Genomic DNA, 72,089 nt, shown 5'->3' with positions numbered 1-72,089 from the left:
CAGGCGGCATGAGTGGCAAAGGAGGCAGCTGAGGTGGCATGAGTGGCACGGGTAGCATCGGAGAAAGGTGAGGCACTGGCGGCATGACTGGCTGAGGAGGCTCCATGGTCACTGGTGGCATGAGTGGCAGAGGAGGCAGCTGAGACTATGACTGCAGGGACGGAGGAGGCTGCAGTATTGATGGAGGAGAGAGAGAAACAAGCATACTGTATTTAAACTGAAAATTGTGAGAAATGAAGGTGCATGTATGTTAAAATATAAAAAATATCTAAACAAAGGAATACCTAAGGTTACCACATTGCTGCAGGTGTTAAGATGCCTTATGAAGAAGTCCTGTGTGGTGACTGTGCGGCCACAATACAAGCAGTGGTGGTGTGGCGTTTTAACACAGCCACGCAGGCACCTGAATATTTTATAACCTGCAAACAAATACAAATTGCATTTAAAAACCATTTGTGCATGAAATTCTTATACAGTATATGTTCACTAATACAACATATATGCCACCATTGGTATGCCACCATTGGTATAAAGTACATATTTACAACACTGCAAACACATGCATGGAACTCTCTGGATTTGAAATTTAAACATACCTCCATGATGGACAGCTGCCCTTTCATGAGTTTGCACATGTGCAAAAATATTTGCATATTCACCATGTTTTTGACAAACTGCACATTGGTACTTTTCATTTTCACAAATCACTGGAGGTTTACCCCCAATGACAATAGTAGGGTGGAGCTGAAAGCAAACATAAACATAAATTTGAGCACACAACTCCATCAAAAACACAAAGGTCATGTAACCTCAGGATCCATTAACTATGGTCAAATCATTTCTGTTACTCCGACCAAAAAACATGTTGATGGCACACTCTCAGAAGAAACCCATACAAATTGCTTTCTCTGCACTTCTTTGTACATGTTGTTTAGTAAGCAGAGTCTGAGGCCAGTTCATTTGTTCAGGGTAATGTGCATTTATTGATTGAGAAACAGTAACTTTTATGGCTATAGCAAGTAGTGTTTGACTGTAGAAACAACTTTAGCAAAACTAATGGTAAATCAGAAATGCCTGCGGACAAGCTGTCAATTAACTGATATGGCCAGTTCATGTCACCATCTAGGTGATAGTAATAATAATCAAATTTACCGGTATAATGCTAGAAATTATTCCCTTTTAAGTAGAATAAAACGAATATGATGTAACGTTATGTTGCTTATCAATATGGCTAATAACGTTCACTCCCTCTGAAACTTTTGAAACTCGTTCTCGTTCTCTTTATCCACTTATATTTTATAATGTAGATAAATATTACTTGCTACGACAATATAAATATAATACACTGACACTTACAGTCTGCATACGGTCCTTCATTCTTCTTATTTTTTCTTGTTTTTTGGCGGGTGCCGGAACCAACGTTCAAGGTTAGTTAACTTCCTGTTTATTTTTTTTTTGTAGCTTTGGCGCATTTTACATCTCGCGTGGTTTAACGTGATTTCCCTCTATTTAGTGGGCGTGTCGAGTAGTGATGTCACTAAACGACACGCCCACTATTCGACACGCCTCTGTCTTGCAAGCCGCAGACAGACCCTACTCGGATGTTTTGCACGCTAGCCCAGCCTCCGCTCTGCGCATAGACCCAGGAGGAATGTCCTAAAGCAGCTGATGAGTCAGTTGTCATCAACAACAAGTTAATAATCTTGTTTACTGCATATTGCACCATTTCCGATACTATTTAAACATTTTATTCATAAATAAAATCGATTATTTATAAATCGAATAAAAAAATCATCAAAATATGCAAAAGTATATTTTCCATAAAAAGCTGTTGTAGTATGATCATGAGGAGACCATTGATGTGTGTAGTGAGTTTGGAGTGTCTATACTGTATAAGAGTGGAGTTATTGATCATTATTGGCATTATTATTGATTATCACAATTTAAAAAAATAATCAAAATTATGCAAAAGTAAATTTTCCATAAAAAGCTGTTGTAGTATGATCATGAGGAGGCCATTGATGTGTATAGTGAGTTTGGAGTGTCTATACTGTATAACAGTTGAGTTATTGATCATTATTGGCATCATTATTGATTAATCACAATAAAAAATCATCAAAATTATGCAAAAGTAAATTTTCCATAAAAAGCTGTTGTAGTATGATCATGAGGAGGCCATTGATGTGTGTAGTGAGTTTGGAGTGTCTATACTGTATAAGAGTGGAGTTATTGATCATTATAGGCATTATTATTGATTATCACAATTTAAAAAAATCATCAAAATTATGCAAAAGTAAATTTTCCCAAAATAGCTGTTGTAGTATGATCATGAGGAGACCATTGATGTGTGTAGTGAGTTTGGAGTGTCTATACTGTATAAGAGTGGAGTTATTGATCATTATTGGCATCATTATTGATTAATCACAATAAAAAGTCCTCAAAATTATGCAAAAGTAAATTTTCCATAAAAAGCTGTTGTAGTATGATCATGAGGAGGCCATTGATGTGTGTAGTGAGTTTGGAGTGTCTATACTGTATAAGAGTGGAGTTATTGATCATTATTGGCATTATTATTGATTATCACAATTTTAAAAAATCATCAAAATTATGCAAAAGTAAATTTTCCATAAAAAGCTGTTGTAGTATGATCATGAGGAGGCCATTTATGTGTATAGTGAGTTTGGAGTGTCTATACTGTATAAGAGTGGAGTTATTGATCATTATTGGCATCATTATTGATTATCACAATTTAAAAAAATCATCAAAATTATGCAAAAGTAAATTTTCCATAAAAAGCTGTTGTAGTATGATCATGAGGAGACCATTGATGTGTGTAGTGAGTTTGGAGTGTCTATACTGTATAAGAGTGGAGTTATTGATCATTATTGGCATTATTATTGATTATCACAATTTAAAAAAATCATCAAAATTATGCAAAAGTAAATTTTCCATAAAAAGCTGTTGTAGTATGATCATGAGGAGACCATTGATGTGTGTAGTGAGTTTGGAGTGTCTATACTGTATAAGAGTGGAGTTATTGATCATTATTGGCATCATTATTGATTAATCACAATAAGAAATCATCAAAATTATGCAAAAGTAAATTTTCCATAAAAAGCTGTTGTAGTATGATCATGAGGAGGCCATTGATGTGTATAGTGAGTTTGGAGTGTCTATACTGTATAAGAGTGGAGTTATTGATCATTATTGGCATTATTATTGATTATCACAATTTAAAAAAATCATCAAAATTATGCAAAAGTAAATTTTCCCAAAATAGCTGTTGTAGTATGATCATGAGGAGACCATTGATGTGTGTAGTGAGTTTGGAGTGTCTATACTGTATAAGAGTGGAGTTATTGATCATTATTGGCATCATTATTGATTATCACAATTTAAAAAAATCATCAAAATTATGCAAAAGTAAATTTTCCCAAAATAGCTGTTGTAGTATGATCATGAGGAGACCATTGATGTGTGTAGTGAGTTTGGAGTGTCTATACTGTATAAGAGTGGAGTTATTGATCATTATTGGCATTATTATTGATTATCACAATTTAAAAAAATCATCAAAATTATGCAAAAGTAAATTTTCCATAAAAAGCTGTTGTAGTATGATCATGAGGAGGCCATTGATGTGTGTAGTGAGTTTGGAGTGTCTATACTGTATAACAGTTGAGTTATTGATCATTATTGGCATCATTATTGATTAATCACAATAAAAAATCATCAAAATTATGCAAAAGTAAATTTTCCATAAAAAGCTGTTGTAGTATGATCATGAGGAGGCCATTGATGTGTGTAGTGAGTTTGGAGTGTCTATACTGTATAAGAGTGGAGTTATTGATCATTATTGGCATTATTATTGATTATCACAATTTAAAAAAATCATCAAAATTATGCAAAAGTAAATTTTCCATAAAAAGCTGTTGTAGTATGATCATGAGGAGACCATTGATGTGTGTAGTGAGTTTGGAGTGTCTATACTGTATAAGAGTGGAGTTATTGATCATTATTGGCATTATTATTGATTATCACAATTTAAAAAAATCATCAAAATTATGCAAAAGTAGATTTTCCATAAAAAGCTGTTGTAGTATGATCATGAGGAGGCCATTGATGTGTATAGTGAGTTTGGAGTGTCTATACTGTATAACAGTTGAGTTATTGATCATTATTGGCATCATTATTGATTAATCACAATAAAAAATCATCAAAATTATGCAAAAGTAAATTTTCCATAAAACGCTGTTGTAGTATGATCATGAGGAGACCATTGATGTGTGTAGTGAGTTTGGAGTGTCTATACTGTATAGGAGTGGAGTTATTGATCATTATTGGCATTATTATTGATTATCACAATTTAAAAAAATCATCAAAATTATGCAAAAGTAAATTTTCCATAAAAAGCTGTTGTAGTATGATCATGAGGAGACCATTGATGTGTGTAGTGAGTTTGGAGTGTCTATACTGTATAAGAGTGGAGTTATTGATCATTATTGGCATTATTATTGATTATCACAATTTTAAAAAATCATCAAAATTATGCAAAAGTAAATTTTCCCAAAATAGCTGTTGTAGTATGATCATGAGGAGACCATTGATGTGTGTAGTGAGTTTGGAGTGTCTATACTGTATAAGAGTGGCGTTATTGATCATTATTGGCATCATTATTGATTAATCACAATAAGAAATCATCAAAATTATGCAAAAGTAAATTTTCCATAAAAAGCTGTTGTAGTATGATCATGAGGAGACCATTGATGTGTATAGTGAGTTTGGAGTGTCTATACTGTATAAGAGTGGAGTTATTGATCATTATTGGCATTATTATTGATTATCACAATTTAAAAAAATCATCAAAATTATGTAAAAGTAAATTTTCCCAAAATAGCTGTTGTAGTATGATCATGAGGAGACCATTGATGTGTGTAGTGAGTTTGGAGTGTCTATACTGTATAAGAGTGGAGTTATTGATCATTATTGGCATCATTATTGATTAATCACAATAAAAAATCCTCAAAATTATGCAAAAGTAAATTTTCCATAAAAAACTGTTGTAGTATGATCATGAGGAGGCCATTGATGTGTGTAGTGAGTTTGGAGTGTCTATACTATATAACAGTGGAGTTATTGGATTTTGTTTGCAGCATCAAAATGTGGTATTGCAATTTGCAGACGGTCCTCGGACGCTCGCCCGGCTGAAGGCTTTGCATAGAGATCAATGTTGTGAGTCTAGTGCGGAGGACGGCAGTTTTTCGAAAAAAATCAACATTTTGGTCCTTGTAGCTCGTAGTTTATGCTATTATAATTGCACATAGGCATCATTTGTGTTTTAAGAACGTCTCAGCTAAGATTTATTGATCCCGGAAGTTTGAATCTGTGAATATCTTTCTAACTTTACCTTACTCAGATCGTGGATGATTTTGTGAGCTGATGTGAAAACTCGTCCCTCCATATAAATGTGTCCAAAACCAAAGATATGGTCATTGATTTTAGGAAGTCTCCGTCAAACCCCCCGTCTACTTTTATTAAAGCAGCTGCCATCGAGGAGGTAGACAGTTATAAATACTTGGGTGTGGTCTTCGACAATAAATTATGTTTTAAGTCTCACATTGACTTAACCTCAAAAAAGGTTCACAAGAGGTTATTCTTTTTAAGAAAGATGAGGTCTTTTAACGTTTGCAATAAAATGTTGTCTCTTTTTTACAAAAGTGTAATTGAATCGGTTTTATCCTTTTGTATTATTGCTTGGTTCGGGAGCCTAAGTTTGGCAGATAAAAACCGCTTAGGTCGCTTAATGAAAGCTGCTGGCAAAGTTTCTGGATCCCAGCAGGAGGGTCTTTTGGCCATTTTTAATAAAAATGTGTTGAGGAAAGCTCGTTCTATATTAGACTGCCCGAGCCACCCTCTCCAGAATGAGTTCATTTTATTACCTTCTGGCCGTCGCTTCAAGGCCACTTTGGGGAGGACAAAGAGACTTAAAGTGTCATTTGTCCCTACTGCTGTTCAATTCAGCCTGTCCTCCCCTTATAAACGTATAATGAGGTTGATTTTTCAAGCACCAAATTACGGCTTATAGAGACGTTTCAAAGTTAAGCGCCCCCTACCGGTCATGTAAAAAATGACTGTCAGCACGGCAGTAATGGTGCGTTCCAGCTGTCTCGTAATTCCAACCACCTCAGAATAGGTGACATCTTTACCAGGCATTTTACAACCGCTATATATGTATATATCCAAAGTAGCCAATTCTGAGTATGTACAATTATGTCACAGCTAGAAAATAACAGATAAATTTAAATAAATAAATATTGTGTACCCCGAGAACTCAAGCAAATTTGGGTGATAATGATTAATTAACCACTCATATTTAACCTCAATATTTCACAAACAATTCCATCTTAACAACAAATTTATCAACAATATTATCAACAACTCTGTGATATTTACACTACAAACTTATTAAAAACAAAAAATAGCCTATTAGAAAGAAAACCAATAAAGACAACAATGGACTACAGGCGGGACCAGGCCTCCTGTCTCTGAATCTGGAATGTCGGGATCTTCTAAAACCTACCAGTTAAAGGTCGCTTCGTCATTTCCGGCCAAAATACCTTCGGGTAACGCATTCCGAGGAGGGTGACTCAAGATGGCGCCTAGTGTGGTTGGATTTTGAAGAGCTCCGACACAATAAGCTGTACCACGACAAAAATGAAAAGTTAAACCGAGCAATAACTACCGCTGATCCATTGCAGAGAAGAAAAGAAACTGTAAGTTGACAAAAAGAGGACTGAGTTAACAAAAAAGAGGAGGGAAAAGCAACAGACTGCCCCGCAATTAGCCGAGCTAGCATAAATCAGCATGGCAAAAAGAACAGCTAAAAGCAAAGAAGGTACTTCTTTAATTGAACAAGAGGCTTGCAACTTTGAGGGTCTGTTTACGCCATTACCAATAACGCCAACAAAGAGCCCGGACTCGAAAAAATTACGATCCAAAAATGAAGCTGAAGGCACTTCAAACGATGACATTCTGAAAGCAGTGATGGATTTAACCAACCGCTTCATCACTCTTGAGCAAAAGCTGTCTGGAAACACCGACGCCATTACCGCAGTGTGTGACCAACTGAAAGGGGTGGAAATCCTTGTCCAACAAAATGAAAAGCAAGTGAAAAAGTTATCAGAGCAAACCTCAAAACTACAGCAGAGAAGTGACGACGCAGAGCGATACAGCAGGCGCTGGAATTTGCGGCTGTACGGGATGAAGGAGACGGCTGGGGAAAACATCCGAGCCGACATCATGAAGCTGTTTGCGGCGCTCGTACCGGAGGATCAGGAGAAGATCGGCTTTCTTGTCGACACCGTGCACAGGGTAGGAGTGCCCCGCAACAACGCAAATCGCCCCATCATCGTCCAATTCACCATGAGAAATTTCAGAAATAAAATCTGGAGGGTCTCTCGGGAAAGCGAAATCTTGAAAGTGAAAAAGCTGATGCTCAAGGAGGATTTGACGCACGCTGACAGGCTGGAAAGAAACAGGCTATGGCCTCTTGTGGAAGCAGCAAGAAAACAAGGGAAACGTGCTGGTTTCCGTGGTTCTGAAGCTTACATCGACGGGAAAAAAGTCTCCCCTTAGTCTTCTCATTCTCTGAGTTTTTTGTCAAATTAAACACAGCGGTATTAAATGAGCCTAACAGTTAAAAATGTTAAATGGTTTAAAATTCATGAACGAGGTAAATGGTACTTATTGTTGAGGTCTAAGGTTTGTGAGTATCAGTTTTATTGTTTATTCTTTGACAGTTAAAGTTAAACTTTCCAGACATCAGACACCATAGAAAATATGGATTGTTTTATTTTTGAGGCACTGAATTTGTGTTCTATGAATGTAAGGGGTTTGCGTGATAGCGTAAAAAGAAAGGCAGTGTTTTTATTTTGCAGAAGTCACAACACTGACATCATTTTCTTGCAGGAAACTCATTCGAATATCGATGATGAAAAATTCTGGAAATCGCAATGGGGGGATACAATATTTTTTTCTCATGGCTCTAATTCTTCAGCTGGAGTTGCAGTATTGCTAAATAAATTTAATGGTTGTGTACTGGAGTCTGCAGTTTCAAATGTAGGCAGGTGGATCATTTTAGTTTTAAAAATTGACAACCTCCAGCTTATTATTTGCAATGTTTATGGACCTAACAAAGCAGCTCGTGCAAAGGACCTATTTTCTGAACTCTCCTTAACCCTGGATACCTTAAAAGCAAAATACAAGGATGCTACTATTATTTTAGGTGGGGATTTTAATGATGCTCCAGATGACTGTATAGACCGGAATCCTCCTAGATCTGCATCATTATCGAGCTTCAAGCCCACTTCATTTTTAAGTGATCATTTTGTGTTAACAGATGTGTGGAGATTTATGAACCCCAATGTCAAAGACCACACTTGGTCTAACTCGGACAAAAGTTTGTGGTCAAGACTTGACTTTTGGTTAATTTCATCACAAAGTTTACAGTTTGTTACAGAGGTATTTCACTCTCATGCCCCTTTATCTGATCATAAATTGATATGTCTCAGGTTGAGAGGAACTAAAGAAACAGCAAATATTAGAGGCTACTGGAAATTAAATAATAATATATTAGATGATAAACATTTTAAAGAAAGTATTGAATTACTCGCTAAAGATATATTTGATAGAAAAGAAATGAATCCAATTCAAAGATGGGAATTCTTTAAATTTAAAACCAGAGAAATTGCAATTCGGCGCAGCAAAGAGATAAAGAAACAGAAAACAGAAAAAATGAATGCCTTAATGAGTCAGTTGCAGGTGCTAAGCTCCAGACATGATTTATCTAAAGAAGAACTGGTAACGTTAAAAAGTCTCAGTGATCAGCTTGATAGAATGTACATCGATTTAACTAAAGGTGCTTTCATCAGATCTCGTGCAAAATGGTTAGAAGAAGGAGAGAAGAACTCCAGTTACTTTTTTGCGCTTGAAAAAAGAAATAGAAAAAGAAACAATATTGCATCACTGAAAATAGATGGTATCATAAGTTCTGACCCTCAAAATATTTCTAACTATATTACATCATTCTATAGTAAACTATATACTTCTCAATTTAGTCAAATAAAGTGTGACACTTTTATGGAATACATAAGAAACTTTACTCCCTTGATTTCAGAAAATTTCAAACAGGAATGCGAAGCTAAACTTTCATGTTCTGAAATTACTAATGCTGTACACTTAATGAAACTGAAAAAATCACCAGGAAGTGATGGCCTTACTGTGGAGTTTTATCTTTATTTTTGGGACTTAATCAAAAAACATCTTTTATCAATGTACAATGAATGCATAGACAGACAAGAAATGACAACAACCATGAAGCATGGAATGATAACTTTGATTCCCAAGCCAGAAAAAGACCCCCTATTGATAGATAACTGGAGACCTGTGTCACTTCTAAATATAGACTATAAAATTTTAGCACATGCTTATGCTACAAGGCTGAAAAGAAATTTAGATGAAATAATTAGCGAAAATCAAACTGGCTTCATGGCCAAGCGCCATATTAGTTCTAATATTAGATTAATATTGGATCTAATGGATTATTCTAATTATATAAACTCCAAAGCATTAATGATTTTTCTCGACTTTTACAAGGCGTTTGATTCAATTGAACATGCCTTTATCATACGAACACTGCAAATCTTTGGTTTTGGTGACAAATTTATTAGTAATATTGCCATGTTTTATAAAGACATAAATAGCTCAGTTATTCTGTATCCCAAAATGTCCCAAAGATTCTCTGTCTCAAGAGGTGTGCGCCAAGGCTGCCCTGCTTCATGTTTCTTGTTTCTGGTTGTCGCTGAGCTTTTGTTTTTGAATATCTCATATAGTCCGAATATACAAGGCTTAGTAATTTTCAATAGAGAAGTCAGGATTTCACAGCTGGCCGATGACACGGTTTTATTTCTAAAGGATAAATCACAGATAGAACCTGCACTACTAGCAACTAGCCAATTTTCAGAAGCCTCAGGTCTGAAGCTCAATATAAATAAAAGTGAAATTTTGTGTTTATATGAGACTGATGAAAGACTTATGTTCAATATTCCTGTTAAACAAACTGTTAAATATCTAGGAATTCACATTACAAAAGACACGGAGCTTAGACAACAACTTAACTTTCTCCCAAAAGTTAAGAAGACCAAATTAATTCTTAATATGTGGCTGCAGAGGGACCTTTCTATTTTTGGAAGAGTCTTATTATCAAAAGCTGAGGGTGTATCAAGGTTTATTTATCCTGCTCTGTCACTTTTTTTTAATGATGTGCTCTGTAAAGAAATTAATTCCTTATTTGTTAAGTTTATTTGGAAAAATAGACATCACCATCTCAAGAAAAATATTTTGAGTTTAGAGAGGGCAGAAGGTGGTTTGGAAATTTTAGACTTTTTTCATCTAAACTCCATCTTCAAAGTTAAATGGCTTAAAAAATGTTTGGAACTGCCAGAGTCACTATGGAATTTTATTCCACACAATATATTTAAAAAAGTAGGAGGTTTAAAATTTCTATTGGGCTGCAACTTCACTGTTTCTAAATTACCACTAAAACTCTCCAAATTTCATCAACAGGCTTTACTTTCTTGGAAACTATGCTATGTTCATAATTTTTCTCCACACAAGGAACTGCTTTGGAACAATGGTCATATTACTATTAACAACAAAAGCATATATAATGAGAACTGGTTTGAAAATGATATAGTATTTGTGACATCTCTTTTTGATGATAATGGAAATCTTTACAGTTATGAAAACTTCTTGAAAGTTAAAGCCTTTCCAGTCAAGTACAGAGAGTTTGCTTCTATTATTAAAGCTGTCCCCACTGGTATGATTGAATTAATCAAAGGTCACCTAAATTATCAAAACATAAAGATTCAAAAACCCTCGTTAAAAATTGATGGGATTGACATAATGGATAAAAAATGTACAAACAAACATTTAAGGAAGGTATTTCAAAGACGTAGTAAGATTTTGCCCAGAGGAAAGTTTTTTTGGGACTCACTGTTGGTTGATATAAATTGGCGCAAGGCGTGGTTATGTCCTACTCAATTCTGTATTTCAAATAAGATTAGAGAGATTCATTTTAAAATTTTACATAATATTTACCCATGCAACACACTTATTTCTAGGTTTGCTGAGGTTGATGAAAAGTGCACTTTTTGTAGTGATGAGCCAGAGACCATTTTACATCTGTTTTGCATTTGCTCAACATCATCTGTTATTTGGAGGGATATGGAAAAATTTATCTACAGTAAGACTAAACAACATATAACAATTAGACCCATAGACATTATCTCAAAATTCAGTCATAGTGACAAAGCAATTAGCTTCATACTAAACCTTATGATTTTAATAGGCAAATTTCATATTCACAAATGTAAATTTTCCAGATCCCTCCCAAACTTTAATGTTTTCATGAATGAGTTTAAAATTTACATTGATACCTTGAAATTGATGTCAAACAAAAAAAGTGAACGCACGCTTTCTTATCTACAGACAGCTTCAATTACCCCCGAGTAACAAGTGCCTAGTATTTATGTTTTTTTTTTTTTTTTTTTTTTTTTTTTTTTAAATTTAGTTCAGTCTTATTTTGTCTTTTGTATCCAATGGTATTATTTTAATGTAAAAGGTCTTCATAATTTTATCTTTGTATTTTTTTGTCAACCAGGGCCTATTTCAATGTTCTGATTGTCTGTCATACTTTAAACTTGAATAAAATAAAAAAAAAAAAAAAAAAAAGTAACGCATTCCGAGGACACAAGATAACGGTGCCCTCGTTTGACGTAATTTCATTGCTGAACTTCGTGATACAGGTAAGACTAGCAGAATTGTGTTGAACAATTGTCAATAAAAGCTATATATATATAAAAAAAAAAAAAGGTAAGACTAGCATGTTTGTGCATTTAGCTTTATTTGTCTATGTTATTATTATTACTATTGTTGTTGTTGTTATTGAAGAGGTTGCATTTCGGACGTCCACAAGTTAGTTAATTGTAAGGTTTTAACTACAACTTTGCCAGGATCATTTGTGAATGCTGGCCTAAGGCATGCAACTTTAACAGGCGCTTTGCTAGCTTACAAGTATGAAGCTAAAAAAATAAAAATGAAAAAAATCAATAATCTAACTGGGAAATATGTCTGCACAATAAATAATACCTCAACCAGACACGAGTGTCACCTGTTTGCACTTTGAATAGTGACCACTAGTGTAAACAGATACCTGAAAGCACATTTTAGTAATTCTTTCAAGTGCTAACAAAAAAATTTAGAAAAGGGTTAAAATATTACTTACAGTATGATTAAATGTTTTTTTCCCTTACACCATCAAAATTCATTTGATGTATCAATACTCCTTAAATTCAGCTTTAATATTTTGTACCCATCACCCCTCAATGAAAACTGACCAAAAATAGATAAATAAAATAAATTCTGCAAGCTTTGTGCACCATTGGCAAGATTTACCAGTCAAAACAGAAATGTTCCTTTTATTGCTAATTTCAAATTGTACCTAGATGAAGTACACAACTTTCTTTATGGTTGAAAGATAAAAGTAAAAGACACAGTTTCAAAACTAATTTAAGGTCACCTGTTTTTTCTTTTTTATTTCTAGCACTTTAATTTCAATTTATAATTACTCAAGACTCATTGTCTTGAGATGGCTGAGTCCTTTAAACAGTGGTTGGAGGCAGGGAAAGACCTGGCAGACGAGTTGTCATCAAAAGTAGTAAGTTTTCATTTATTCTATTATTTTTTATGTAAATCATTCTCTTGTTTCATTTAACTGAACTTCTGTGCAGACCTGAAAAAAAGTATGTACCAAGCAAAGGTAAATTAATGATCTTTGTTTTGTTTTTTTTGTTTCTGTTGTTGTTGTTTTTTTAGCCCCCAACGAAAAAAAAGCGCAAGACAGCAGGGGGCTCAAATGTTACCTGGAGGAAGCGGGAACAGGATGGGACGATTATACCGCAACGTATGAGAAAAACTCAATCTGGTAAGACATATCTGATATAGTCTTATGATGTCCAGTCACAGTTATTTCTCATAATCCAGAACATTAATCTGTTTACAGTTAAATCTGGCCACACTAGTCAGTTTTCAGAAGCTGAGGTGTCACAGACTGATGATGATCCTTCAGAGCACCCAAATCTTGGTATGCATATTAAACTCTGATAGTTTAAATAAGCTTGTATCTTTAGAATTACCATTAAACTATGAATATCAATCTTGCTGCCTACTATTATGATGCATACTCAGTGACAAAGCCATCTAAGAGATAATTTTTCTTTGTTAAAATACATTGCTGTCTCTGTATTTTACATTATCATATTTCTTTAAATATTTTTCTTTAGAGCAACATCTTCAGGAACTCAAGGATCTCGTGAACTCTGTCATTGTCCCTGCATCAGTCCAAGTGGAGGAGACACCTGCCATGTCTACATGGACTAAAAGACAGTCCGCTGTTGAAAAAAAGTTCCGAACTGCAGTGCCAGAGCTGTTGGATAGCAAATTTGCCGCTGAGACAGCAATAGAGCATTGCTGTCATTTATGCAAAACAGCTGGGGCAGTGATCCGGTGCCTGGGCTGCGTTGCTTCAGGAACTCAGTATCTCTGTCCAGCATGCGATTCAGCAGTCCACCAGAAACATGTTGTCACTTTCTGTGACTGTTTTTAACCCATAAGAAGATTAAGTTTTAGGTCAAGCCTAACAGTGAATTATTATTATGATGATATATTATGTTAGCAGAATCTAATTATAGCGCAGTGTTCAACGTGATGAAAAAACACAGGACTCCGTCACGCACATGAGTTAGAGTGGGAGCCCGCACCTGTGGGCACACCCTGTTTTATTGATTGTTGCACGTGTGGAGGATTCCCTCATTAGCCGTGTCAGAAATCAAATACAGGGGTATCATTCATGATGTCAAAACAAACAAAATGAGAACATATTTCTTAACATTTCTTAACATATTATAATGAAGATCTTATTTAATTCTGATACTGACTGACCGAAAGTGTAATTTTTTTCAGGTCCATACAGCCTCTGCCTGCTGTGTGCTGTCCCCTTTGTTCCTCCAAATGGACCCCAGGGATGAGTGATTTCCTTGGCCTCAAATATTGGCCTGCAACCCCAAGCTTCCAGTTGCTGTTCAAATTTGATGTGTTCACATCATTTCAGCAGATGAAGTTAGACAGCCCAGCTTTATCACAGCAAGCGTTTATCAGAATGCTTGAACATCGAGCCCTTAGTACAGGACGGGTAGGTGCTCTGTCATTCAAATGTTTTTAATTCCAAACTTCCACGTCTTAAACTGACCAAAATGCTACTATTCTTGTTTCCAGAAAGGCAGCATCTGCAGTAGTGATGCGCGGGCCGCCTCCTAACCCGCGGGTCCCGCGGGTTACCCGCGGTTCGGGTTGGGGCGGGTCAAAGAATTTTCGCTTCACTGCGGGGCGGGTTGGTGTGGTTTACTATTCTGAAATATCTAGTTCTATCTATTAATTTTATTTTTTGTCAAACTGAAAATAAAGACCTTAATCAGTGTCTACATTTTGTAACTATAATATGTAAGACAAAATATTTATCAGTTATTTAAACACAGGTCACGTTTTGTAACGTAATGTCCACGTAGGCACGTAGTAGGCTACGCAGACTACGTGCAGAAAGCGCCAAGCAGACAAGCAACAAAAGATGGAAGAAGAAGTGTTGAATAGCATTCGTTCGGGAGTTTACGTCCTTGAAAAGAAGAAAGAGGGTCAAATGGCTAAATCACAGGTTTGGGACAGGTTCAACGAGGTAATCAGTGCAGACAACAGCAGCAGCATTGGCTATGTGCTTTATAACACTTAAACGCTTTAAAACACTTTATTTATTTGCCTATTTATGTTTATAGGCTTAACGTTCATTTGAAAATACATTTTGTGTTGCCAGTTTCCAGTGCCAATTTAGGAGACCATATGCACCTTTCTCAGACTAAATAAAAGCATTCGTCAATATCATAACATGTGTTTTAATGGGGCGGGTCGGGTCGGGTTAAAAAAATAGAAGCGGAGGTGCGGGGCGGTTTGGTGCGGTCCAATTTTTTAAAAAGAGCGGGACCCGCGGGTCGGAAAAAAACCCGACCCGCGCATCACTAATCTGCAGTGACACATTCCACAGAGTCTTTCGAGAATTTATCTTCTGCAATTACAAAAAAGAAGATCTGTGCCTGGTGGAGCCATTCAAGTGTCCAGCTTGTACTCCAGATATGCTGCTATATCTGTGGATGGCAATAGAAAACATTATTGTTTCAGAAAGTCCAAAGGGTCAGTCCAATAGTTTTTTTTTATTTTTAATAATTGATATATTAGCTATACTGAAACTTACCATGAACAAACAACTGTAATTGTTCTGGGAATCTCAAAAATGTGTCGTCAATTTGAAAATGTTGAATGAAGATGATCCTAAACAGTTTGTAGTTACATATGATTAGCAGTAACTGCAGTTAGGATTCATGAGTTATGAGTTAACATAATATTTTAAATGAATGACAGCAACATTTTCATATTGTTAGTACCTTAAGTAATCTTTATATTTTTAATAGGATTGGCCTGTTTAGGAACAGCTCGTTCCATGGCCAGTAATTTAAAGATATTGTATATATTTGAACTTTTAGCCTTTATAACAATATAACTTAACACACATGTTGGAGAGATAGTACAAAGTTTTGAGTGATGGTTAGTTTGATTATGTTGTCAAAAAAATCCTTTTAACAGGACAGATGAACCATCACTTTTCGATGGACAGGATGCAGAAGTGTCTGCCTTTGTTGATCAGATAAGAAGTCAGATGAAAACTGTAAGGATCTATTCAGTTTATTCTAAAAAAATTTATTTGTGTCAGGGATGTATGTAACACATTATATCTTCTTTCAGAGGACTGGTCATGATGTCTGCGGGCCGGCAACATTTACTGCAGGACGGGAAACGTCACAGAAGTCCCGGGCCAAGGTGGATGAGGAGGGCTTGGAAATAGCTGTGTGCAGACATGGCGTCCTGCTGCAAGGCTTGAACCACTACTGTGGTGAAATTTATGCCTACCCACTCTTCCTACAGAAGGAGCTGGCTGACATTACAAATGCAAAATTCTTTTGTATGGACATCGCTTGCAAGTAATCATAACCATGATGAAATGCAAAATTAAAAGAACTAGCTCAAAACTAAAGACCATATTGGGATGGTAAACAGAAGTAGTCATTAATGAGACATTAATGGGCATCCATACATGATTACTTAGAATTCATTGGTTGGACCACACCCATATTGTCTGATCAGAATTAGTTCAGATTGACGAGGTGAAAACCAAATCATCCCACTCCTCATCCTTCAACGCTTACATTCATGTTTCAGATGTTGTAGCTGTAGGTGAGATGGCTAAAGTGTTAATACTTGCACATCAAGCATATATTGTCATTTATTTCACTACATTTTTTTCCTTTGATTGGTTACAGTGGTCATACTGGTGACATCCCTGGTCCTAGTATATCTTACAACAATACTAATACCTGTTACTTTCTCATTACAGGTATTGACCATATTTGCAGAAGATGTCTGAAAAGTTCCCTGAGCTTCAACCTCTTACAGAGATGAAGCCTTTTCTCTCTGTAATGCATGCTAAGGTTTTCACACTGGCAAATGTGAGGTACAGACGCAAGTTAAATGTTTGGTTCACACTGTCTTTCAAACACATTGCTACCTTCTCTTACACATGACACATAGCACCATATTCATTTTTTTAGGCACATTTCTTCATTGGGACGTAAACTGTAGTCCATGTTAGTAAAATCATTTAGTTCATTACATGCAGTCCTACTAAGACCTTGTCTAGGGATACACTTGCTTTAAACCACACAGTTGTGTGTGCATGTAATCAGCATCCACATAGTTGTGTAAGAAATGTTATCTAATGTGGTTAAAAGCAAGTTTATACATGCCGCTTGGCATTCTGAAAGATGGACTTCCAATATGACATTGATCTAAATACAGTCCAAACATGAGTTTAAAGAAGTCCTTGAGCAGACTTTGAAATATTAGCTGTGTCTACATATAAGAAAATAAATACAGAAACACATACTTCTGATAAACTACAGTGACGTGGGTCAGGAGCATGATTGTAAAGCTAAGAAACATATTTGTTTTGGAACAGGTGACGTGGGGGGACAGAAACCAGGAAGGTGCAGGAAATACAATTGGTGAGGAGGTGGAACAGGTTAATAGTTTTCTCTCCAGGGCAGCTTTGACCACAAAGTACATGACCAAATCAGGTAGGTTGAAAAATGTATGCTTTTAATACATCATCAGATTACAAAATAGATTCTAATATATTTGTATATAATCCATATAATTACATATATATATATATATAATTTATTTTAAATTATGTTATTATGTTATGACATGTTAACCATCCTTGCCATGGGATGGAACCATCGGAAGGTGGAGCTTCTCCACAAGGCACTGGCAAAGAGGTTTATCAAGGTAAGTAGTCTGCAGTTTGTGAATATGTTATAATTTAATGTTTATATTGTGCAATTTTCAATACTGGGATTTGACAAATGTTGCTTACATTACATGCTACATTGTTCTGCCAATGCTGATCTAGTATCTTAAAACTAGAGGAAATGGTTGCATGCAAAGAACATATTTCACTAAAGTGTAAACTGTTAGAATGAGTCTTAGAAATTAATTGGCAATAATATGTGTTTTTTTAAACATTCCAAATAGATTACAAAGCGAGCAGAAATTGAAGTAGCGAATCTTCACTCAAGCAAGACCTGAACATCTCTCTGGAGGACACACAACAGTGGGTGGAGGATGTCAAACACTGGGCAACCACTGGTAAGCAGAAGGTCCCTTGTGAATTAATTTGAAAATATCCTTTCATACGTTTGGCTTCATTTTTCAGCCTGCCTTTTTTATTCCTGGATTTCTCTATTTTCTCTATAAGAGAGACATGATGCTAATAGCAGACAGGAAGACCTCCAGAGAGAGATTAATGAGATCATTTATTCCCTCCGAAGAAGGAAGCATGATCTCTGTCGACAGAATGGTATTTACTATTGTGTTGGTCAGCAACTCAAGGTGTTGTTTACGGTTTATGCTAAGATTTTTTTCTTTTTATCTTAACAGACAGTAACCAAGCAAGGCTGCGCAAACGGAGGAATCTGTGTAATCTCAAGAAGAAACTAAAGGAGAGGATCCTACACTACAACACTGTTTGTGCATCAGGTCAAACAATTGACACAGAAGCAGCATGCAGTCTCTCTGATGATGTCATTCTGCCCTGGGATGTGCAAGGAGATGGTAAGTTGAGTGTTTTTACAACAGTCAGTTGTGGCTGCGTATACATCATTTCCATCATGACTGGGCGATTTTGATGCCATTAATTTATTTTCTACTTACTTTTATGTGTCATTTTATTTATTTCATATTATTTGCAAAGCTATCTTGTTGATGTCAACTAAAATAAGATTTTCACCTTGTGGTTCACTGTCTCCACACCCTGTCTTTCACTATGAGAGAAATTAAAAGCATAGTTCTCAGTAAAAAAAAAAAAAAAAAAAAAAAAGGCGCCGCCAATACAAATGGTCATAAACTAATATCTTTTGGGATCACCTTAAGCTTTGATTCCAGCAGCATTCTCTGTGTAATTGTCTCGATAACTTTCTGCATTGCAAGATTCATTTTCATCCAGAGTTGCATTAATTTTTCACCAAGACCGTGTATTGATGATAAGAGGGTCCAACCACTGGACAAAGCCTCCTCCAGCACATCACAAAGGTTCCCAATATAAGGTTCATGTCTGAGCTCTTTGGTGGCCGATCCATGTGTGAAAAATCTTGTGTTCCTTGGACCATTCTTTCACAATCTGAGCCCCATGAATCCTGACATTTTCATCCTGGAATATGGCCGTGCCATCATTAAGATGTAATAACCTGCTCAGTCAGTATATTCAGGTAGTCAGCTGACTTGTTTCAGCTGAAAGACAAGTGCCCATGCAGTAATTCTTCAATAGGAGGCTCCTACCTATTTGCTTAGTTAAATCCAGGCAGCGAATCTTTTCTTTGGCCAGATAAAACCAGCAACTCTAATGCTGTAGCATATTTAATGTTTGTTTTTATTTCTGTTCTCTTTATTTAGTTGCTAGCTTCCGTTTGAAGAGGCGACTGTTTGACCAGGTCATGCTCGTCAGACGTGTGGAAGAGGAAGAATGAATCATTGTGAAGGAGATGACTCAGCATTATCAGTATCTAAGAAGAGTATTCGACAAACTGGACAACCACCTTCACAAAACTGAAGAGGACATCAAGAACCACAGTAAATAATTGTCCAGTTATATAAACAATCATTTATCAGTCCAGTGGTGATATTTTCACAAAAATGTATGGCTCAGGGTGAAAGTTTCAACTTCATTTTTGTCTTTTTTTTACTTAAACTTTTTTTATGTTTTACTTTAGCTTCATCTACAGGTATGACAGAAGAAGGACACGGGGGACTGCGCTGCTGTCTTCTGCAGAAGCGACACCTTCTTCTGGAGAAACTGAGCTCTGCTGCTAGCACCTATGCTTGTTTTGATGTGGACTCATCTTTATTCGTGTTGGAGGAAGACAAAGATGATGATGAAGATAAAGGCAACAGGATGACAGCAGTTCAGATCTTTCGGAGGAAGACGTATAGACTGGCTGTGTGCATGTGCTTAATGTGTTACACAGTCACACATTGCAAGCAACCATGAAGCAAAATTTAAACTCTGGTGGAAGAATATTTAGACCACTTTTTATTAAAATACTTACGTGTTCCAACTTTACTGTAATAAAATGTGTAAATAGTTACGTGTTCCTTGTTAAATGTTTTGGATTAATGTCATGCTACAGTAACATGTATGTGAAATATTTGGTACTACAACAGTGTCGTCATAAAGTATTTTGTTATATGATTATTAATTCTGTTTTTCTCATCACATATTAAGTGCTGTATGTGAGGACATGCGTTCAAATTTGGCCTGTCTATGGAGCCTGCTTATAAATGAAGTCACTTAATAAAAGCTACATCTGCCGTTTGACTGTTTTCTTTACACATAGTTGCCTATATGAGATTAATAATACCCTTATAAAGAAAGACATATTGTTAGATGGCTATTGTGACATAAAAGGACACACTTTTTGCTGTGTTGTCTGTGATTAGGTACTAAAGGATAACAAAAGTGACTTCCGATGCAGTCGGTCAGGTGTCTGTAGGTTTTTCGTTTTGTCTTTTCCAATTGGCTGCTTTCTATTTCAGTTGTAGACTTTGGGCAAAAGCTGTTATTTATGAAAACTGTGAATACTGTGGTTAGAAAATCTTAATTACACCTACATATTTACTTTTACACACCACATCCTCATCTAGTTCATAAGTAATTGACAGTTTGGCTGTACAATATGTTTGAAATATGTAGTATGATCCTATAATCTACAATTATAAAGCCAGACAAACTACCAGCCTTTACCAGCCTCTATCAACATATATTATCTAGTAGTAGTGTAATCACCAGTTCAGCTTTATTATTTATTTTATTAATGTAATATATGTTTTTGTAACCCTATTTTTTAGCTTCTGGAAATCTAAAGAATTACAATAATGACACTGATTTGTTCTCAGATGCATGGCACTGCTACAGGGAACTGTGGTTTTTAAATGTTTTGCTTATGTTATAGGGGTCTATTTTCAATAGACTCCCTTGCGGTGCTGGGGGATTTCAATGCTCACGTTGGCAAAATGTATATGTAAGACCTGGAGGGGTGTGATTGGGAGGAACGGCCCCCCTGATTTGAATCCGAGTGGTGTTTTGTTATTGGACTTCTGTGCTCATCAGGGATTGTCCATAATGCACACTATGTTCAGGCATGAGAGTGTCCACATATGCACTTGGCTCCAGGACACTCTAGGTGATCTGTGATCGGGGAAGGGCTCAGAGTAGAGTCACTGCTCCTCCACATTGAGAGGAACCAGATGAGGTGGCTCGGGCATCTGGTCAGGATGCCTACTGGTGAGGTGCTCCAGGCATGTCCCACCTGGAGGAGACCCTGGAGAAGGCCCAAGACACGCTGGAGGGGCAACATCTCCCGGCTGGCCTGTGGGACTGCCTTGGGATCCCCCCAGATGACATGGCAAATGTGGACTGGGAGAGGGAGGTTTAGGCTTTCACACTTAGGCAGCTTCCCTCAGACCCGACCCGGATAAGTGGTAGAAAATAGATTGATGGATAGAAGCGTTTTGCATCCAATTAAAAGATGGAAATGCTGAATTATATACAATACAAACATGCTCTTTACAACCCCTGTAGGTTAGTGTGTTTCTAAATTTCAAGTCAAAATCCTGTAAAAGTATATATAAAAGTGCTTTATGGGATATAATTGCACATTGAAAAAAAAAGAAATCCCTTTTTTAATTTAGAGATTAGGTATGCTCTGCAACATTATAGTGGATATATACATAAACATGATTTTTAAAAAATGTAATTTGGTATGGAACGCAGCCAACTGACGGCAGAGAGTCCATCACAGTATTGGAACGTACCATACACCTAGCAGCGTCCATAGCAACCACGGCAACAACGATCTTGCGAGACCTGAGAATGAAAGACTGGTTGAAATGGCTAAAAGACAGTTTTTCTTTCAGGTATCTCATTAAAGGTCCATTTGGTATGATTTTCTTTGTTGTTGCACTCATATATTATATAGTCACGATTTAAATGTCTTAAATTTACGTTGTTCGACAAGAAATTGCGCCATAATCCCGAGAATTTGAAACTTGACACCTTTCGAACTGGATCGGGAGTCTCAGTCCAGCTTATCAGTGGCGTGAATATATGACAACGACCTACCTGCTAGGAGGCATAGTATTGCCTTATGGTCCCTTACGAATGGGCTGATGACCACTGATAATGCCCATTTAATGGAGTGATAACGACCAAATCGGATCTTTTTACATGGTTACCGCCATCAATATTAAAAACAACATGAGGGTAATACATACTAACCAAAGCAGTGACAAACTGCACCAAAACAGTTGCACAGAACAGAAATTAACCATTTAGTATGGATATATGTCTGCTTGTAACATGACAGTCCCCATGGTAAATACGATGACCTGGAGTAACTATAGCCACATAGCCAATATGGCTGTTACAAAAAAAACACATTAATGGGTCATCTGTTAAAGTAATTGTATGTGATGGACACCAGGAGTTTTGTGGTAAATAAACCTGAGGCTCAGGGAAGTGAAGAGCAGAAAAACCAAAAAGCTTATTCATCTACTATTGTGATTTTTGTGGCACCTCATTCCTGGCAACTTACTAATCATTTGGCTCCTTAACATGAAATAACTTGCATTTACTGTAATACCTTTTAATTATACAGTAATTCAATTTTACATCTTATATACCAGTTTTAACATAATAATAACAGTTTCTTTAGGTCAGCAGAGCATGTGTTGGGATAGACTAATTCTTTACTCCCAAAGTATCCATAATAAATTAAATTGTGTTTGAATGTACATCAATGTAATAGCACACAAAGGTGATCTAAAAAGCACAGCATGTAAGAAAAGCAGGGCAAATGCAGTCTGCACAAAATATTTTTATTAACATTATTTTACTCACAATACCTGAGTAAAAGCCATACTTCATAGCTGAATGCTACAAGAGATTACTCGTTAATGTCACTTCTTCTGTTACAGCTTACCAATTGAACATTTACAGAAACAGAAAATGTCAAATAATGGTCCAACAGTTGCATTACCATGTATAATACAACATCCAAACATAGAACAATGAAATTAACTATAACAGTCATTTTAGGGTTTTATATCTGAATATTTGCCTTTGGTTCCCAAGAGTTTTTCCACTTCATTCCACTGCAAGACAGAGAGAAAGACAGGCAGCCCAAAATATTACTGTTTCATTAAAACTGTTTTCATAATGAACCATCCTGACAATACCATTTACAAGAATATTTGGAGTATCCTGGTATGCATATATTCTTGTTGTTCACACGCCCTACACCCAGTCCAGCATCCATCAATTTAGGACATTTCTTTTAAATCCACACAGAGCACTTGTTAAAGAATGATTTTTCCATAAACGAAATAGATCTGAATAGCCATTAGCAAATACTTAGTCAAGTCAAGTTTATTTGTAAAGCACATTTAAAGCCTTAGCTGGAAGGAGATTTGAAGAATGTTTTTTTCTGTATGGAATCTGCATGTTAGGTTAATTGGTTACTCTAAATCAGGGGTGTCCAGCTCCGGTCTTCAAGGGCCACAATCCTACAGGTTTTTAATGTGTCTCTGCTCCAAAACCATCAGACTTCAATTAATAAGTCGCTGTACAGAACTACATAGGCTTTTTGATGCATTTAATTTGAGTCAGGTGTGTTGAAGCAGTTATACACTGAAAACCTACAGGACAGTGGGCCTTGAAAACCGACTTTGGTCACCTCTGCTCTAAAAGCTCCCTATAAGTGAGTGTGAGCATGAGTGGTTGGCTGTCTGTATTGGCCTTTTGATGGACTGGCCACCTGTCTTGGGTGTACCTGCCTCTCGCCTGCTAATTGCTGGGAGAGACTTCAGCCCCCTGCAACCCTGAATTAGCTAAGTTGTGTAGAAAATAACTAATGAAAATCTGAACATATGGCATTAATGAATGAATGAAAACTTTATTGTCATTGCAACAAGTGCAACAAAATTATTTTTCCAGTACAAACCCTATTTCCAAAAGTAGACAACAACAACATATAAACATAAACGGGATCATAATATTGCACATAATTATAAGCAGGACGTGTCCAAAGTCGGTCTTCGAAGGCCGGTGTCCTGCAGGTTTTAGATTACTCCAGTTCCAACACACCTGATTTACATTACATGGATCCAAAAGCTTATCAGCTTCTGTACAATAAGCCATTGGTTAGAATAAGGTGTGTTGAAGCAGGAAAGCATCGAAAGCCTGCAGGACACCAGTCATGGAGGCTGGATCTGGACATCCTTGGATTAAAGAAAAAGCAATCTAATAAATTATCATTCTGTAGTTACACTGTAAAGCATCATTTACAATATTTAGGTAAGAGTTAATTGTGATTTGGGTTGAAATTCTTCAGGTGTAATCATATCCATGTTAGAATGTGGATTTATGTAAAAGAAGACAGTACTATGACCTATTGATGTAAGCATCTACATATACAACTTTAGATATAAAATAAGAACTTGTTTAGTTGCTTTGAGTGTTTTGTACAATACAGGTAAATGCCACAATACATATTTACAGGTAAAAACTTCATACATACATTAAACATACATACCATCCAGAGCAAGGATGCCACTGCACCAAGACCTCCACACAGCCCTAGTAGAGACATAAAGACAAACCATAAAATTAAGAAACTTTTCTTTAGCCTTTCCTTCATTTGTCTAAACCACAAAAATACAATCAAACAGACCCCCCAAAGAAGAGCCGTCTTATCTTTCAATCAGCCGGTATGGTCAATAAGATAAAATTACAGAATTCGATTTGTTCTTTAGAACAATTGGTGAATGAGGCCCATTTTATTGCAATCATGTAATTGTTTTGTAGAAATACTGAAATCACCAAAACAACTGTTGAGTGTTATTTGATTCTTGTTTGTAAAATCTGGACACTAAGCCGAGGACACACAGGCAGATGCACAGCAAGGTGCACTTATAGGCCAATATATGCAAGTAGTAGTCCCACTGTTATAATCAGAAGCTTGTTTCTCGGGTCAACAAGCAAATATGTTGCTAAAAAAATATTGCAATGGTTTTCATACATGTTTTCTTGCCAGATTCACAAATAAGACTGAAAGCTCCGTGCCATTACCTCATCCAGTTCATATAGACTTTAAAAGTTTGCAGGCACCACTTTGCCTCTGTGTCCTGACCACAATAACACATGTAGATATAATTATGTTGGGATATTTATATGTTTTCATAATTAGTTTTTTATCGTGAAACATTTGTAACACTTTTTCAAACCAACCTCCCTGACTCTTTGCCTCAAAATTTTTTTGTAGGGGAAAATGGTCATTGTTAAAAAAACATTGAAAATTAAATGGACAACTTGAAACACAATTTAAAAAACAAATTGTTTAATTTTTGTTCCCTTTTAATAAAAGCATCCCTGTGCATTTAAATCTTCAAACTGTTAAAATCCAAATGTATTAATAGATTTCCTGGAGAGAGTGACCTCAATAAGATTCAGATAAATTTTATTTAGATGATTTTTATACCAAAAAGCCACTATGCTTGTTTACTGGAGGAGACTGTATTTCAACGCTCACCAAGACTTTTAACAAAGATTATTATAAATGATGAGAGACGGACAAATCCACACATACCAACTGTGTCTGCTGTCCTCCTTCGTCTTTTCTTCTGTGAGGTAAGTCCAACAGACATTGGAGCATGCAGGGAGGAAGATTTGGGACAGGAAGACAAGACAGGAGTTGGGGAGGAGGACTGGGGACAGGAGGACAAGAGAGGAGTTGGGGAGGAGGACTGGGGACAGGAGGACAGGAGAGGAGTTGGGGAGGAGGACTAGAGACAGGAGGATACAAGAGGAGTCGGAGAAGAGGACTGGGGACAAGTGGACAAGAGAGGAGTTGAGGAGGAGGACTGGGGACAGGACGATACAAGAGGAGTCGGGGAGGAGGACTGGAGACAAGTGGACAAGAGAGGAGTTGGGGAGGAGGACTGGGAACAGGACGATACAAGAGGAGTCGGGGAGGAGGACTGGGGACAAGTGGACAAGAGAGGAGTCGGAGAGGAGGACTGGGGACAAGCGGACAAGAGAGGAGTCGGAGAGGAGGACTGGGGACAAGCGGACAAGAGAGGAGTCGGAGAGGAGGACTCACAAAAAGCATGAAAGGGCAGCAGAGGAGGAGTGATGGAGGGCGTGGACTCTAGGGCTGGTCAGCCCTCTCCTCATTGAGCTGTGGATCCTCAGTACTCGGTCCTGGCTAAGAGTACCCGGTCCTGGCCTCTCCCCCATCTCAGCTGTAGTTTCGACTGCTGGTGTTACTTTTAGGAAGAAGAAATTCAGTTGACAAACCAGTAAACAGTAAATACATGGGAGAGTTAGTGTCCAAATAATGTGCAAGTGGTGTGTGAATAATGTGTAATTCTAGTAATACCAACACTCGTGCTCTACACAGTGTAACTGGCTGGAGCCTACACACACCTGCTGAGAAGCTCATGCAGAACATTGTCCACAACACAGCTAAACACTAAGGTCTTTTTAGATACAGAAATCTTCACACATAACACCTCTTACCTATATATGAGCGTACAACCGTATATAATATAAACAGAACAAAAGCAGCATTGTTTATTTAAGAGAGAGTTTTTTTAAATCAGCTCTACAAACTAAAATCCAGTCATGCTTTTGACCATGGGTCTGTCTCTGGACAGACACCATAAATCAATGCATACCATGTGATTAGAGCACAAACTTGTTTGTTGTAAAAAAATTCAACAAAACAGTGAGACATTTTTACATATTAAGACTAAACATCACCAATATATTAAAACCTCTCAGGTGTCCATGTATGCATTTTCATCCTAAAGTATGTTATACTTGTTAATTCTGAGTTAATCCTAGATTCATTATGGATTAGGTAAAAATATGAGATACATGTTTCTCTTATTACCGTTAAGAAGACTTTCATAAATTTTCTTCGTGGTATCAAGAGCATCCTTCATGTCCTCGGTGTTAATTAACCATGGACACATGCACTCTGCCATAAATCCTCCTTCCCTTCTCCTGGCCAGGAAGAGGATGGGATGCCTCTCCAAAAGCTGCCATTTATGAAGCTGAAAAAGAAGTTAACACAAAAAAATAGAAGTTAAAGTTTAGTTGTGAAAGTCTAGTATTTTAAAGAGTTTATGAACTGCAATGTGCTTGTCACCTTTGCCCAATAGAAACCTTTATACTATCACTTATTTAGCAAAGGCCTTAACTGTTGTGAGTGGGAATAATGCAAAAATATAATTCTGTTATTGGTCAAGTAGATTTGTTTCTAGTTATTGTGAATACCACAGTATCATTAAATTTATATACTGTAAAAACTATCATTTTGTTATCACTGATTTATCTGCCATTTACTCCACCTGTTTAATATTGAACCAGTAGTTGAGGCAGTCTGCTGATATTACATGAAAACAAAACATTGTGAAAAAAATGGGAATATATGGGAGTAGACTTCTACCTACACCCTGTCCATCTTTGTTGTTACTGTTCCCTTTGTTGTGATTTGGTTTTAATTGTTTTTGTTTTTAGATGTTTTTAAACAATCTTGAAAATACTAATTAAAAAAAGCCAAAGGAGGAGCAGGCCAGCATGTTTTTCTGCACTGTTCAAGTGATTCAGATCAATATAGCATAAAGTTTGTGTTTGTTTGTTTTCTAGGAAAAATGCAGCATCACTTCAGCAGCAATGATGTTAAAAAAATATCTATTTATACAATGAGGCAATTCTCTTGTCTGTTCATCATAAACAATTAATCTGTACTTCTGCAGGGATTATTAGATACTATTTTATGATAACCATTGGGTAGAGAAAAACGTACCAGCAAACTTGTTGAACCGTAGACTTTATTGACACTGCTGTTCTTCTTTTGACGCTCTTTCCATTCCTTGGAAAATTTTTCTTTTTGTTTTTGCAGCCTCTCTTTGTGGTGCTGTTTGCTGCCACAGTGTTGGCATGTTTTAGAAGCCACCCCAATCATCTTCTGGCACTGCCAACATTTTTTTGAGTAGGCATCTGGAAAAGGAAACATGTGTGACACATTTTCTTACCATATACCCATGATCCAGAAAAGCTGTATTAACTGCAACTGATTAGATATCGCTGACTCGAATGGAGAATAAATGTTTATAATAGAAACCATTACATTAAATATGGATTCATTCTGAAAATGTGAATATAAAATTATGTGCATCATCTGTTTTTAGCCATACTGCTTTTGGTCATATCACATAAAGAAATTTAACATCTAATATTAACCGTGCTGTCTACAGATTTCATCACATACTGACAATTGTGGATTACACAGGGGACAGACATATTTGTTTACCTACAAGGCTCACCTGTTATATTTCCTATAGCTCTCAGAATGCCTTCATTTGGCATGATTTTTAAAGACAAAAACTACTTATCTAATGCTGTTCAGCTCTGCAGGCAATTTTTATTTTAATCATTTATTTATTTTTTTATCGCGTTATTGAGAATATGCAAAATGACAACGTCACGGTCCATGAAATTAAAAACACCTGTTTTGTCTGTGTTCCCCACACCCGTTTAATGTCATCTAAAATACACGTCTTTATGGAAAACAATTTCGTGTAATTTGAAGGGTATCAACTAAATTTGCGGTGCAAACGTCCCTGCACTAGCTAGCAAAAACGTTTTAGGACAATGTCATATGCCAATACTCCTTGGCAAACATTAAATAAACAAAATTAGCATACATTTTACTAGGGAATATGACTTTAAATAATAAGAATACTTATCTAATTCTGTACAGCTGTATGATCAACATTTTCTCGATCTGTCATGTTATATTGAGGTGATAATTTGCAAAATGACAACATCGTGGTTCATGGAATTTAAAACATTGTCTGCCCCTTATTCTTTCCTGTTTGGGCAACCAAATGACGTCTTAGTGTCATGTAAAATTCCCGTCTTTATGGAAAACCATTTTGTCTAATATGCAGGGTATAAACACTAAATTTACGGTGCTAAGATACCCGCACTAGCTAGCAAAAACTTTTTAGCACAATGTCATATACTGATACTCCAAATAAACAAAATTTACATACACTGTACTAAGCTATCCTAAGTTAAACATCATTACACAATTAAATTGTCAAAATATTCTATGGTACACAAATTTAATCCTTTTTAGTCACTACTTACCTTTTCTTGCTCATCTAAAATGCTTCCAAAAACCCACACGATGACACAAGGCGCCATGTTTGAGCGAAGTAAATAGTGACCTGGAAGTAACAGGGACACAGCGTTCGCCACTTCGTCAACCTCCGTAAATTACCGATGGGTGACAAAAGACGAAGAGTCGCTCGGGCTTTTGCTTTACGTTCTTATGTGTCGTAATTTGGTGTATCAATTTACGACCTAATAGCTCGTATTGAATTGGAGGATATGTTGGTTCAATTACTTAACAGTAATGGCCTAAGGTGACAGAGTTGTTTTATTTTGTTTTTAGCTGTGACTCTATTTAACTTATTTTAAGCTCATTTAATGTTTTTTAAGCTCATTTAATGTTTTTGAATTGTGAGAATCTCTCTTTTTGACATATGCCTTCGGTTCTGATTTTGTTTGCTGATGTTTTGTTGTGATGTCTGTCCTATGTGTGTGTTTTGGCTGCGAAATCAATTTCCCTTTGGGGACAATAAAGAAATTGAATTGAATTGAATTGAATTAACATAAAAAAACAAGAAAGCTATTTCGTGCCCTGTATAAGATTTTGGTTTTGTTCAGCAACATGCCTTGTTTTATTTACTTTTTATAAGGGCAAGCTATGCTGAATAAAACGATCAAAAACTTATATTTTTAAAAGTTTTTATCTGTACTTGAACTCTATTAAGTAAAATCTCTCAATTAAAAAACAAACTGTATTTATAAACCAAAAATGAAAATGCAAGAATAAAGCGAGCACTGACATTTTAAACTTCGAAGACAAAGCAGAACAGTAACTAAATACCAGCTGCTTTCACTGACTTCAACACGTAGTTCTTTTTCAGAGATGAAATTAATCACTTTTGATATTTTCCAAAACACTGGGATGGATATCACCCAGTGTCGACTTACAACGTCCAGATATGTTTACGTTAACATAACGTAAACGTACAACTTAACGTCGGTAAATCAGCACCCCCACGTTGTGTATTAACCAATGGCAATGCAGCATTTGTGATTGACGGCTCTCTCCCCTAATGCTGACGTTGGAGCAGCATCAGCTACAGGGTTCAAAGTTCACAGTGTTTCGACGCCAAATGCAGCTCGTTACAGAAAACAAGGATGCAGCATCTATAAGCGGTGAGTGGTTACAGTTACATTTTTAGTAAGCGAATAAATTTCCTTAATAATTTTCTTTATAAATTGATTTTATTTTAGTTAGCTTTATAAATGTACAATACATTTTCAGTTAGTTCCTAAATTTAGCAAAGCCTTGGCTTTTAATTTAATTTCAGTTAACTGAAATTATTTTTACACCTCCATTATTTCAATATCATGTTATTTAGTTTTCAGTAATTATAAAAACCTTAAGATACCCTAATAATAAAAAGGTTATAAGGGGAAGCGATTATTGCATGCCAGCTAGAGTTCTTCCATTGTGCGTTTGGTACCTACCAGCTTCTAAATGTCACAACCATGATTGTTTTCATTATGATTATGATTTAGTCAACTCTATGTTATTCAATTTAACTTTAATAGGAAAGGTTGCACATGTGTATAATTAAAACATGTATATAATGTATAACTCGCCGATGCAAACACTAACTCATCCCAGTTTGAACAGCTATGAGACTAATGTATTAGCCAGCACAGTCCACCACCTTTATAAAGTAAGAGAACCTATATATGTATATATATATATATATATATATATATATATATATATATATATATATATATATATATATTCAAGTGCTTATTTCTACTGTTAAAATTATTTCAGGCAAGCAGTTGGTGCTAAATACATTTGAAAATGGCACAGAGGTACAACTCATGCTGGAGGAGAAAAATGAAGAGCCAACAAACTACTTGCAAAAGATACAGACGAATGGTAAGGAAATTTTCATTTGAATTATTTTCATATTTTCACCTGCAGTGATTGAATATGAGTACATTTACTCAAGTTCTGCATTTCTGTACAATTTAAGATGTTTTTGCTTAACTTGCCACTTAATATTTGCACACCACTACATTTTGGAGACATCCTTTATTGTTTAATCTACTACATTTACCTTATAACTATTTATAGATATATTTTAATTATATAAAAAATATATATACAAAAAGAACAAAAAACAAACAGGTCAGCTGTTATGTTCTATTCTCAGCTACATTTCATCATCTGAATTGGTTCTGACAGCATTCCTCAATTTTACCTAACAACTAAATTTTTTTTTGAAATGACACTCTCTTAAAAACCGTATTTATATGTAGAATTAGCAAAATATTAAGAACATGTCTGATCTAATACAGTTCAACAGCACCACAATTTACAGTGTCCAAAATGACCATATAAGTAAATTACCACCTCTCTCAAATAGCATCAATATATATTACCATTTACCTCATGAAGGGAGGATTTATAGCAGAATTTCTCATGTACTGCATTTGCTTAACCGAGGTATGCCTAATAAATTTGCATGTGATTGCTAAATATATTATTATTCTCTGTTTTCAGCAGGACACACAAGGACTAGAGAACAGAGGTAAAAAATGTGAAAAACAAACTAACTCCATTTTATCCAGTTTCCAAGATAGCATGTAGTTTTATTTATTCAGTGAAAACTGCATGTTGTAAAACTTTACATTTTGATTGACTGCAGTGTTACTTCAAATAAGTGTTAATGTATCCAATAAAACACTGTTACTGAAGTGAGTGTTTCAAACCGCACTTGGTTTGACAAAGTTTTACTGGCAGCTCAGGTTACTATAACACTTTGATTGTCTAGTAATTAGTAATGTGTTTACCATAAGTACCATGAAATATAAACATGTTGAGACTAGTAAGCTATAAATGCACCAATACGTCTTTTCAACAAAACCAAATTGATTAATTCATTTATTTTTTTTCTAGAATCAACAAACTGGTGGTCAGATGATTGCTGTACTGAGCAAGTGATCAGTTCTGCTAATCTGGAAGCTGATGACGCTGCTGATCTGGAAGACTCTTCGATCACAAATATGTGTGACCTCCATTACACCAACCATTCATCCTCCCAGTGCTATGGACACACAAGTGAGATGCATCACTCTGGACTTAATGTTGAATCAGAGCCTGAACAGCCTATTCACATAGATACATTTGATGAGCACCTACCTGAATTTGTTGAAGAAGGAACTTTAGATGATAATGCATTATTTGATGATGACTTGTCATTTGATGATGACCTAACATTTGAAAACAGTTTAGAGCTAAACCAAGAGGAGGGAACAGGACCCAAAAGCTCTACAAACACTGTAGATCATCCACTTTATAGAAATGCACCAATATCTGTTGCAGAGAGTCTTCTCCTCATAATGACTTTTGCAAACAGACACAAAATAACAGGAAAAGCTCTCAATGATTTGCTTACACTAATCTCTCTGCACTGCCCCTCTGATATCCAGACAGAATGTCTTCAGAATTTACACAAATTTAAACAATTTTTTGATGATTCCTCCTCTCTGCTTTTGCACAAATATTGTAGTGCATGCTTCATGACTGTTGAGAGTACAGACACCCTGTGTAAAACCTGTGAAGCCAATGTGTTGATGGAGGGGTCAACGTCCTATTTCATTGAGGTTCCCATTGAAGCACAACTGAAGAGATTGTTTGCTAAGGAAGGCTTTGAAGAAAAACTTCTGTTCAGGTTTAATAGACATAAAAAGTGTCATGACAGTATTGAAGAAATATATGATGGAGAAATCTATCAGAAATTTACTACTTGCAATGGGCCTCTCAGTGATTCCAGAAACATTTCTTTAATGTGGAACACAGATGGCTTACCCATTTTTAAGTCTTCAAAGTTTTCTGTTTGGCCTTTTTATTGTGTCATAAATTAGTTCAATTTTGTTGAACGCACTAAGCGAGAAAACATGATATTTGCAGGTCTTTGGTTTGGGGACTCAAAGCCGTCAATGTTGACATTCCTTGAACCACTATGTGACACTTTGAACAAAATTGAAAGAGATGGAATTCCTGTTCAGTTTGCCGGAGCTCAAGAATCTTTCATGTGCAAAGTCTTTACCATTGCAGGAACCTGCGACTTGCCTGCAAAAGCTTTGGTGCTTAATACTGTTCAATTCAATGGACAGTTTGGGTGTCTAAAGTGTGAACAGCCAGGTCAAACAGTGAAGACAGGAGAATGAGGTCATGTCCATGCCTTTCCTTTCCGGAAGACAGCTCCAAAAGGCCCGCCTCGTACTCACAAGGGGTTTGTAGATAATGCTAAGATGGCCTATGATTCCAACAGCATTGTATGTGGGGTGAAAGGACCTACCTTTCTCAGTAAACTAAAAAGCTATGATTTGGTCTTGGGTACAGGTATAGACTATATGCACTCTGTCCTACTGGGAGTAATGCGTCTATTGATGTTTTTGTGGTTTTCCACAGAGTTCTCCCGATGTGCATTCAGTATGGTTAGATCAATCAGTGAAGTTGACAAACGCCTGCAAGAAATAAGGCCACCATTTATAATTAGATTCCCTCGTTCTGTGTCTTCTCACAGAATGTTCTTCAAAGCATCTGAGTATCGGTCCATTTTGCTGTTTTTTGGGCCAGTTGTTTTCCGAGGCATTCTTGCAGGACTGTACTACAACCATTTCCTGCTCCTTAGTGAAGCAATCTTTATTCTTTTGATGGAGTCAATAACCCCTGCGCAAATAAATCATGCTGGAAAAACTACTCTGGAATTTCTGTTCTCAAATGAGTGGACTTATTTTTTTTAACTTTGTTTTTGTGTTTTACCTTTATGTTCTGTTATGTTTTGTGTATTGTTTTTTGTGCTTGTATAAAATTGAAGCCATGGCAGTCCATGAGGCAACATGTAACTTCATATGTGCTTCACAATAAAAATATTTGAAGTACTTAAAATATAGTGCAGGTTTCTTAATCTAGGATTGAATTAAGTACTTTAACTGATGTTATAGATGACTGTTAAAAGAGGAAACCGCTGACTTCATATCTGGAAACTATGGACCGATGAACAGCACTATGTAGACATGATCTTTTAGGCGGCACTACAAGATAGCACCCTTGGGGATGAGGGGAGGACATGGGATGGGAAGGTATTTTGCCCCCCCCCCTTGTTTTTTATTTTTTATTTTTTATTTTTTTTAACTTTGCGTTTTTGTGTTTTACCTTTATGTTCTGTTATGTTTTGTGTATTGTTTTTTTTGTGCTTGTATAAAATTGAAGCCATGGCAGTCCATGAGGCAACATGTAACTTCATATGTGCTTCACAAAAAAAATATTTGAAGTACTTAAAATATAGTGCAGGTTTCTTAATCTAGGATTGAATTAAGTACTTTAACTGATGTTATAGATGACTGATGATGAGGAGCTCCTTTAATTTGCTTTATTTTTTTCCATTTATTTATCACCACTTTCTCTAAGTGTCAGAGATTTATTTTCCTCTGCACAAATTGTTTATTATTGTTTTTTTAGGGTTTTCTCTGACACATAGTCGTTGCTTCAGAATGATAATAAGGGTTTTATCAAAAATTCCAAAATCATCTGGTGAAATTGCTGCTTCCAGGAGCTCTTCCGTTGACTTAAATATTTTGTAAAGGTCTTTCACTATAGCCTTAGTTAGATCTTGAATATTTTCAGTGTCAAAGATGTTGGTATCACCTTCAACCAAGTTAAGTTTAGCAAGTATCAGAGTTGAAAGCCTTTTTCTGGCAGTTTGGATGTCCAGTGCTGGTTTTTTGTTCTTAGTTTTGTATTTTGACAGAAGCCTTACAAGCAATGCAACAACAAGGCTGTCTGCCCACTTCTCAGCATCAGAAGATGAAACTGACCTTGATGTTTCTTTAGGTGGTTCCTCTTTTTGTTCTGTGAATCCATCTCTTGCAATAATGCTGGGTTCACTTTCTTCACTGACATGTGATTCCTGGAGTGACAAAGAAGTTGGTATTGAGACTTCAGAGGATACTGATCCACTCTGGGTTTTATCTGATGATAGAAGTTCTTCTCGAAAAAGATTTTCAATGTCAGTTAGGGTTTCTAATACTTGGCTGTCCAATTGTTCTTCTGTTGGTTTTCCCATTCCTAGAAAAACCTGCTGCAGGAATTTTAAAACTGCATCTTCTGTGATGGAATACAGAATATCAGGAGCAAAAGTCCTCTTAGTTCCCTCTTCTGTCTTTCTTATTTTTGAAATCACTTTATCTGAAAGACATTTACCTTTAGGTACAATGGGTTTCTGATAAAAATCCCCAATCATAAGATGATCGTACATCTTATCAGTTAACTGTCTGGCAAACTTCTGCAATTCCTCCCTGAGTTTGATGCGGTCCATAATTTCTTTGCAATTCTCAGTTTTTTCTGATGAACTGATATCTGATATAAAGTTGTTCAGATCAGTTTTGAAAGTTTCAAAATTTACCTGTAAACCTTTCTGTTTCATAACAGTTTTCAATCTTTCCTGGCTTGTCGCAGGTGAATGCAAGAATTCAGGCTCGGACGATTCTGACACAATCCCTGGTATGATATCTGCATTTGTGGCATCTTCAGCTTGTGGGCTCCTTGAATTACGATGGATATCCACAACAAACCTTTCATCTTGTTTCCTAAATGACCTCTTCAGATCTGCCTGCATCTTGCCAAAGTGTTTTTGGACAATTTCCAAGAAGGTTCTTTTCGTTTGAGGCATAATTCCTGCAATGGCTTCTGATCTTTTACAGCCTGAACTTGCAAAGAATGTTTGGATTTTGTCAGCAACTAACGCTAAATTAAAACAACCTACATGTGAAACTCTGCAGAATTCAGGAGGATCCATCATGGCTACAGACTCTGGGCTTTCAATGTTTCCTAAAATACTGACAATTTCAGCAGCTGCATTTTGTGCTAAAAGAGTGGGTTGGACGGGTGAAGAAGCACACGTGTTTTCCTCACTCACATTTTGTGTTTCCATCTTGTATCTTTTACTTAATATGCCACTTATAGCTTCTGTTGCTGACTCAACAGAGGACGATTTACTGCTGTGACGTGACTGTGTGTCAAAAGGTCTTGATCCTGTGCTCTTTCTTGAGAATTTGGCCAGAAGTTTTGCAACGCATGTTTTTAGAAATTTGCCAGCATGATAAACCATGCTTCTAAGCCTTCTGAGATCTCCCATCAAGGAACAAACAAATATAGCAGGTTTTGAAGGAAGGTCTGTTGGAGTTATTGCTTCGAATATAAGAGAATTAACTTTTCTCTCTATTTCCCTCGCTGCTATTTCATTTAGTTTTTGGGCGTCTGCATCAAATTGCAAATCCATAGCTTCACCAGAAACATTCAGATATGCTAACAAACTCTGGATAATCGAATCTTCAAACTCTGCTTTAATATCAGGCAAAGTTTGATCATTTGTAGTTGACTGAACACACTCTCCAATCTGCGGAAGGATGACTTTTAAAATCATAGTAGATATAGTTTGTACCACCTCTGCCAACATACCTGCAAGAATAAATTCCATCTCTAAATCTGTTTTTCCTGTAGAAAGCAAGGCCCACTGGGCTGCGGAAATCTTTTCCAAATGCTTCTTTACAACTGGTAAAAGATCCATGTGTGTGATGTTAATAGTGTTTTCCATCTGTTTTGTTGATTGTGCCATTGTGTTAATTTTTCTGTCTCTTGAAATATTTCTCTCCAAAGTGTATCTCAAACGTAGCTCCTTATTTTAGAACTGATAATTGTGAGAAGACTGGTACTTTATAGGGCTTTTATTTGACGTAATAAAGGACACATGATATCATCGTTCCAGACCCCGCCCCCTTGTGTGACGTCTACCCGTGCACACGTATTGGCCGTGAGACTCATGCGCGCTCACGCCACACCTCCGAATTCTCACCCTGAAATTCACATCAAAAGCAATGACGAGGTTCGGGTGGGCCTCATTACTCTTGGGGCGGTGTGAAACAAATAAAAATAAATAATAAAAAAAAAAAGAGTAAGAACACGCCTACGATTTGATCTAAGTAAGTATCTTAGAATAAGTAGTGATGTGCAGATCAATACTGAAATATCTATTCCTCCTATACCAATATTTATTTAACTAAACTTTTAGGAGAAGTAGGAACTACTTCTTCTTCCCCTGTCTTAGGCATATGCGAAAAAGGCGCAGTGTCAGGTCGCAGCAGCGCGCGGTTCATTCACTGCTCAGTGATCAGTCCGACATGCAGTGATGGAGATATGTCACCTCCACAAACAGCAACGATGCGCAGTTTGAAATGTGTTTGAAGACCACAAACCTCCTTAAACGTCTGAGAATCCGTCATAACACCGAAGCAGAGGTGATGAGGCTGTGATGAGGAGCTAAAGAGGAAAGGAGGACAGGTGCAGCTAGGGATGAGACAGACGTTACTCTCTTTTGGCACTGCAGGCAGTTACTATCAGGTACTATAAGCACTGGCACTGTCTTCAGGGGAAGTGATTTACGTCTGTATGCTGTAAGTTTAAGTTTTTGTGCTGATTAAACAACAGGAGTCCGTGCTATCTTAAAACTAATGCTTCCTGTTTTGTTAAAATGTGCAGTAATAAATATCAGCCACTCTGGCATTGCTGATAGATGGGTTTATTTGGAATCTATCTGATGAGTCTGAAAAAAGACTTGTGATCCAGAAGTTATCCCTGCAGACGCTGCGAGGGCAGGGGCGTTGCTAGACATAGGGCTCTACAGGGGCCCAGGCTCCCCTGTTACTTTAACATTTTGGGTTATGAGGATAATGTTCCATCTGCTTCACTTTGCTAACCCATCTGTTACTGCTGCTTCCAAACAAGTGCTACTATAAATGGAACAATAAATGATCATAATAATAATAATAATAATAATAATAATAATAATAATACAGTTGTAAGAGACTTTGTGAAGAAAATCATCTCTTTTGTGTGCTGTCAAACAAAAGTGAAACATACAAATAAAGAATTTATAATCTTATCAAATACATACATTCATATTGATTTAAGTTAGAAAATACTTCCAGGTGACGTCATTTTGATCTCTCACATGAATTTTGGGGTTAGCTTTAAAAGTCCAGCATAATAAAAGTCATATAGTCAGATTTTTCTCATATTTATTATTATTTGCAGAAATATATTATTTAAAGTGATTGTTGGAAACAACAACAAATGTGTTTAAAAATGTATGTTTTAAAAAAATTATGTTGAAATTTTTTCTGCAGTACATGTCACTGAGGCATGTTTTGTATTGAAGTTGCTGTCTGGCTGGGATCTGTCTGGCTGGGAACTGTCTGACTGGGGACTGTCTGACTGGGAACTGTCTGGCTGGGATCTGTCTGGCTGGGAACTGTCTGACTGGAAACTATCTGACTGGGGACTGTGTGGCTGGAAACTGTCTGGCTGGGATCTGTCTGGCTGGGAACTGTCTGACTGGGGACTGTCTGGTTGGGAACTGTCTGGCTGGGAACTGTCTGACTGGAAACTATCTGACTGGGGACTGTGTGGCTGGAAACTGTCTGGCTGGGATCTGTCTGGCTGGGAACTGTCTGGCTGGGAACTGTCTGACTGGGGACTGTCTGACTGGGAACTGTCTGGCTGGGATCTGTCTGGCTGGGAACTGTCTGACTGGAAACTATCTGACTGGGGACTGTGTGGCTGGAAACTGTCTGGCTGGGATCTGTCTGGCTGGGAACTGTCTGACTGGGGACTGTCTGGTTGGGAACTGTCTGGCTGGGAACTGTCTGACTGGAAACTATCTGACTGGGGACTGTGTGGCTGGAAACTGTCTAGCTGGGATCTGTCTGGCTGGGAACTGTCTGACTGGGGACTGTCTGGCTGGGAACTGTCTGACTGGGGACGGTCTGGCTGGGAACTGTCTGACTGGGAACTGTCTGACTGGAAACTGTCTGACTGGGGACTGTCTGGCTGGGAACTGTCTGACTGGGGACTGTCTGGCTGGGAACTGTCTGACTGGAAACATTATAGTCCTTTCCAAGTGATCAGTCATGACATATTTTGGTATCAATGGATTCCTTGTAATTTCAGAATCGTGAATATGCTAATGACAATGTTTTATCTGATAAACTAAATGCAACCCGAAGTCTGTAATGTTGATAACAAATGATCTACCATATAATACTCATCTTGCCGTAAAATATTTATAAGCCTCTAATCTGACGTGCATGCTTTTAGTTCTGCCCCATATGAAGTGCGATTGTTCATTGACTATAGTTGCAAATATCAAGGTAAGGTGAATTAGGTAGCAATATCTCCGTCAGTTGGATGTTTTGGGATTTTTTTAATCAGGAATTTGGAAAATCGAATGGATTTTGAGCACCAACAAGTGCATGTTTTTCAAAATATCACTGTCTGACTTGACCATAGACGTACTGAACTGGTTTGGAAAGAGTTAAGTTCACTAGCGCCATCCCTGATAAGAAACAGTTAATGATCACTAGTGGGAGCAGGTTCCAGCTAGCATTTGCCACCCAACATGGCGGCTTAAACAAACAGTGTGACATCAGTGAGAATGGTCTATAGAAAATAGATGGATGGATCAGAAAGCTGTCCAGTCTGTATCTTCTAAGATACAGAGTAGAATAAGTTCACAATAAAACAGGAGGTACAAAACAAAACATGATTCATGTGTTTGTTGGTTTAGCCTAGCACCTGGTTTATTACATAACAATCAAATATACTGAACCTTTCAGCACCACTTTAACATTGTAACGCCTGTATTGGCAAAGATTAACATCATGAACCACATGGTCCTCAGTTTCAGACACAACAGCAGCAGATCATCATGTCTAGATGAGGCTGAAGTTATACACTCAATCATCTGCAGCTGGTTCAAACTAAATGATCTCAGACCTCTGATACCCATATGAAATTGTTTAAAAAAACGTATAATATGGGACCTTGAAGATAATCTTGTAAAGTAAAGCTTGTTTTGTACCCTGCGAGAAGCAAGAACTTTGTTCTTGTTCTCAGCTGAATGAAGAAGAAAAAAGTTTGCATTGGTCCGATCATTTCATCCTCAACAAGAAGCTTTGTCTGTGGAGGGGTGGAGATTTTTATTTGCAGTGAACAGCTAACTGGTTATTTAATATTTAACAAAAAACTTTGTCCATGACAGGGCGAGTCTGAGCACTCAGCGGTGACTGTGTCTTTATTTTCCATGTGCTGTATTCAGTTTCTGACCACCTCGATCAGCTGTTAATTAAGGCCTCAAAAAAGGCCACAAGCCAGTCCAACAAGGTACACAGATCTTGAGAAATTAATATTATTGCAAATTCCTTGTGTTTTGTCTTAATGTTACTTCCTTTGTGTAGTTGAGTTGTTTCTTGTTTTATTTTGACGTTTCAGTTGGTACTTAGGTACTATGTACATTGGTACTATTTATGTACCTTCGTTTACATTTTGTTAACCCTGAGTGCTATGTTTTATGATACAACCTGCACAAAATGAGCTAAAATTATTCTTATGTCTTGCAGCCATGTGTCACTACAACCATATTCCTGATCATAATGCAGCAAACAACAGCACTTGTCTTGCCAACTGCTTGCCTGTGTGATAATGTTTGTAAACTTCTGATTGGACTCAAAGCGATTTTTCCTAAAATAAATTAAGTGGCTCAAATCTTTGCATAATGGTGGCTAAAGGCATGCAGGATTATCCTAAACAAAACCATCATTAATGGAACAAAGACCACTAACTAGTTACTTTTACAAATTTTGCCTTACTTCTCACATGAGATGAATATTTTAGTTGTAATAAACAATTAAATGTTTCCTAAAGCTTAGGTTTAAAAAGTTTCAGTCGTCATTTACAAATGCAACCCTTTTTTCAAGTTTGTGCTGCTGTGCAGCCATACAGATTTCTCTAGATGGTGCTCTTTAATTATGAAGCAGGTAAACAAATGTTCTGAGATTACAATGAAGAAGAGGCTAAGAAAATAAGGGAACAAAACAGATGTAATCCAGTTCTGCCTTAAACCAAAGAAGGACCCAGAATCCCAATTTAAGTTTAATCATCTGACATCTCCCTATGTGTCAAACAGCTCTTGTAGATCCTGTGTGGATTTGTTGAAACAATGGAACATACTTCATGAAATGTTGGCTTCATTCAAAACCCACTGCACCCTTTTGAAAATTTTTGGGTGAAATATTGTGTAACATTAAAATAAAGTAATAATAAATAATACATTACCTGTAAATAACTTAATTTAGTTGACTGAAAACATCATTTATCAGTATAAATAATGCAAAGAATGAAGCCTCGTATCAATGAATGGAAGAATTAATTTGAATGTTTGTGAAGTTCCTCCATTATGTAAAGAGTAAGAATGCTCTTATACTTTTTCCTTGCTGGTATGTTTTTTTTTATGCTGGACTGAGACCCTCAACTTGTTCATTTGACTAACCCTGTTTGTATTATAGTTAGTTCTCTACTTCAGCCATTTTAACACTTGGTGTTACAGTCTGTCCTGCCACTCCTCCAGCACTCCCCTGATTCTCCAGCACTCCCCTGATTCTCCACACCTGTCCCTGATCCCAGCTCTCCAATCCACCCAACCTGTCACACCTGTTCCTCATTGTCTCACTAGTCCTTATATACTCCAGCACCACAGTCACTCCCTGTCGGACCTTAATCCACACACCTAAAGGACTCACTCCCGTTCCGTCTCGGTAATTGTATGTTTTAACTGCAGTATTCCAGTAAGTGAATAAATCTGTTAAACGTCCCCTTGTCTCCCTGGAGTCCATGTGTAACAGAAGATCCGACCCTAAACAGAATGAGCTGGCCGTACAAGGACATCTCAGAGCGCGACCATTTGGAGGACTGTTTGTTCCTGGCCAGGGACTCCTTCCTCAGTTGTCTGGCGGGGCCTGTTACGACCCGACTCAGGGGTATGCAAGGGCGTAACAAAGAAACACGGTGGGGACAGGTGTTACTTCAAAATAAAAGCACATTTATTTACAATTCCCGTGAAAGTGATGGATAACCTGTAAAACAAAATAATGAGCTGGGGTTAGCAGACCTGCAGAAAGAAACAAACCAAAACCTATACCAAACACTCACCGAGTGCACACAAAGACACGACCACAACTCGGTGAGGAAACTAAAACCAAACAAAAGCGACAGGCCCATAAACTAAAGTGACCGTCGTCACAATCACAAAGTAAACTTAACACAACTAAACACTTAAACACCCATTGTGGAAAGGAGGTGGTCGCGACACACACCCGGTGCACAACATGAGGGGGAGAGCGGCCGGAGCCATTCTGGCTTCTCCCCCCTCTCCAGACTTGCCTCGGCTGCAGCCTTTTCAGCCTGAGCTTCCCCGTAGGCTGCAGCCTGACTGGTCCAGAGGGCTGCCAATCAAAAGGGGCGGGGACAGAGTCGCTGGCCTTAGCCACTCCGGACAGCGCTCTGCAGTCCCAGGTCTGCAGTGTTACGGCCACAGCTGTCTGCAAACAGCAGGGGCCGTAACAGGGCCTTATCCACCCTTTGTACGGGTGGCAGCAGCCACCAGGTTGGTGAATCTATGGACCGAGCACCTTACCTTTCCTGGAGCAGCTGACCTAGGGTTAGAGGCAGATGTTCAAAAGGCCAGGGCTGAACTCCGTTCGCCGGTTTCCACACCAGTGTCTCCGCCGGCTTCCACGCCAGTGTGTGCAGCGTTTCCCCTGGCTTCCACGCCAGTGTTTCCAGCGTCTTCCCTGGCTTCCACGCCAGTGTCTCCAGCGTCTCAGGGTCTTCCCCGGCTTCCACGGCAGTATCTCCAGCGTTTTCCCTGGCTTCCACGCCGGTGTCCCATGTGTCGCCTCCAGCTCCCAGGCTCACGTCCCATGTGTCGCCTCCAGCTCCCAGGCTCACGTCCCCTGTGTTGCCTCCAGCTCCCAGGCTCACGTCCCCTGAGCTGACGTCTGCTCTGGCTCAATGCGTCCGACACCCCAGCAACGGTCTACTCCGGCTCAACAGCGTCCGACGCCATAGCCACAATCAGCCCTGGTCCTGCAGCCTTCCATGCCTGCTTCCCAGTCCGGTCCGGCTCTACAGTGTCCGACGCCACAGCAACGGTCAGTCCCGGCTCTTCTGCATCCGACACCACAGCCCCGGTCTGTTCCTGTCCTGCAGCCTCCCGTGCCTGCTCCCCGGTCTTCACCGGATCTCCCACGTCAGACACCGATGCCGCGGATTGTTCCTGCTCGGTCTCCGACGTCTGCGCCACGGGCTGCTCCATTATTACCTCCGTCACCAGCGCAACGGTCCTGCCCGGCGCTGACCAGTCCGAGGTCAGCTCAAGTCTCCGAGGAGGTCGACGGTTTCGACGCTCCTCTCCCGCCAGTGGGTCCAGTCTCCGAGGGGGTCTCAGAGCGAGACGCTCCTCTCCAGCCCCTGGTTCTGTCCAGCCTGTTAGTCCCTGTCTCCGAGGAGGTTTTTATTAAAGATGCTCCTCTCCAACCAGTGGCTCCAGTCTCCAAGGGGGTCTCCAAGTGGGACGCTCCTCTCCAGCCTCTGGGTCCTTCCTGTTTCCCGCTCCTGTCTGTGCGACCTCCCGGTCGCCCCGCCCGAATTCGTATTAACTTGCCTCTGTCTTCCAGAGCTCCAGTCAGCGCGCCTGCCAGACATCCGGCTCCAGTCAGCGCGCCTACCAGACCGTCCGCCTGAGCTCCAGCCTGCACAGCCCTCAGGCCTTCCGCCTGGGGTCCAGCTACAGTCTGCTCGGCCGCCGCCAGAGAACCACCCGCCTGCCGCCAGGAATTCAGCCTGCCTGTACTCCAGAGCGCCCGTCCGGGCCTACGCGTCCTCCGGGTCTTCCTTCCGTGACCTGGCCCTGGCCTGCTCGTCCTCCTGGTCGCCCTCCAGAGGTCAGGTCCCTGCCTGCTCGTCCTCCTGGTCGCCCTCCAGCTGTCAGGTCCCGGCCTGCACGTCTTCCCACGGTTCGGCACAGGCATTAAGGCTGAAATTTGCAACACAATTGAGACTAAGATCTCAGAAGTCACGACAATGCTAAGAGGGGAACTAACAAGTTTGAAAGCAGAGAACGACACAACGGTAACCGCACTGAGAAATTAAATGGAAGCTCACGGCCAAGCACTACAGGAGTTAGCTGAAGCGGCTAACGGCTTGTCTGATGTGATACGGGAGTTGGAGAACAGAGTTGAAAAACTTCATGGGCAAGTTGAATCCCTAACTGAGAAATGTCTAGACCTAGAAGGAAGCTCGAAATGACAAAATTTAAGAGTGGCTGGAGTGAAGGAGGGTAAAGAAGACGGACAGGGCACAAGAGAGTTTGTGGCTCGGCTGTTAAAAGAGGTGCTTGATCTCAAAGAGACCCCTGTGATAGACCGAGCCCACAGAGCCCTGAGGAGAAAACCTGAGGACAAGCCACCGCGACATCTGATAGTAAGAGTGCATTATTGCCACACTTATGATGACATTATAGAGAAAGTTATGAACACCAGGGATATAAATTTTCATGGTCAGCGAATCCAGATTTTCCGGGACTTGCCACTGGAGGTGGCTAAACGCCGGGCTACTTTCACTGCTGTTAGGAAGATGCTTCATGACAGACCGGGGGTCAAATACAGACTTCTGTACCCAGCTAAGCTATGAGTGTCACACGGAGGAACTAAGAAGTTTTTTACAGATCCAGAAGAAGCTCAACAATATGTGGAACGGCATCTCAGCGATATGGACAGTGGGTGAATGCAGGATTTTGTTTAAAGTGACCCGCGGGAGACTGTTAACGCTACGGTGATCCGACCAGATGTGTGGCAATCACTATTCAGGTGATATCTAGCAGTCATTTCTTTAGGAGTGAGTTCTTGTTTATATGACTCTGGAATACTTTTTTATAAGTTGATTCGATTGTAGGTATTTTGAGGGTCAATTGTTAAATCCTCTCTGGTTTACTTTTATAACCATTATGCATAACAAACTATAATGCACCTTTTATTAAAGGGTTATCTGGTTTTTCTGTTTAATCCCGATGGGAGCTATATATTAAAAAGAGCACTGCCATGTTGGAGGTAGAGATAGAGGATAGTTGGATGGATGTGTGGTCTCGCAAGGAGGATGGCAGGCCCTACTCCCTGAGATCACTTTGGTGCTGGACGTTGATTCCAGTATATGTCTCTGTTGTTGTTTTTTGTTTTTTTTGGGGGGGGGGGGTGCTACTTTGGTATTGTATCCGAATCAATGGGGCCAAATCAGATAATTATAAATTGATGTGGCCTCAGACAATAGTGGTAACCACGATGGAGGAGACAATAGAGGGCTTGTAACATTTTGCTCCTGGAATGTTAATGGGATATATGAACCAATAAAATGTGGTAAGGTGTTGTCTCACTTAAAATCATTGCAAGCTGATGTGATTTTCTTACAGGAGACACACCTATAAAATGATGCACATTGCAAGATAAGAGCTAAGTGGATAGGGCAGGTGTTTCATTCTAAATTTTCCATGAAGGCAAGGGGGACAGCAATAATTATTCGCAAAAATGTACCTTTTTTACATAAATCTACTTTGGCAGACAAAGAGGGGAGATACATTATGGTTACTGGGGAAATCCAGGCCATACCAATTACATTGCTAAATATCTATGGCCCAAACAGGGATGATCCTGAATTCTTTAGAAAAACAGTTTGATTCCAGATATCTCATTGACAAATTTGATACTTGGGGGAGACTTCAACTTAGTTCTAGACACTTATCTTGACAGATCATCAACCCAAAAGCTAGTGCCTTCTAATGCCTCTGTTTTTCTTAAATCATTTATTGACCATTCGGGCCTTGTGGATGTGTGGAGAACTTTAAATCCAACGGGAAGGGAATATTCTTTTCATTCTGGAGTTCATAACATATACTCCCGAATAGATTACTTTCTCTTAGATAGTAAACTGTTAAATGGGGTGCAAAATATTAAATATCACAACATTCTCATATCAGATCAAAGCCCAGTGTCCATTTCATTAAAATTACTAGAGTCAGATGGAGCCCATAAATCTTGGAGATTGAATCCTCAACTTCTTACAAAGAAAAAAATTTGTGAATACTTGGTGGAACAGATCAAGTTGTTTTTTGAGACGAATGATGACGTATCACCTGTTATTTTGTGGGAGACATTTAAAGCGTATGTAAGAGGTTGTGTTATTTTTTTTCAGTCTTATGAAAAAAAGCGCAACAACCTGGAATGCTTACAGTTAGAGGCACAGATACAAAAATTTGATTCTGAGAATGCCCTACAGCCATCAGTACAGCTGCATAGTAAAATATCTGCCCTTAAGTATAAGCTTAATACATTACTCTCAGAAAAACTATCTAGGGCCTTTATGTATGTTAAACAGGCTTATTTTGAATTTGGCAACAAGCCGCATAAGTTATTGGCAAGGCAATTAAGAAAAAGAGAAAGTAAAAGGGCCATTCACGCAATCAGGTCAGATGCAGGGTTGCTGGTTAATTCTCATAAGGACATTAATGGTGCTTTTAGACAGTTTTATGAACAATTATATGCCTCTCATTGTAACGCACCTCCAGAAACTATGCAAAGCTTTTTGTACAACTGTACGTTACCTACATTAGAGCAAAAGGACAGGGCATCTCTGGATGCTGAATTAACGGGGCTGGAACTTAATAATACCATCCGCTCTTTGAAGAGTGGGAAGAGCCCAGGCCCTGGTGGTCTGTGTAATGAGTTCTATAAAAAGTTTTGCAATTTACTAACACCGTATTTGTTGAAAATGTTTAACCGTGCTTTGGAGGAAGGCACACTTCCACAGACCCTGAATGAAGCAACTGTGGCTCTTATTCCAAAGAAGGGAAGACTTTGAACAGGTCAGTTCTTACAGACCTAGCTCGCTATTGAATACAGATCAAAAAATCCTAGCCAAGTCTTTAGCCAGGAGACTAAGCTACCCTATAAGCAAATTAATACATCCAGATCAGACGGGATTTATCCCAACAAGGCATGCATACCACAATTTTAGGCGTCTTTTTAATATCATTTATTCTTCTAGACATCTCCAAGAAGACTTGTTTATCTTGAACCTTGATATAGAAAAGGCCTTTGATTGCGTGGAATGGTCTTATTTATATGCAGTACTTGAAAAATTTGGACTTGGACCAAAATTTATCTCATGGATTAAATTGTTGTATAGTTATCCAAGTGCCAGGATACTTACAAATAAAACTCTATCTGAACCTTTCAAATTATTTCGGAGTACAAGACAAGGGTGTGCATTAAGCCCTTTATTGTTTGCGCTCGCATTAGAGCCACTGGCAGAAACAATTCGGATACATAAAGGAATACATGGTTACAATACTAAATGTACTTCTAATAAGATTTCATTGTATTTCATTGATGATATTTTGATGTATGTAACAATGCAATTAAAATGATTTGTCTCCCCCACCTCCTCTATCTGTTTCAAAACATCCCCATATATCTTAGAGGTTCATTCTTTCAAAAACTGGATTCTGTTCTCCTCCCCTTTATTTGGAATTACAAGAGTCACAGGATGAAAAAGAATCATCTTTGTAAACAGAAAATACATGGAGGTGTCACGGCCCCTTCCTCTGTGTGGCTGTGTTTTGTAATTATGTGTGTGTAGGTGAAACTGGAGTGTACCTGGCTGTGCGTGCGTGCGTCAAGGGCCTGACGCACTGCACGTATAAAAGACCCGCCTACTGCTGGCCTCAGCCCTCTCTTTTCCTCGCTCCGCTCCCAGGCCGCACCTGCGCCCTCTGCACCTTGCCTTTTGCTTTACTTTTAGTTTAGCTTTACACCATACAACACTGCACTCATTACATTCTACACACAACCATGCATGCACCTACACTTCTGATTTTGCAGACAGCCACACTTTATAGTTATCTTATTTTGCCTTAGTTTTGGTTCATCTTTCATTAATAAATTATCATAATTGGCCATATCTGTTGTTTGGCGTAATTTTGTTATAGCCGTGAGCCGGGTTATAACAGAGGCCTTGCTTTGCCAGAGTTTAAGAGTTACTACTTTGCAACAACTATACAACACATTGCTTATTGGCTAGATGATACAGTGATAATAGGAACCTGGCTGGATATTGAGCGGGAAGATTGTATACCCTATTCTCTGGTGCGATTGCACTGTCCCCAATTCGTCTCAAGAAAACATACTACAGCTCCAATCCAGTTATTCATAGCACCATCCAAATTTGGAGACAGGTAGTTAAGGAATACAAACTTAAGGCCCTGTCCTTTGTTATGCCCATTGCCCCAAATCCTTCATTTACACCCTCAATTATAGATGGAACATTCGATCGCTGGAAAGAAATGGGGTTGCACAATTTGGGGCATCTATATCTGCACGGAGCGTTCGCTTCATTTCAACAGCTTAAAGAGAAGTACAGTCTATTAGCTTGTGATTTTTTTAGATACCTTCAAATAAGAAACTATGTAAGATCTCATCTTCGACAATTCGAGTCTGCAACCCCAGATAAGTTGGATCAGTGCCTTATGGACTGTGTAACAGAAAAACATGCCATTTAATGCCAATATAATAATTTAGATTTGAGAAGTAATGTGACAGGAACAGGTTGTTAAAGAGCAGTGCAGCATGTAACACCCAGGTTAACAACGTAACGTTAGCCAACCTTAGCTAAAGGTCCCCTGTTTGCTCATTTTATAACTGTTAAGTATATTTTTAGCTTACTGACCTTGTTTGCAGTGAATAGTTTTTACATGTGTTATGTTTGCAAGAATTTGTGAGGCATTGCCTGTAAAGAAGCTGGAGATGAATGACTTCATTTACTGAGGTGAAATCAGCTTTAGGTTAGGTATTTTACAGATGTTCGCTCTGCAGCTACCTGCGTATGTATTATGGACAATCAACAAATTACTGTCTTTTTGTAAGACAAAAAATGTTCAATAAAATGTTGCTATGACAGTGCGTCCAAAGAGAAACGGCACTCTGACATAAACAGATACCATTAACACGTATATTTGTTTGTTATTCAGTTGCCAAATCTTTTGGATTGCTTAATCCTTTAATGTAAATGTTAATGTGACCTGGCCGTCTCCTTCCATTCAGCTGTGGTTTCAAGTGACTGAGCCACATGGTTTACTAGCCTTAGCAATAGCAATTTTTTATTTATTTTATTAAAATATTCATACAGAATAAGACAAGACATAAAAAACAAACAAACAAAAAAAAGACAACAAAAAAACAGGAAGACTTGTGTCTTATTTGGATGGATTACAGACTCGTACAACTCCAGCACTCTTTGACCTCCATTTTTAGCACATTTAGTAACATTTAGTTTACTGGTTGGACAGTTAAAGCAGCCACTGAATGTATGATATAATGGCGATAATAAATATGATCTAAAATGTTGTTTCCTTCTCCAAGCCTACGCTTTGACCCTAGTGGAGTCTCTGAGAGTGGAATACTCCAGATCACCACCGACTCAACCAGACTGCAGCATGGTCATCTCCTCTGTACCGGCTTCCCTTTCCAGCTCCGTCCAGAGGATGAACAAGGATGAGGCTGCTGGTGTGCACCTTGTACAGAACAGGCCTCGGAACAGCCACTACCTGCATGGGCCTATTTATGGATGTTATTGCATTACATGTTCATAGATGGGCACATATGTGCCTGGGTCTGACAGAAACATTTTACACAATGCAGAGTATTTTATATTGTTTTGTACCTGGTAAATCTGGAAGGAATAATGTTAGATTTCTAATGTGAATGTCAAACTGTCTGAATGTGAGATGCCGTTAGTATTACTCTCTATGAGGAATGTATGCAGCTGTTTAAAGTACTTAGTCGTGTGATTTTTCTTGATGTGACTCTATTCTGAGGACATTTTTCACTTAAAGAACAGTGTGTTTATTTTGGAATTTTTATTTGCTCCTCTTATTCCATTAATATGAATTGCTTGAATGTAGATTGTGTTGAATATCCTCTATGTGCATAAAAGCTTGGATCAGGGCTCTGCAAGTACAATGTTAAAATATATTTGTGACTTTGTGTGGCAAGCAGTGTTGTTTTAACAATTAGTGATTTGTAATCAGTTTATGCTGGGCTGCACTCCCAAGTAAAACATTATTTTCTTCTTTACATATTTTTTACATTACAGTTTTTTGCTTCAGACATTTGCACTTGTTGCAATGACAAATAAAGTTCTTTTCTAATTGTCAGTTTTGTCTCAAAATAAAGCTGTAAAAATTTACATTAGATCGTACATTACATTTACCAATTGTGAAAACCCGTTTGATAGCTTCATTACATAAAAAATGAATGAAATGTTTCAGAGAAATACAAGCTTGTGGAGCCGGTAGATTTTACATGTTTGATATGACACAAGGAGAAATAAACAGGCATTTAGATAAAGTTCCAGTCTAAGATGCCTTAGTTTACATTCCAATTTTTTTTATTTTTTTTGGTTAAAAAAATGGTTTGAAAATATTTATGGACCTGAATGAGCCTATTATTATTATTATGACATAAGGGTTTTGAGCTGAGGTTTATTGCAGTAATTATTTTTAAAACCCTTTTGTCTTGTTTCAATTAATTGTTTTTTTTTTTTTTTACTGTTTTCGTGTTCTACTGGATTGTTTTGGTTTTTGTATCATTTCTTTATTATGACTAAAGATAATTTTAAGAATCATAACTTGGCCCTTTGTTTTGGTTCAAGTACATATTCATTACTTTCTACTTTCCTAACTTTCAAAATTAAATAACTGGATTTTGGGTGGAAAGTGTAAATTCAGCTATATTTGGTATCAGTTTATCATAAATTTAACCAACAGTATGCATTGCAACTTTGAAATAACAAATCTACAACTATTAAACATTTTCATACCTAGTTGGAAATGTTAAATACAGCATTTTAATTAATACAATAACTTGCTTAGATAATTGTGTTTTTTTACACAAATCACTTGTTTTTCACACCAGTCTCACCCTTGAGCTAAAGCAGCTGCAAAAGATAATGGAACAGCACATTCAGGTAAGCCTTTAATCCCAATAGAATCTGGAGACCTGCAAATTCAGACCCATAGTTCTGGACACACACTCAAAGGTCCCTAATATTTCTGCTACATAGCCACCTACTGGATTATTGTGAAACTGCAACTACAGTTTTAGTGCAACAGGATGTCCAGACCCACAACAAAGTTGCCAGACAGAAATGCAACTTTGATTGGTTTTTACTTTTGTAAAGCACTTCGACTTTATGAGACCATTATGTCTCATTGAATTTTCTTAGTACATTAGAATGTCAGATAAGCAAGAATCAACACGTTAAGATACACATCATGACTCAAGGAAAGAACCAGATGTAACTAAGAATCATCAGTTTGATATCTGCCAAGTGTGCTGCATCAGAAAAACGCATCAGTTCAACATGAACAGCACATCTCAATCTATCGCATGGACAGTGCCTGACCTGCATACGACGGTGATAACTGGCCAATTACAACCGGTTGGTATCATGTCGGTTCATGTATGAGGCAGACCCCCGGCCTAATAAGATAAAATATCTGCATCGTTGCTCGGGGCTCAGGCCGACGAAGATGATCTTTCATGATGACCTGTGGCCTAACGTTTGAATAAGTTTCTAATGATAAAAAAAAAGTTGGGTTAACACTATAAGAAGTCTCCACTTAAACAATCTTTTTAGCAAAAGTTTAGAAAATTACAGTGTCATATAAAAGCATAAAAACAGAATGAAAATACATATATGTATGGAAGCCCATTTCCGCCACTTGAAATAAAAAAGATCTCAAAGAGAATCTCATAATTATGAGATAAAAAGTTATAATTATGAGATAAAAGGTCATAATAATGAGAAACAAAGTCATTATTATGAGATAAAAAGTCATAATAATGAAATAAAAAGTCATAATTATGAGATAAAAAGTCATAATTATGAGATACAAAGTCATTATTATGAGATAAAAAGTCATTATTATGAGATACAAAGTCATAATAATGAGATAAAAAGTCATAATTATGAGATAAAAAGTCATTATTATGAGATAAAAAGTCATAATAATGAGATAAAAAGTCATTATTATGAGATAAAAAGTCATAATAATGAGATACAAAGTCATTATTATTAGATAAAAAGTCATAATAATGAGATACAAAGTCATTATTATGAGATAAAAAGTCATAATTATGAGATAAAAAGTTATAATTATGAGATAAAAAGTCATAATAATGAGATACAAAGTCATTATTATGAGATAAAAAGTCATAATAATGAGATAAAAAGTCATAATAATGAGATAAAAGTCATAATTATGAGATAAAAAGTCATAATTATGAGATTAAAAGTCATAATTATGAGATAAAAAGTCATTATTATGAGATAAAAAGTCATAATTATGAGATAAAATGTCATAATAATGAGATACAAAGTCATTATTATGAGATAAAAAGTCATATTAATGAGATAAAAAGTCATTATTATGAGATAAAAAGTCATAATCATGAGATAGAAAGTCATTATTATGAGATAAAAATTCATAACAATGAGATACAAAGTCATTATTATGAGATAAAAAGTCATAATTATGAGATAAAAAGTCATTATTATGAGATAAAAAGTCATAATAATGAGAATAAAAGTCATAATTATGAGATAAAAAGTCATTATGAGATAAAAAGTCATAATAATGAGATACAAAGTCATAATTATGAGATAGAAAGTCATTATTATGAGATAAAAAGTCATAATAATGAGATACAAAGTCATTATTATGAGATAAAAAGTCATAATTATGAGGTAAAAAGTCATTATTATGAGATAAAAAGTCATAATAATGAGATAAAAAGTCATAATAATGAGATAAAAAGTCATAGTTATGAGATAAAAAGTCATAATAATGAGATACAAAGTCATTATTATGAGATAAAAAGTCATAATAATGAGATAAAAAGTCATTATTATGAGATAAAAAGTCATAATAATGAGATACAAAGTCATTATTATGAGATAAAAAAGTCATAATAATGAGATAAAAAGTCATAATTATGAGATAAAAAGTCATTATCATGAGATAAAAAGTCATAATTATCAGATAAAAAGTCATAGTTATGAGATAAAAAGTCATAATAATGAGATAAAAAGTCATTATTATGAGATAAAAAGTCATAATAATGAGATACAAAGTCATTATTATGAGATAAAAAAGTCATAATAATGAGATAAAAAGTCATAATTATGAGATAAAAAGTCATAATAATGAGATAAAAAGTCATAATATTGAGATAAAAAGTCATTATTATGAGATAAAAAGTCATAATAATGAGATACAAAGTCATTATTATGAGATAAAAAAGTCATAATAATGAGATAAAAAGTCATAATTATGAGATAAAAAGTCATTATCATGAGATAAAAAGTCATAATTATCAGATAAAAAGTCATAGTTATGAGATAAAAAGTCATAATAATGAGATAAAAAGTCATTATTATGAGATAAAAAGTCATAATAATGAGATACAAAGTCATTATTATTAGATAAAAAGTCATAATTATGAGATTAAAAGTCATAATTATGAGATAAAAAGTCATTATTATGAGATAAAAAGTCATAATTATGAGATAAAATGTCATAATAATGAGATACAAAGTCATTATTATGAGAATGAAAGTCATAATTATGAGATAAAAAGTCATTATTATGAGATAAAAAGTCATAATAATGAGATACAAAGTCATAATTATGAGATAGAAAGTCATTATTATGAGATAAAAAGTCATAATAATGAGATACAAAGTCATTATTATGAGAAAAAAAGTCATAATTATGAGGTAAAAAGTCATTATTATGAGATAAAAAGTAATAATAATGAGATAAAAAGTCATTATTATGAGATAAAAAGTCATAATAATGAGATACAAAGTCATTATTATGAGATAAAAAAGTCATAATAATGAGATAAAAAGTCATAATTATGAGATAAAAAGTCATTATCATGAGATAAAAAGTCATAATTATCAGATAAAAAGTCATAGTTATGAGATAAAAAGTCATAATAATGAGATAAAAAGTCATTATTATGAGATAAAAAGTCATAATAATGAGATACAAAGTCATTATTATTAGATAAAAAAGTCATAATAATGAGATAAAAAGTCATAATTATGAGATAAAAAGTCATTATTACGAGATAAAAAGTCATAATTATGTGATCAAAAGTCATAATAATGAGATAGAAAGTCAAAATTATGAGATACAAAGTCATTATTATGAGATAAAAAGTCATAATAATGAGATTAAAAGTCATAATAATGAGACATAAAGTCATTATTATGAGATAAAAGTCATAATTATGAGATTAAAAAGTCATAATTATGAGATAAAAAGTCATAATTATGAGATAAAAAGTCATTATTATGAGATATAAAGTCATAATAATGAGATAAAATGTCATAATAATGAGATACAAAGTCATTATTATGAGATAAAAAGTCATAATAATGAGATAGAAAGTCATTTTTATGAGATAAAAAGTCATAATAATGAGATACAAAGTCATTATTATGAGATAAAAAGTCATAATAATGAGATAAAAAGTCATTATTATGAGATAAAAAGTCATAATAATGAGATACAAAGTCATTATTATTAGATAAAAAGTCATAATAATGAGATACAAAGTCATTATTATGAGATAAAAAGTCATAATTATGAGATACAAAGTCATTATTATGAGATAAAAAGTCATAATTATGAGATAAAAAGTCATTATTATGAGCTAAAAAGTCATAATAATGAGAATAAAAGTCATAATTATGAGATAAAAAGTCATTATTATGAGATAAAAAGTCATAATTATGAGATAAAAAGTCATTATTATGAGATAAAAAGTCATAATAATGAGAATAAAAGTCATAATTATGAGATAAAAAGTCATTATTATGAGATAAAAAGTCATAATAATGAGATACAAAGTCATAATTATGAGATAGAAAGTCATTATTATGAGATAAAAAGTCATAATAATGAGATACAAAGTCATTATTATGAGATAAAAAGTCATAATTATGAGGTAAAAAGTCATTATTATGAGATAAAAAGTCATTATTATGAGATAAAAAGTCATAATAATGAGATAAAAAGTCATTAATATGAGATAAAAAGTCATAATAATGAGATACAAAGTCATTATTATGAGATAAAAAAGTCATAATAATGAGATAAAAAGTCATAATTATGAGATAAAAAGTCATTATCATGAGATAAAAAGTCATATTTATCAGATAAAAAATAATAGTTATGAGATAAAAAGTCATAATAATGAGATAAAAAGTCATTATTATGAGATAAAAAGTCATAATAATGAGATACAAAGTCATTATGATTAGATAAAAAAGTCATAATAATGAGATAAAAAGTCATAATTATGAGATAAAAAGTCATAGTTATGAGATAAAAAGTCATAATTATGAGATAAAAAGTCATTATTACGAGATAAAAAGTCATAATTATGTGATCAAAAGTCATAATAATGAGATATAAAGTCAAAATTATGAGATACAAAGTCATTATTATGAGATAAAAAGTCATAATAATGAGATTAAAAGTCATAATAATGAGACATAAAGTCATTATTATGAGATAAAAGTCATAATTATGAGATTAAAAAGTCATAATTATGAGATAAAAAGTCATAATTATGAGATAAAAAGTCATTATTATGAGATATAAAGTCATAATAATGAGATAAAATGTCATAATGAGATAGAAAGTCATTATTATGAGATAAAAAGTCATAATAATGAGATAGAAAGTCATTATTATGAGATAAAAAGTCATAATAATGAGATAGAAAGTCATTATTATGAGATAAAAAGTCATAATAATGAGATAAAAAGTCATTATTATGAGATAAAAAGTCATAATAATGAGATACAAAGTCATTATTATTAGATAAAAAGTCATAATAATGAGATACAAAGTCATTATTATGAGATAAAAAGTCATAATAATGAGATAGAAAGTCATTATTATGAGATAAAAACTCATAATAATGAGATAAAAAGTCATTATTATGAGATAAAAAGTCATAATAATGAGATACAAAGTCATTATTATTAGATAAAAAGTCATAATTATGAGATAAAAAGTCATTATTATGAGATAAAAAGTCATAATAATGAGAATAAAAGTCATAATTATGAGATAAAAAGTCATTATTATGAGATAAAAAGTCATAATAATGAGATACAAAGTCATTATTATGAGATAAAAAGTCATAATTATGAGATACAAAGTCATTATTATGAGATAAAAAGTCATTATTATGAGATAAAAAGTCATAATAATGAGATACAAAGTCATTATTATTAGATAAAAAGTCATAATAATGAGATACAAAGTCATAATAATGAGATAGAAAGTCATTATTATGAGATAAAAAGTCATAATAATGAGATAAAAAGTCATTATTATGAGATAAAAAGTCATAATAATGAGATACAAAGTCATTATTATTAGATAAAAAGTCATAATAATGAGATACAAAGTCATTATTATGAGATAAAAAGTCATAATAATGAGATAGAAAGTCATTATTATGAGATAAAAAGTCATAATAATGAGATACAAAGTCATTATGATTAGATAAAAAAGTCATAATAATGAGATAAAAAGTCATAATTATGAGATAAAAAGTCATAGTTATGAGATAAAAAGTCATAATTATGAGATAAAAAGTCATTATTACGAGATAAAAAGTCATAATTATGTGATCAAAAGTCATAATAATGAGATATAAAGTCAAAATTATGAGATACAAAGTCATTATTATGAGATAAAAAGTCATAATAATGAGATTAAAAGTCATAATAATGAGACATAAAGTCATTATTATGAGATAAAAGTCATAATTATGAGATTAAAAAGTCATAATTATGAGATAAAAAGTCATAATTATGAGATAAAAAGTCATTATTATGAGATATAAAGTCATAATAATGAGATAAAATGTCATAATGAGATAGAAAGTCATTATTATGAGATAAAAAGTCATAATAATGAGATAGAAAGTCATTATTATGAGATAAAAAGTCATAATAATGAGATAGAAAGTCATTATTATGAGATAAAAAGTCATAATAATGAGATAAAAAGTCATTATTATGAGATAAAAAGTCATAATAATGAGATACAAAGTCATTATTATTAGATAAAAAGTCATAATAATGAGATACAAAGTCATTATTATGAGATAAAAAGTCATAATAATGAGATAGAAAGTCATTATTATGAGATAAAAACTCATAATAATGAGATAAAAAGTCATTATTATGAGATAAAAAGTCATAATAATGAGATACAAAGTCATTATTATTAGATAAAAAGTCATAATTATGAGATAAAAAGTCATTATTATGAGATAAAAAGTCATAATAATGAGAATAAAAGTCATAATTATGAGATAAAAAGTCATTATTATGAGATAAAAAGTCATAATAATGAGATACAAAGTCATTATTATGAGATAAAAAGTCATAATTATGAGATACAAAGTCATTATTATGAGATAAAAAGTCATTATTATGAGATAAAAAGTCATAATAATGAGATACAAAGTCATTATTATTAGATAAAAAGTCATAATAATGAGATACAAAGTCATAATAATGAGATAGAAAGTCATTATTATGAGATAAAAAGTCATAATAATGAGATAAAAAGTCATTATTATGAGATAAAAAGTCATAATAATGAGATACAAAGTCATTATTATTAGATAAAAAGTCATAATAATGAGATACAAAGTCATTATTATGAGATAAAAAGTCATAATAATGAGATAGAAAGTCATTATTATGAGATAAAAAGTCATAATAATGAGATAAAAAGTCATTATTATGAGATAAAAAGTCATAATAATGAGATACAAAGTCATTATTATTAGATAAAAAGTCATAATTATGAGATAAAAAGTCATTATTATGAGATAAAGTCATAATAATGAGAATAAAAGTCATAATTATGAGATAAAAAGTCATTATTATGAGATAAAAAGTCATAATAATGAGATACAAAGTCATTATTATGAGATAAAAAGTCATAATTATGAGATACAAAGTCATTATTATGAGATAAAAAGTCATAATAATGAGATACAAAGTCATTATTATGAGATAAAAAGTTGTAATTATGAGATACAAAGTCATCATTATGAGATAAAAAGTCATAATTATGAGATAAAAAGTCATTATTATGAGATAAAAAGTCATAATAATGAGATAAAAAGTCATAATAATGAGATAAAAAGTCATTATTATGAGATAAAAAGTCATAATAATGAGATACAAAGTCATTATTATGAGATAAAAAGCCATAATAATGAGATACAAAGTCATTATTATGAGATAAAAAAGTCATAATTATGAGATAAAAAGTCATTATTATGAGATAAAAAGTCATAGTTATGAGATAAAAAGTCATAATTATGAGATAAAAAGTCATTATTACAAGATAAAAAGTCATAATTATGAGATAAAAAGTCATAGTTATGAGATAAAAAGTCATAATTATGAGATAAAAAGTCATTATTACGAGATAAAAAGTCATAATTATGTGATCAAAACTCATAATAATGAGATATAAAGTCAAAATTATGAGATAAAAAGTCATTATTATGAGATAAAAAGTCATAATAATGAGATACAAAGTCATTATTATGAGATAAAAAAGTCATAATTATGAGATAAAAAGTCATAGTTATGAGATAAAAAGTCATAATTATGAGATAAAAAGTCATTATTACGAGATAAAAAGTCATAATTATGTGATCAAAAGTCATAATAATGAGATATAAAGTCAAAATTATGAGATACAAAGTCATTATTATGAGGTAAAAAGTCATAATAATGAGATTAAAAGTCATAATAATGAGACATAAAGTCATTATTATGAGACAAAAAGTCATAATAATGAGATAAAACGTCATAATAATAAGATACAAAGTATATTATTATGAGATAAAAAGTCATAACGGGATATAAAGAAGACTTGTTGCCTGTTTTCATATCTGGGGATGACACAGAAACAGTGCTAGTGTTTGAATAGTTCAATTCTGTGCATGAAAACTGCCGTTTACACTTTTTAATGGATTGTGAACACATTGAGGAGTATTTCAGACTTGGTTTAACTAATGATGAAATCCTTGCTTTGCCTGCTGAAATGCATGGGATTGTTCTCAGCAAAAGGACTCTGGAAAGGATTCTGAGAAATAAGACACTTTGGCGCAGGAAGAACAAGACTGATGTGGCTGAAGTGGCAGATTTCATTCAACAGCAACTTCAAACCTCTGGACAGTGTCATGGATATAGGTGGATGCACCAAAAATGTTGGATGAATGGTTTGGTAACAGATAGGGAAACAGTTCGGGTTCTGCTACGTCTACTAGATGGTGAAGGGGTTGACCTGAGATCAAGAAATCGATTGCGGAGAGGAGTTTATCATAGCCGTGGTCCCAACTACATTTGGCATATTGATGGCTACGACAAGCTTAAGCCATTTGGAATTGGAATTAATGGCTTTATTGATGGTTTTTCTAGGAGTCTTATATGGCTTGAGGCATACAAAACAAATAATGATCCAATAATCATTACTGGCTACTTCATGGATGCAGTGATTAAAGTCGAGGGTTGCCCCCACAGATTAAGACTGGATTTCGGGACAGAAAATGCTCATGTGGCCGACATGCAAAGATTTTTGCATTTTTCAGATAATCAACCTGAAACAGACAGTTTCACCAACATTGGAACATTGTATTCCACTTTGGGCTATTCCAAGTGAGTTCACCCAGGGCCTTTCTGGTTATCTCATGGATTTCAGTGAAATAATTAACATAAAAACATTACATTAGTTAAAACACAAAATGTCAAAGCTGCCTTTTTTAAACTGAGTCTAAGTAATTTTTCAGTCAATTTTCAGAATTTCTTCTGTATTCCTATAAAATGAATTATTTATTTTATCCTTTTTAATTGCAACACAATGAAAGGCCTTTAATACCCTGTATTTCCCTCAAAACTTTTCTCTGAATAAGAACTTCACAGACCCTTTTCTTGGTTTTATAGTCTCCAAAATAGATTTGAAATTTGATTTGTAACATCAACATAAAGGAACAATTCACATGAATAATGCTGCAATAAAAAATAAACTACAGTTCTTCAGTGGTCGTTGAAAGAATAAACAGTTGCCTTTCTTGTTATCATGTGGTTCATTTAGCACCCTAAACAGCTTTGCATTGCTGTCTGCAGTCATTTACAGTATTTGCCAACATTTAATTTTTTAAACAATGTATCTATGTTCCTATGTTAGTTTTGCATTTGCATGCATATTTTATTTAAACTTTTTTACTTTTTGTATACATTAAATATATAGTTGCCCAGTACACAACTCACGAAGCCCTCATGGCCGCCAATCTATCATGCATTCAGTACCTCAACTGTATGGAGCCAGAGACTATCTGCATGGTATAGATCTGAATAAGGTTGAAGCCTGCTTGGAAAATTGTGTATTCAAAGACTTTCCATGTGATGAAGATGTTTTTAATTTATGTGTAGACCTTATTTCAGAGCATAATCTAGAGGTAACAGATGATGTGTTTGCAAAGGTGGATCTGTACATAAGACTTAGACATCTTATTAGCAGTGAGTTGCAGCTGGAGCCTTAAAAGTGAACCATTGTTGTGGCTGTCAGATTGTTATTTTGCTATTTGTATTTTACAGTGAGGGGTTGGAAGAATGGACATGTTTCACTGAAACTGATCTTTGCATCTTTTCTACAAACTGACTGATTTAATTTTAAACTTGAGGTAGAGCCAGAGTCTTACTGGTAGAAGAAACAAAACAATGTTAAATAGAGAAAATAAAAAATCTCATCTTTAAGGAAACAACATGACATATACCTTTTTGATAAACTTGTACAAATTGTGTACTGTATTCTATCTTGTATTGGAGTATTATGTATTAAATTCAGTTATATTAGACCAATAAAAATACAAAAAGCTATGTTTTGGTTTGTCCTTTTCCATTTGGTGTGTAGATGGGCATGTTGCTCAGTGTGTTGTGTAATTACAACACCAAGTTGAAAATTTTTTAGTAGTAAGTAACAACACCTCTGTAACTATACATAGTCATGAGTGCAGTATAATGTCTTATGACCTATAAGGAAAGAAAATCACAGATTAATTCAACAGGTATTTTATTATTTGATTTGAATGCATGGTCATCATACGAGAAGACTCAACACAAGTCTTTAAAAAACATATTTCTAAAACCATTATGCAATAAGAAACAAAGTGCTTCAGTGAAGTCATCAAATAACTTTAATTGCTGTGGGACAAATGTACATAGGAAATAAAAATAATGTTTTTTCCAAGTAGTTTCCCAATCAAAGTAATGTAAAACCATCATAAAAAGAACAATCTTATAAGTTGTGAACAATAATACAAAACGGCATAATAATGAAGTGCTTGGTGAACAAAGAACAAAAAACAAAAATACCTGAAGTCTTTTCTAAGATCAAGGTAACAGCAGTCCAAATCAAAATTACATGAGTAGTTTTACAACTGTTCTCACATATAATTTAGATCAAGTTACAATCTTTGTGTGTTGATTTTGTTTACTAAGCAGTTGTAGGGCTCAAAGAAAATTAACTGTAGGATCTATTGGCAAAACCAAAAGTTTGTATAATCAGAGGCACAGTGATCAGATTTGAGCTGCATTGCTTTAATTTGACAACTGTATGACAAATCCTAGAACAAAATCAAAGCCAAGATTTAAGAGATTTAAGATTTATCAGAGATAATGACATAGTTATCTAAAATTTCTTCTTTAACTCCAGAAACTTTAAACTTTAACACTTTATTCATATTTTGTTTAATGGGTTTTCTCTGCATGTTTGTTTGTAGAAAACAGGAGCCACAGCACACTTGCTGCTGAGGGTGTACAGACCCATATGTTGCCCAGTCAAAGAACACAAGAAAGTAATATAGTACCAATGTAGAAAAAAAATGTGGGGACACGTCTAGTGTGTCAAATAAAAATTATCTAAGAGCTAGTATTTAGACGAAAAACACTGGGTCTTTAGAGTTTTCTCTGTAAACCTGAAACTAACATGCTGTCTTGCTGGAAACAAAGTCTGCTACACTATGTCCATGACCCATACACTGCTTTCCAACACTTTGTTCATTTCATGTCGAAAGTCTGGGTAGTTTTCATAATTAACTGGCAACTCCAAGTAGCAGCCACATGTGTGGACAACTGGGCGTCTCTGGATACCTTGCAGTTGTGTGAATCTGACACTGATGCTCTATCCAAGAAACAAATCAGATCCAGTGGAAAACCGGAGGAAAAGGGACAAGTGGTGTGTGTCTGATTCCCTGAGATATGAGCTGAGATACTTGCTAATGTTTTTCTGCTGGTCATTCATAATAGTGGGGTATATAACTGATTTTAGGACCTTTCTTAAAGTTGGTTGTAGATTTTCATATACAGCTAATACCTTCCAGCTCTGACCTCAGGGGTGCAAGAATGTTGCTCCACTGCTCAATGACAAAGGCAGGTTCCTGAATCAGCTTTTGATGAGCAAGCTCTTCCAAGAGTTGTTTGAGTTGTTTGAAATCAGCTGTTGGAACTCTTCTGCAGCTGTGAAGATCCATAACTTCCAGCAGTTCTTCATGGTCCACACTTGCATAATCTGAACAGCAAGATTCAAAGATCATTCGATCTGACTGTGAGACATACCTGAGAAAGCTGTTAACAAGAGGACTCCTAACACAGCCCAGAATATCTTGCTCCAGTATTACAGGAGCAAGTTTTTATAGGCAGGTACTTCTCTTTCTGCCAACCAAGGGCAATGATTCGGCCAATGCTTTCCCACTGTTGCTGACCAAAATCATGGCGTCGGTAAGGCACCTTAAAGTCATACCTCATTGTGCACTGCTCATAAAAGTCTATAAAATAGAGTGACTGGAGCAGGATGTATCTGGTGTACTTAAATCTTTTTGTGGAACTGTTCCACTGCTGTTCTCTGGCTGTGAGTAGCTGGTACTGTCCTTTTTTCTTGTTAAGTAAAAACGCAGAAGAGGTAGTTTTGTCTGTTCATACAGTTCTCCAACAGTAGTGTGCTCATCTAGAGAGTGCTCCTTAAAATCAGTTAAATCAACCACATAATCTGTGATGCAACCCTCTGAATTTTTTTGACCAGGAAAAAACAGCTCCACTCCAATTTCAATCAGCTCATTTTTGCAGATGTCCTTTGATACACTGATTTTTCTTGTTCCTCCACCTTTCTTGGTCCTTACTTGCAAAAACTGTCCATCATGAAAATTTTGCCACCCTATCTCAACTTTTCTTACAGTCTTTTGTGCATTCTTAGGGGGTTCCTTCTCTGAAACATGCTCAAGATCGTCACTTTTGTTTCTTGATATCTTGGCTCTCAGTCGCTCAAAAAGTTTTGATTTGCGGCCAACAGCATTATCTCCCTTCCGTCTGCAATATCCAAGAACAGCCAGACGGTCACCGTATGATGGCAGATACCCTTTGAGCTGCTCATCAGTCATGAGCAGTATGACACTGGAATCCATCCACACATGGAGAAAAAAGGAAATTAATATTTTTATATAAGGTTCAGTTCAGTCAGTGCAATCATAAAAAGATAGTGCTGAATGTGGAAAAACAAGAGATTAGATATGTTGTTTTAGCTTTATTATTACAATATTTGTATATAATGAAAATCAAATGCTAACTACTTTATCCTTTTCCAGTCGCTGTATGACTTCCTCTGAAACACGGCTTGACTTTAAGAAGTCACATAGCTCATCCATCCTGTGACAATTCAACACAAATGTTTAATAAATATTGGCTGTTGAGATATAGGCTTTTATAAGATGTAGTCAACTTTACAGTCTTTCTTAGTTTATTGACTCACTGATTTCAGAATTATCTCAAAATTCAAGTCATATCTTGTAAAATTTCACTAATATCATGCCAAATACTTATCAAAAATGGTTTGAGTTATCACTTAGCTGCAGTTGAATCTATTCTTAAAATTATTTAAAGAATAAATGACCATGAACCAATGTAGCACACAAAGTAACATGCAAACATGGGATTATGCAATGAGGACATTCCTCAAAATGTACCTCTGATTACATCCAGGCTAAAGGATTCTTCCCCTCATCTTTATGTGCATTTCTTTGGGTGAAAATTGAACAAAGTTAAACATTGAACATTACAACAGTATATGTTGTGAGTGATTGCTTAATGTAAATACAAGTTGAAAACTACAAATTTTGTTAAAAATTATTTTGATCAGCTTAAGAGTTATTAGGTAATCCTCATCATCAGACTAGGTCTTTTTTCACTTTTGTTTAGAATTTTGAGTAAAAACTTACAAATTGGCAAGAAGTGAAACTTCTGTGGATTACAAAGGTAAAAGTAGGAAATTGTGGACACGAATTTTCTTTCCTTTCACAGCTTCTGATTTGTGTTTTGCATGAAAGGCAATTCCACTGCTTTTTAGGAGAAACCCTAGACCAGATTATCTTAAAAATATATTTTGTGGTTTAAACTGCAGTTAATGTTGATTTCAGCAGCTATTCATACTGATCCAAAAACCAGCAATAACATTCTCTAGCGGTGATTGTCGAGGCAAACTGGGTTAGAAAAACAAAGGCTTTATACCGTTACTTGATAGAGCCAGTTAGACCAATGATCTGCGGTTTCTACAACAATGAAACGGGCTTGATGACAAGCATCCATACGTTAACATTATAGCCTCTACAAAGCACTGCATTAACTTTAGAACATGAATATGAAAACTAACAGCCTGTAAACCTTCAGCCGCTAGATTTTTATACTCACAAGTCACATGTTAATTGACTATGCTAGTTAGCGAACATTAGCGGTAGCACAAGTTGACTGTTCCACAATTGTACAGAAGCCGAATAGAGAAGCAGTACTTCTGTGACAAACTAAATCGCTGAATCATCATCATTTCTGCAAGGATATTATTACACTTTGCATTATAATGCTTACCTTTTCCAAGAAAACTCCAAGACTGTACAAGACCTACTGCAAACTGGGTCTCTCAAGACGACTATGTCTAACTTCTATGGTATCCCATAACTATGACTTTCTATCTCATTATTATGACTTTTTATCTCATAATTATGACTTTTTATCTCATAATAATGACTTTTTATCTCATAATAATGACTTTATATCTCATAATTATGACTTTTTATCTCATAACTATGACTTTCTATCTCATTATTATGACTTTTTATCTCATAACTATGACTTTCTATCTCATTATTATGACTTTTTATCTCATTATTAGGACTTTTTATCTCATTATTATGACTTTTTATCTATAATAATGACTTTGTATCTCATAATTATGACTTTTTATCTCATAATTATGACTTTTTATTTAATAATTATGACTTTAAATTGCATAATGACGACTTTGTATCTCATAATTGTGAGATTCTCTTTGAGATCTTTTTTATTTGACGTGGCGGGAATGGGCTTCCATACATATGAACACAATAAATTGTTAAAATCTTTATCTAAAAAGGTAAAAACCAGACATTTAAGCAAATCTCCAGAAAACCAAAGAAAAAAATATGACGCGGCGACGTTATCCATACATTGGAGGGAGGCGGCGTAAGTCACACATTGGTGTGTGCAACTCAGATATGTACATAAAAAGTCTTTAAAAGAAGTATAAATTTAAAATTTAGCCACATTTATTCCTCTTTCTTTTGTCCTTATATGTTGTCTTTCTATTTTAAGATCTTTTCCAGCAATATTTACTGGAAACCGGGCACGTTTTAAAAGAAAGGCACTTGAACCACCAATACCAACATGTTCACGTTTGCTAGAACTCCAGTTCTGTCTATTACCAGAAAATTCAACCAGAACTCCAAAAGATGAAGCTGTGCTCTTACAAGCTGGATTAGGAAGGAGAACTGTCACTCTTGTAGATGATGCTGATCATGCAGAGGTGAAGCAATTTGTATAATACATAATTAATTGTGGGGAAGTAATAAAATACATTCTGTCATTCAGTTAATATTTCTCAGTGTTGTTCAATGTTATGTATTTGTAAGGGTCCTCATTTTTTTCTTAACATAATTTTAATAGAATGGAACATGATAATGTTTTAGATTTAAACCACTTTCCATGAAAACTTTTTATTGGTATAATTACACAACCAGGAAAATGTTATTATAACTTAAAACTCATTCAGTAATGAGCAGCAGAAACTTGAACTCACATTTCACTGTGTCAGTAACATGCTCATAGAATGAGGTATCATTACACAACTGAAATCAAGCCAGGTGTGTTTATTCTCAGATAACCAAGCAATACTTGTATACTTAATAATAATAATTTTGCATAAATGTTTTCTTTTTAGGTGGGAGGGGTCAAAGGAAGACCACTCCGTTGCCCCAGTCCTCGATGGGCTACAACTCAAAAATACTGAAGTCCTCCTCCAACAATGGAAAGAATACCATATATATTGTCCCCTTACAAGAAAAGATAGACACAGTCACTTTACCATATAATGCACCAGAATTTGAAAATATGCCAAAAATAACTGCATGACCTGTGGTATATCAGTTCCTCTGCAGCTGCTACCTTTTCACATTGAGTCCTGTCAGTGTGATGATGTAAGTGATTCAGTGTTGCATTACATTACATGTAATGTTTGAGATACGTAAGCTATACCAGTTGAATTTTAAATATTGTAATATGGTAGTTATGTTTGTATGATTTGTATGTTTGTATGGTAAATATAGTATATATAACCCCCACTCCCCCTTTCCTTTTTTTAGAAATTGGAGCCTGTAGTGGCAGAGGAAAATGACCAGGAGCCAGTTGGCATTTGTATAGTAAGCAATGATGAAGATAAAAAAATTTTAAAGGGTAGCAAAAAATGAAGGGATCACGTAAAAAATGTTCATCAAATTTGTCACAGATATAAATAAAATGTGAATCTCCCTGTGTGGGGACCTACCTACATCAAAATTATTTTAATCTAAAGAAATCTGTCATTTCAGTGTGATTTATAGTGTTAACTTGGGTGTCACCCTCTCTCCAGGATTCCTGCCCCATATGTGGAGAGAAGTTCTCAACTGAGATAATGCCCCTCCATGCAAGTTCTTGTGGGGAAAGGTATGGGATAAGCTTGTGCCACTGGGGAGCAAATCTGAATTCTTTATATTTGAATTTGAATCATTCAATTTGAATCTGAATATGCCTGTTTGAAAAATTGCTTTAAAAAACTGAATCCAAATGACCATATTTGATATTGAATCAATACTGACGTTACTCCATCTGCGATCGACTAGTTTTGCCTCACGTCAGGTCCCGGATGTGTGGCACAAAAGTTTGAATTTCAGATCTGAATTTTTCAAATACAAAAGTTTCAACTTTACCACAATACACATAAAAAAATAAAAACAAAGATTCAATATCAAATATGGTCATTTGGATTCAGTTTTTTGAAGCAATTTTCAGGTTGTGCCAGCTGGGACGTTTACTACGTAAGTTCTGTTCCTGAATATACTTTTAAATACCTATCATTCCTTTTTAATCGGTGGTATTAACATTCCTAAACTTTGCGTTTTGTTGTCTGTATTTAATCAGAGGCCTTGCTTGTGGTACCCAGATCAGTAGCAACTTCTGGCTTTTTGGAAGTTTCACCATCAACCGTAAAATTGAGATTTTTTAACTTCTGAGAAGCTTCAAACCAGAAACGTCTGTAAAACATAGCTGATTATTCTGTCACGGTCCAGTCGTCTCTGCAGGATTGGATCCCTGATTTAAACACAAATAAAGCTGTTGGCCTACAAATGTTCAGAAAAACTTTCACTGGTGTCTGTCTGGTGTATTAGGTTTTTCCACAAATAGTCCTTCCAATATATTTAGATATTTAAATATTATTTCTAATATTTATATGTGACTATAAATGGAAAGGTTTTCTGTCCTCATCTAATTTCATTGTGTTAGCTCCTAAATTAGAGGCAATGTTCAATCATAGGTTCCAATTTAGGACCAGGTTTGATATGGTTTTATAAAATACAGAGTCCAGGCTGAATGCCTTTTTTACTTTAATCTTTAATTTAATTTTTTTATACCTTCTGCTAAATGTCAGCAAACATGATGCTTTAACTGCAAATTATTAAAAAATGAGATTTTATGCTTTGTCCATTTAAAATATAACAAATAAATATAATGAACTTAAAGTGGTACTTACATTGGGATATCTTTGGTATTCCATTGTTACACTCCACCAAAGCATAATTACGAAAATAAAACTTATCCACACAATCCAGTTTCTCTTTGTAACCATTTGGTATGTATTTGACTCCAATATTTTCTAAGTCGGTATATTCTTCAGTGTTCACAGAGCAGTAGTCAGCTGCACACAAGAAACAAACACATGAGCATTTTTCCTGGATCTATAACAGATGTGTGGAATAAAAACTATATGTGTGGATTTTTACCTCTACAGGTGGGAAGCTCAGACCACTGCCTGTTGCTGTAACACACCACTGTCTCTGGACCAACTAATTTATAATGAACTACACACTGGAACTTTAATGAACATTGACCAACTGTGTCAAAATCACCATCCTGAACTACAGGGAATGCTCCACATCTGTCCACTGGAAAGAAAAAAAAATCTTAAGTTTTGTAAACCACAAACTTCAGGCTGTCATACTGAAGTTAATCATCTAAACATTTTGTTTCCTTCATACGAAAGATTATTTATTTATCTATTTATTCGTTAATTTTTTACTTTAATAGCGACTGTAGAGTGTAAACATGCAGAAATCTGTGAGAAATTAATCAAATCCAATCCAAGGTTCAGTTTGGTTGAGATATTGACCAGCATGTGATATAAAAGAAGAAATAAATCAGCTTCTTTACTTGTTGTGATGGAAGCTGCAGTGTCGCTGTCATGTGACCCAGAGCTGCTAGAAATTCCTGTAAGACACAACAGATCAGTTAGTTGTTGGTTCCCATTTACTGGATGTTGTTTTTCCTGATTTCTTCTGTCATTTCTGCGCCATGAAAAAAAGATTTCATAGTAAAGTTGTTTTTTCCAAAGAAATTTTAATTATCATAAATAAAATATCTGGTTCTTGTATCACATGTTGCACCACAGGAAAGATTATATTGTAATGACAACTTGGCAAAAGCAACTTTATTTACACTACATCATATTTCATTACTTGACGTTCTAAACATAAGAAAGCAGGAAAAGTTTAATACATTCAAGCATCAACACAAATATAAACATAATGTATGCACAAATCCAGACAGGTACACACACATATATCAAAATGTTAATACAGTTATTAAGTTCAGGCATGTGTGAATGAAAAAGATTCAAGTTTAATCTTGGATATTGACACATTTTTAACTGATCTCAGGTCAGCAGGTGATTTGTTACAGAGAACTGGACATAAACTACAAAACAGCATTGTGTCTTTTCTTTTATTATTTTTATTTTCTGTATCATAGTGGGTCATTTGATCTTGGTAACTTATGATGGAAACCTAACCTGCTCTGGAGAGATTTAGGTTTAGGTACCAATCAGCTTTCTCAGAAATGCTAATACATCATTAAAAACTACTTGAAGAAAGTTGCAAATTTTCTTCAAGAGAAATTTAGCTGGTGTGGATCTGGTGGAGGGTTAGCATAAAGAGGGAATTTGGAGGGAATTTAAAAACATCTGAATTGCAGTTATGATTGTTCATCAGATGGGACATGTAAACTTATCTGACTGAGGTTATTACACACATCCGCCAACCTCATCATGAACACTGGTGTGCCGCAGGGCTCTGTGCTCAGCCCAGTCCTGTTCACCCTCTTCACCCAGGATTCTACCCCCACCCACCACTAAAACATCATAGTGACGTTTGCAGATGACACCCCTGTAGTGGGACTTATCACAGATGGTGAGGAGACGCCTTACATGGTCTCTGAACACTGCCCACCTGGTAAGGAAAACCTAGCTCAAGCCGTTCCACTAACACATTCCAGCTGCATCTACTTGAGGCTAATTCAAGCGAGGCTTACATAGCCTGGCTATGTGGGAGGTCCTGAGGAACGTAGGAAGCCTTGACGAGTGGATGGTGGAAAAAAGGAGCTACAGAAAAAGAGAGTAAGCCTAGAGCTGTCTTTTCCTCAGCAGCTGAACAAAGAATGCTGATGGAGATCAGTAATGTGGGGTTCATTTTGTTCATGGCTGATGAGGCACTGACTCCTCTGGAGTCAGATTTACAATTGTAAGAACTGAAAAGAGCATATTTCACTATTCATCCAACAGCATGCAATTATGCCCCCTTGAGGCGAGGTAGAATACTGCCTGCCTCACGTGCTGATTTTTTTTCTGCACTTTATTGTACACACATTACACAGACTGTGGAGAGTCATGGTCCAGCACAAGCTTCTCTGAGTTTCAGTCCTCTAACATAAGGCATCTTCATATTAGCCAGGGGGACACGCTTTCTGACGGCTAAGAGCTCACCCGTCAGATACCGTTCCCCCTGTGTTTAAAGGGTGAAGATGTTTCCACATCTGTCAGAGTGTTTCTACTAAGTCATTTTTAGTCCAGCACAAGCTTCTCTGAGTTTCTGTCACTCATCATTTGGTAAAATGTCAACTTACTGAATGGAAAAGCCTTTATTTAAGAACAACGAAATATCAAATATTGCACAGTTTTGAAACAGTATAATATAACAGTAAATAAAATAACAACAAAGCCTTACAATAAAACATAAGATTATAGAACTTAAAGTTGTCTGTCAGAAATGAAAATAAAATAATTATATTATTGTTGAAACTTAAAAAAATAAAATAGTAAATCCACATAAAATGTACCTATTTTCAAGAACTTTTTGTTTAACAACAGTTAAACAGTTTAATTACAGTTACAACAAACAAACGCAAAAACATACAAAAACTCCACTTTTATACTTCCATTGTTATGTTCAGCATGCTGTACACTTGAATGGTTCCTCCATCTTTGGTTGTCCAACACAGTCATGGTGGAACCACCTTCCACAGGCATCACATGAGATCTGTTTGTGAAAATATGTATTAAATGTAAAAGTCATCATATCTTCAAAAATATTAACTAGAGGAATGACGTTTTAGCCAATGCTTCTGTGCTGGCACATTTCATGTTCTTGTTTTGAACCAGTGTCAGTGCTTGACCTGAATCACAAATACATGTGTTTTGTGTTTGATTTTTTATAATATCATGCTCAAATTTGTTTTTCACCTTTTTCAAATTGGGGGAAAATATACATATTCTTTTATTATTCATCACTTTTAGGATATAATCTTACTGTGCACATTTGGCCTGAGATGGAAGATTAATTGCCAATAAGTGAAATGAAACAGTTACATATAATCCTGTTCACATTCCAGCTCTGAGGGGATCGCAAATACAGTACAGAACAAGATGACGAATGACATACATAAACAGTGGAATGATGAACAGAATCAAGTACTTAAGAAATAAACATGGTGTACCCAACAGAAGTTAAGACCCCAAATTTACTTTCTGAAAGATGGAGCACACAACTGGATATTCTAATGTAAATTTGACTAAACCTTTATTTGGAACACCTTACTTTTTCAATAGTATGATTTTTCTTAATATTAATGGGTGCTGATTTAGAATATGATTTATTTCATCATTCTTTGATTTTATTTTTTGTAAATGACAAGCATAATTAGATATCCATATTAATTGTATATTAATATACATAAAATACCCAAGTCAGTTGTTCCTCTGGACTGCCATCCACAATGGCCTCCCCACAGTGAAGACACAGGTTTGTCAAGTCATCTGTCAAAATATTGCAAAATAATTTTGAAACAAGGTAATGATGACCACATCAGTTTTCATTTGCAGCACAATCTCAGCAATGACAACTAGTGCAGTCATATTTATTTTCAATTACTGTATTGCATGTATTGCATAACTTA

The 72,089-nt window shown here is 35.7% G+C and overlaps 1 protein-coding gene and 4 long non-coding RNA genes across 6 annotated transcripts; 3 read left to right on the top strand and 2 right to left on the bottom strand.

The window, feature by feature from the left end:
- Positions 1-11,824: 11,824 nt before the first annotated feature.
- Positions 11,825-13,411, top strand: LOC121644375. 2 transcript variants are annotated; one of them, XR_006011262.1, is made up of 4 exons: positions 11,825-11,861; positions 12,659-12,772; positions 12,931-13,018; positions 13,118-13,411. It is a non-coding gene; the product is annotated as an uncharacterized LOC121644375 (long non-coding RNA). The 2 variants fall into 2 exon arrangements; XR_006011261.1 differs by having other exon boundaries at positions 12,931-13,039.
- A 4,066-nt stretch (positions 13,412-17,477) lies between these two features.
- LOC121644376 lies at positions 17,478-18,283 on the top strand. The gene is made up of 4 exons (XR_006011263.1): positions 17,478-17,562; positions 17,809-17,922; positions 18,032-18,133; positions 18,214-18,283. It is a non-coding gene; the product is annotated as an uncharacterized LOC121644376 (long non-coding RNA).
- Positions 18,284-22,688: 4,405 nt separating this feature from the next.
- Positions 22,689-25,642, bottom strand: LOC121644371. The gene is made up of 3 exons (XR_006011258.1): positions 25,473-25,642; positions 24,420-24,463; positions 22,689-22,980 (listed from the first exon to the last, which is right to left on the bottom strand). It is a non-coding gene; the product is annotated as an uncharacterized LOC121644371 (long non-coding RNA).
- A 233-nt stretch (positions 25,643-25,875) lies between these two features.
- LOC121644373 lies at positions 25,876-29,167 on the bottom strand. The gene is made up of 4 exons (XR_006011259.1): positions 29,048-29,167; positions 27,699-27,892; positions 26,781-26,943; positions 25,876-26,151 (listed from the first exon to the last, which is right to left on the bottom strand). It is a non-coding gene; the product is annotated as an uncharacterized LOC121644373 (long non-coding RNA).
- A 971-nt stretch (positions 29,168-30,138) lies between these two features.
- Positions 30,139-33,235, top strand: LOC121644333. Its single transcript, XM_041992207.1, has 5 exons — positions 30,139-30,187; positions 30,831-30,938; positions 31,566-31,593; positions 31,962-32,828; positions 33,123-33,235. Exons 2-5 carry the CDS (start codon positions 30,861-30,863, stop codon positions 33,233-33,235), a joined length of 1,086 nt encoding a protein of 361 aa, XP_041848141.1. The 5' UTR covers positions 30,139-30,187; positions 30,831-30,860.
- Positions 33,236-72,089: the final 38,854 nt, after the last annotated feature.

The sequence above is a fragment of the Melanotaenia boesemani genome, chromosome 8, assembly GCF_017639745.1.
Source record: "Melanotaenia boesemani isolate fMelBoe1 chromosome 8, fMelBoe1.pri, whole genome shotgun sequence".
Lineage (NCBI taxonomy): Eukaryota > Metazoa > Chordata > Actinopteri > Atheriniformes > Melanotaeniidae > Melanotaenia > Melanotaenia boesemani.
The sequence above is the reverse complement of the archived record's forward strand: the minus strand, read 5'-3'. Positions and strand labels throughout refer to the sequence as shown.

Bases quoted from the DNA above. Each gene is read 5' to 3' on its own strand.
- LOC121644333 (XM_041992207.1), top strand. From the start codon at position 30,861: ATGGCACAGAGGTACAACTCATGCTGGAGGAGAAAAATGAAGAGCCAA. The intron at 31,594-31,961 runs GTAAAAAATGTG...TTTTTTTTCTAG, and splicing joins ACAAGGACTAGAGAACAGAG to AATCAACAAACTGGTGGTCA. The intron at 32,829-33,122 runs GTGATTCCAGAA...TTACCATTGCAG, and splicing joins TACTTGCAATGGGCCTCTCA to GAACCTGCGACTTGCCTGCA.